We start from the raw sequence: 72,089 nt of genomic DNA on the forward strand, positions 1-72,089 counted from the left end.
TGTCTCCTTGCTTCCTCTGACCATGCTTGCTCTTCCTACTCATCCACTTCTTGGTTCCCAAGACCTATTTTTTTATTTATACCCCACATTTTTTCCTGCAGGGAACTGATGGCAATTTGCATGGGTCCTCCTCAACCTCTTCATTTTATCCTCACAAAAACAATCCAAGAGGTAGGTTAGGCTAAGGGACTATGGCTGGTCCAAAGTCACCCACTGAGTTTCAGAGCTGAGTGGGGACTAGAACCCAGATCTCCCAGCTCCCAGTCTGCCCTGCCATTTCCTTCTGGGGCACACACTTAGCTCAGCTAAACTAAGCTTTTTCTACCTTCAACATCTCAGGAAACCCAACCAGGCCCTTCAGCTATATTTACTCTTGGTGGGTGGGATGCAGTCTTTCACTCTTTTCCAAGAGTGATGCTCACTGGGAGATCCAATGCTTTGTCTGTAAATGTCACAGGTTAGATCCCCAGTATTTCCAGGTGGGCTGCCAGAATCACAGGAGAGCCATTTCTGGTCAGTCCAGGTAAAGCAACCATCATATTCTGAAGACCACCACTTCCTGTTTTGTCCTGTCTTGTTCTGATTCTCCTAATGAACAGTGTGCTTGGTTTCCCTCTCTAGGGTAAGACTTGAGCTGAAAAGACATGAGATAGAGGATTGCTGGGAGCTGGGGGTGAGAGGAGCAGTGGGGGGGGGGGGCTAGGTACTGACCACAGGATGAAAAATGTACCCAAGGTACATCGCAGGCTCAGGACCACAGGACGAAAAATGTACCCAAGTGCATCTATGGATTTACATTTGCTCTAAAGACCCTCTCTGTGTTTGCATCTTTAAAGGACCCTGCCTCCTAAGGGTACCTTGATTTGTGCAAAGAGATTCACAGGCAGGGGAAAAGAGGGGACACTGGCAGAAAGATTCAAGGGAGGAGAACATCAAGAGGTGAAACACATCTGGGCAAAACGTCAATGAATGTAGACGAGATCATCAGGGCCCTTGCAACTTTTTTTTTAGGAAGTATCTATGGACAGCACAGCTCGTGAGACCTTGAGACGGGGGCATTGCAAAGCGAGGTTCAGGGCTCCAGCCCTACTGGGCCACCTCCTAGCAAAACCTCTGTGGGGGATGGGATCATCTCTGTTCCATTCCACCTACTCCTATGGGAAACTGGCAAAGAGAGGCTTCTATATAGAAAAGTACAGCCATTTCCTAAGTAAGCAAATGTGGAAGAGAATGCTGAGGGAGCAATGCATACTGGAAAAGGCTGAAATTGAGAGCATTTAGCCTAGATGGACAACAAAGACACAAAAGTCGTTTTCCGAGATTTAACCAACTGCCATAAAAAGAGGATTTGGAAAGTTGAGAAGCAAATGGGATCAAGTCAGGTCGAGCTGCATATTTGGGGAAATGCCTGGCATGCTGTTCAGAAAACCTGTGCCACCTCTTCCTCAGCTTTCAAGGAGAGGGGTGGAGGGCTGCCTATTATCCACCATTGTCTAGGGGGAGTATGATGCTGAAACTTAGGATGGGGAGATGCTCTTTACGCATCTTCCAATAGCAACAACCGCAAAAATGTCCACGTTCTTCTATTTCAGTGGACACGGATAAGCAAGGCAGACAACCCCGCGCAGCTTCGAGACTGCAAGCAGCAGGACTCGAACGCAAGCACGCGCGGAATCCTTTGTTTTATTCCCTGGCTAAAAAGAACGACCGAAGGTTCGCTCGGTTCGCTCTGAGTTTTGTAAAATGGAAGGCTGTTTCTCGCGGGGAGAGGGCGCAGGCTCAGGAAGGACCCTTCCAGGATGAGCCACGCGCGCCTTCACCGCCCACTCCCCGCCGTGCTTAGGGTCTTGCGCTGCCCGCCCGTGCGGCATTTCCCCCAAATAAGGAGAGGGGAGATCCCCACCTGCGTTCCCGCGTGCCCGGAGAGCTCAGCGCTGCGCTCTCGCCCTGCAGGTGCTCGCCTCTCCCCGGAGCCTCTCACTCACCTCGGCCGGCTGGAAGGCGCGGAGAGGCAGCCGCCGAACGCAGCAGATGGCGGGCGGATGACTCCCTCGTGGGGCTGCTACAGGTAAGCGCCGGCGCTGCTGGGCGTGGGTGGAGGGGAGGCCGTTGCGCCTGCCGATTGCGCTCTCGCCGCTGCTCCGGGCTGTCAGAGAAGCAAGCGCAGCGAGCGCCGCATTTAACTGGGGCCGCGTGGGGCGGAGGGGGGGGGGCGAGGAGGTCGACCCCTCCCCCTCGAGGCTGGAGTGCATGGTGCTACCCCATGGAGAGCGATTCGGCCGCGCTCGTCCAGCCCCTCCTACCTGCATGGACTGGCGCGGACAGAAGGGGTGGCGCCATGAGCGGGGATGTGCCCCCTCTCCCGCGAAGACCTTCCCGGGCTGTCTGGGCGCCGGTGCGCGCGGGGAGAGGATGGCTAGGCGTGTTCCGCGAAGCGCACGGACGGCGAACTCCGATAACAACGAGCGTGGCCCGTAAAGAAACGCGAAGGGCATGTTCACACGACTGCACTTCGCGTAAAGTACTGCGGGATAATTAGCTCCCTTGGTTCCGTCCGCACAAGAAGGGTGCGTATCGAGGCTTCCCCGCTTTAGGGAAAACCGTGCAGGACTCCTTGAGCATTTAAAATAAGCAGTGCATACAACAGAATCAATGTCCCTCAAGTACTTGGAATTGTGCACTATAAAAATGTAGCTATGTCTAATATTTTCAGGCCATACTGAAATGCATGGAAGTTAAGAGAAATGTAACATTTTCAAGCTCTGTCATCAAAGGTCTCTTTAGGGATCTCACACAGCCTGACTGAGTGTGACAGCCATGAGGTAGCTATTATAACTCGTAGGTGTATTTGCTTAATGGATTAATTGCCTCTTGTTGCCTTCCTGCCATACTCAGTCAGGATGATTAAAGACATGTTAGTTTAAAACTGAAGGCATCCAAGTTGCCTGGTACCAAACCAAATGAATCTGGTGACTCACATCAAGGATGCTTTTGGATGGACTTGCACACTAGCTCTCCTCTTACCTGTCAGTCAAGCAGGTGGTGGAAATGCTGGAACAGAGGATGCGAAGCAGTAGCAGCTGATGGTGATGGTGGTGAGCAAGTAGACTTACTGAGGGTGAAGCCCAATTGAAGGCACCTTGTCCAAGGGCCCTGAAAAATCTGGAAGATAGCATTGTTGCCTTATTCAATTCATAAACGTTTTGCAGTTGGACCAGAAGACCCCTTCTGCTCACAAGCCTCCAGTTTCTTTCCAGCAATGTCTTCCATCTTTTTCCTTACTGAAGAAAATCTGTGGAGGAGAAAAGATGAAGTAGCTGCACTGTGTCTTCACATTGGCTCATGTGGGAATGTGTCAGTGGGTTGAACCAACGTTGCTAAGCCCTTATTGCAAACTGGAATATTTTCTCCTAGAACTTAAAACATTTGCAAATGACTCAAGAAGACCCACGTGTACCAAATCATGCATATAGAAAATAGAAACATTTTTCTCCCTTTCATAATACTAGAACTCTGCTTCATCCTGATTGGTGGGAGATTTGGAAGGAAAGGAAAGGAAAGGAAAGGAAAGGAAAGGAAAGGAAAGGAAAGGAAAAGCTTTTTCATAGAGTTCATAGTTAAACTATGAAATTCACTTTCACAAGAGGTAGTGACGGCCACCACTTTGGATAGCTTTAAAAGGGAACCAGACAAATTTATGGAGGCAGAGACAATCAGTGGCTTCTAGTTGTGATGATATGCGCCACCTCCAGGGTCAGAAGTAGCATGCTGTGAACACCACTTGCTGCATTTTTGCACATATGTCCAGCTTGTGGGTTTCCCATGGGCAGCTGGTTGATCAATGTGTGAGCAGAAGGCTGGATTAGATGGACTCTGGCTTTGATCAAGCATGGCTTTTCTTATGTTCCAACGAGGGGTGCAGAACCCAGGGCTGGCCACATCTGCAGCTGGTCATGCCCCCTACTCCCGGCCTTACACCTTTTTCCCAAACACCCATTCTTTGGTGGTTTCTGTGTGTCTCCCCCGCTTACCCCATACACATTCTGAACAGCCGAAATGTTTCTTCTAAGGTTTTCTCCCTGACACTAAGAACTGTAAACTAAGATAATGCTCGTATTTTATTATTTGGCCCTGCCCATTTGCCTTCAGCCCCATCCACCAGTGGAATGCAATTCTGCCCTGGGGTGGAGGTTCTGTGCCCCTGCATTAAACCCTCTAGTCTGCATCAAACTTTTAAAGCATCCCCACTGCATACCTTCTGCTTTCAAGCTTCCTGGGATACCTACTTTCTCGGGATTTAATGCAGTGCTCCAGCAAAGGAAAAAGCATAGCTAGTTTTAACCTTCAATCACTTAAATTAAGGTAAATGGTAATGATCCATGAGGGTAAGTATGAAGAGAATCAGACCAGAACCTGCTGAAGTCCTGGGAGCACTGGACTTTAATAGTATTTCATTATATTATGTAGTGATGTGCTTAATTGCACGGAATTTCCTGGATGGATCAGAATCACGTCTCTATTTGATTTGTCTTGAGCCTTTCATGTTTACGCTTGTGCAGAAGAGGGTGGCAAGGAAAGCTTTGTTCAGGTGGAAATATCAATCATGAAATGTGTCCATCAAATTCTAACTTTACATAATTGGAAAATTATGTACACCCTCTTGGTCTTTTATCCATGCTTCTCAATGGCCAGGGAGGGGTTTTGTTTTTCTTCTTTATTCCACTATTGGCATGTGGTTAGAAACATTCTTTAACAGTGAAAGTACAGAGCATGAATAGGGAGGGGGAGGGGGAGGGAACAAGAGAAAAGCAAACATGTACTCAGGGGCATGAGAAGCAGAAACCTATAAGAATTCCATTTTCAATTCCCAAAACCTTAGGGTGAAGGGAAGTATAAACTCCAGTGAGATTGTCTCTCTCGTGGCCATTATTTATAAATATCCCTTTTCATGAGTTGTAATCATATCTAACATTTGTCTAACTTAAGTCCCATTAATTTCAATAGCTTTATTCTAAGTACAGTAGGACTGACATTAAATACAGTCTAGTGGATTTGCAACTACCACTGATGTGTTCTCAACTGATATTCCAAGATACATTATGCATGGTCTCCTTGCATGTATGCATGAGGTCTCTGTGCTGTATGTATACAAATTTCTTGTATCATAAATTTATCCATATGTAAGAATACATTTGGGAGGGACCATAACTCAGTGGTAGAGCACATACCTTTCATGCAAAAGGGCCCAAGTTAAACCCTGTCTTCTCTACCAAGGGCTAGAAATGCTCCTGCCTGAAACCCTGGAGAGCTGCTGCCAGTCAGTGTGGACAATAAATGGCTCAATGAACCAAGGATTCTATATTCTATAATGCAGCTCCTAGGTATTCTAGGATTCTATATTCTTGTGTTGCTACATATTCTACTTTGTACTTCTATTGAACTCAGAGGGAGTTGCTTAACTTGGTTAATCAGACTTCTCCACCTTGGTGCCCTCCTGTTGTTTCAATCTGCACCTCCTGCCAGGTGATGGGAGTTCAAGTCCAAAACATCTGGAAGGCACCAGTTTGGGGAAGGCTTCTCTATGCCCGTTCTTGTTTAGTTTTCTTATACAGCTTTGCAAAGTTGTTTGAGTCTTGAATGAAACTTCAAATACTGAAGGCTTTTGAGAGCCCTCTGTGATGTAGGGTAGACATGACAAAGCAGTAATTTGCTACAATATTCAAAGCCTTGTACAGATTCTGTATAATAAATGAACGTCAGAAAGAATGAACAATTCCCCTGTAATCCTAAACATATACCACATCCCAGAAGGAGTAAATCTGATTTGATAAACTCCCTTGAGCAATCCCCCATTGGCATTACTGAATGTAAATTTAGACCATGTGACAGATTCTGGGTGGTCTCAAGATTCAAAAAAACAGACTACCACTTAAAGGTGCAGCATCAAACCATTTCACTGTAAATATTTATACCCAATAGATGGTGGTGATGTGACAATACAGTAGATCTCATCCTACCTGTTTAGCATACTGAGAGGTTGGACATCAGCTCTAAGACAGCCAGTGAGACATAGAGGTTGCAGTGTTGTGATGGGACTTACGAAATCCAGGTTCTAGTCCCCAGTTGGCCATGGAGCTCCTGACTCTCAGCCTAACCTATCTCACCGGGATGTTGCCATGAGAAAATGGAAAGGAAGGTTATATAAATCACCTTGAATTCCTTGTAGGAAAAAAAGCAGGATTTTTTTTAAAGATTCCTCTTCACTTACTGAAGCTTTTTGGGAAGTTCACAACAAATACATGTACACAGGTCACAAGATGATCCTGCACCACAGCCCTCTAAAAGCCAAGCTAGGCATCACATCTGTCACATAGTTTGCCATTGCATAGGCGCTCTTCTCTTTCACAAATAGCCAGCCTGAGTAAGGGGGCAAGTTACATAGGGACCCTGGTGTGGGGAAGGGTGGCTTCAACCCTTCCATCCCACCACAGTCCCTGTCAAAATTCCTTGCCCATACCAGCTTTTTGAAATGGAAGGAAAGTGGCCATCCGTGGCGACGCAAGTGTTCCTCATATTGCAAATGTCGGCATGGAAAGGGAAGTTCTGGCTGGAGTCCCTGTCCCCCCACCACATGCCATATTCTGGCCCTGAGACACATATCAGCTTTTTGAAAAAGAAAGAACAAATGAAAAACAAAAGGACAAATGAACCCTCTGGCAGGGTTGGGCCAAGAATGCATCCTTCTAATGAGCAACGTATTTTGTTAATATTCACAATGGGTATACAGCCCAAGTCTGGTGAAATGCCCTCTCTTCCTCTCAGAGGTTTAATTGCTCTTTGCACTTGGCTACCCCATTCTGATGTCTCTTAAAAGCTGACTGTCTCTCCAGCCTATAGTGAAGTAACCCCAGGTGTCATGAGCTGAGCTCTTGGAATGCAGCAAAGACACTCGGCAAGATCAAAGTTGTCATTACCAGCACTGAGATGGAGGGTAATTTGCAAATGCAGAACATACCAAAAGAGTTCAGGTGCACTTGCATGATACCCAGGGATGGATAGAGTTAGGCTGCTAGGGCCTCACTAATCAAAGCATGTGGCATACAATGCAAGCCTATGAATGCTTTAGTAGAAAAGCGGACTTTAAGTTAAATATATAAATGCATTTTTTAACTAAATCACTCAGGAGCAAGCCTGACTATGTTCTGTGAGGCTTTCCTCTAATAAGTATTGCAGGATTGCAGTGCTGTAGCACATTCATACCTTGCTTTGCTCTGCTTCATCTCATTTAGATCTAATGCACAGCAAACCGATCCTCTTCGAGATGGAGTGCGCAAATATCTTCAGTTCCCATCTGATCGGACTGTGCTGATCCTCCATGCAAAAGTTGCTCAGAAATCATATGGCAATGAAAAAAGGTAGGAAATCATCGTGAATCCTGTTAAGACTAGAAGTCCACCAAAGTCTATGCAGGGGAAACGGTTAAATAACATTTGTGTATGTTTGTGCATTGTGTGAGATGTAGTGAGCATCTCACAATTTTCCAATTGTCGTCAGTGCCTGCCCAGCTGTACCTCCCAGATAACTGGTCACTTTTCTTACCCTGCTTCCTTACCTTCTAATTTCCCCACCACCATCTTAACTGGAAAGCACAAAGACAACAGGATGGCATGGTAGAGCAGATGGTATGCTGGCTCTCTTCAGCACACAGACATGCCTTAAATGACATTTTCTCCCACTCATGTTCTTGACTGAAACTTGTTAGTGGCTCCACTGTGCTGACTAAACCCATGTTCTTGCATATTATGCATGCAAGAGAGCAAAATGTCTTGAAATCCATATAGAAGCCTTTGATTTTTATACATCAAGGTTGGAAAGCTTCCACAGTGGGCACTCCCTGTGCTTTAAAATAGCCCCTTTTTGTCACTGCCATCATCATACTGACATTTAAAAGCAAGCTTCCTGCTTTTTTTCTGCTAAACTGTTTTTCTAAACTTTGAAATGTCAGTGGCAAATTCAGCAGTGGTGCACCCGGGGGGGGGGGGGGGCAAACAAATAAATGAACAAAACCTACCAGGAGGAAGCCTTAAGTGGCCATAGACTGTATGTTGCCTGCCGTACCTGTATGAAAATCTGGCAGCATCCATTCTGAGAGAGAGGCTACCCAGCCCAAAAACAACGTGTAAGAGAGTAGTGCTTTCTTTTCATCTGAGTGGTACCCATCTGATGGGGAAAGGAGGAATCACCCGCAGAACCTGCTGTTCCAACACAGTGGTGACTGTTCTTCCCTGATTGGATTGAAAAGCCTGCTGTTTTTAAGATGTTGAAATGAAAAACTGGCAGACGCCTTCTCTTTTGGCTGGCAGGTGTCCCATCAGTCAACAGAGGAGAAGCCTTCTCAAAGGCCTATGTATTATCACAGATACCACTGAGTTATGACTCATTGCCTGGCAGTAACAGAACTTTTATGCTGCTTTTGGATCAACCACCACTATTGTCCCTGAACATGCTGCAGATGCTCCAGTATGCCCAGAAATGATCTTAGATCAAGCCAGTCTATAGGTGGTGATATTAGTATCAGCCACTTACCTCTCACCCAACAGGAAAAATCCTTGGCCAGTTTTGCACTGCTGTGCTCATAGTGGCTTGGTCTGAAGCTTCTCTGGCTAACCCTGCCATGACACAATGTGTCCTGAAAAACCGGGTTTTTGTGGCTTTGGCAAGGGCTGGAGGGAATTGTTTAAGAACTGGCCCTCAACATGTAGACTGATGTTTAAATGAGTCAGTCTGAGCCTTTCTTTGTAATGAACACCCTCAAAAATACTGCTATGGCACTGGAGTATAAAACCATGCATTTTGGAAGATTATAACCAATACTTTACACATGAATTCCAGCCATTGACATGAGTTTAAAGACAGTGGAAACCTAAATAAAACACAGGAAAACATGTTACCAAAACTTTGGAATTACATTTATTTATGTATGTAAGTCTAAGGATCTGGTTATGAATGTAAACTCTGTTCTCAACCTGTTGAAACTTCCACATTCCAGGCTGAGAAAATCACAAGTTCTCCGGCTGTTCAAGGGGAAATGAGGAAATTAATGTGTGACCCCCGCTCCCCAGTGATCTCCATCATCCACTGGGCAGTATCCATGTATGCCCAATGAGAGCGCAGTTAGTCAGGACCAAGTTTTCCCATTGATTTAAGTGGCTAACATCACAATCCTTAGCATGTTTGCTCAGAAGTAAGTCCCAGTTAACTCAATGACACTAACGTCCTAGTAAGTATGTTTAGAATTCCAGCATGAGTGTGGATCTAACTCAAAGCCTTTAAAACATTTTGTATCAGTTCATCTTTGTGTCATATTTCTATTCTTCCAAGGACAGCAGATATAATACATGGGATTATATTGAAAGTCAGTGTAATGTGGTGATTAGTGTTCGCTAAGCCTGAGAAACCTGTGCACAGTCTCCACTCATCCATGAGGCAGATAGGATGACTTGGGACCAGCTACTGGCTCTCGGCCTAGCTTACCTCACATGTTGTTATGTGGATCAAATGGGAGAGGGCGAGAGATCCTTAATCCCTTGGAGAAGGTTGGGATAAAAATGAAAAATGGCCAAATAAACAGTCTCTGTATTATTTTTCAACAGTTCTGGGCTTCTCTACATGAGGCATTTAACCTCTTGTTTTTTTGTGGGAGAAAGCGTGTGCCATTTACATATGTCTTTTCCCACAGGGTCTTTTTTCTCTGCTTTCCTATATGTCAGGGATGGTCAGACTTGCTCAACAGAAGAGCCACATTTGGTAAATGTCAGATGTTTGAGAGCTGCAAGACATGAACAAATATTTATTTCTTAAGACCAACAGGAATTGGTACAATTATCAAGCTAGCTACTGCTAGTTCTTGTGAGTGTTTACTGGCTATTCAGTGAAAAATTTAACACTGTTACCTTGTTTCTCCATAATTCTGATTTAGATGGATAATCAGATGAAAAGTTTTTGTGATTTGTTTTATAGTGGCATTTCAAGTTACTGGCTTTGTAATGTCTGAGTGACATATTGCAGATAAGACACAAAGATTTACCTCCTTTAAGGGTGGATGCAAACTTTTCCTCCCACTCTGGCTTAAAAGTTCTGTTTTCATCTTCAGACTTTTGCTTCTTACCGTTTGTTGATGCCACCCTCCTTCACAAGACTTTCACAGGCACTTCCAAACAAATTGAAGTGCTCTGCAGTGGGAATGGTAACAGAAGAGGCTGGACTCATTCTCTACAGGGCTCTTGCATTTGCTGACTGGGTTGCTGTTTGAGGCTTGGAATAGATCAGTAATCACAGCAGGAGAGTTGCAGGTCTTTCCCTGAAGCGATTTTGTGCTAACCGGCTCTGCTGCTGGTTGAGCCTTGATTGGTTGAGCCTCAGTGTTGAAGTCCTACAAAGGATAACCACAATTGGTTATCACAGCCAGAGATTTGCACCTTGTTCCCTGCTTTAGTTGGCATGGCTCAGTTGCTCAGAAGAGAAGCTGCAAGGGGCTTTTTCAGCCCCTTTACCCGCCGCAGAATACACTCAAAGTGCCACATGTAGCTCGTGAGCCTCAGTTTGCCCACCCTAGCTATATGTTGCATTATACAGCCTCAAGGCGGTGCAGTGTTACATTATTACTATTTTAATTATTATTAAATTTCTGTACTGCCACTTAGCCATAAAAGGCTCTCAGGACTGATTACAACAATTAAAATACAAGATGCATTGATACGTTATGCAAGATACATTAAAATACACATAAAACAAAGTTCAAAAATTCAAAACAGAACAAAATAAAATCAGCTACATGAGATGATAAGCATAACAATTTACAAAAGTTATAAAGTTGCTATAAACAATATCACCATGTAGCCTGCAACTATGAGTCACCCACCCAACCAGCCTTTATTTGTGCTTTGTTTTATATTTATTTCAACCTTGCTGTGCCTTTATCTGGGAGATTCTTTTCCTTTGCAGGGTCTTTTTCACTGTGTGTGTTTTTATAGCTGTTTTAAAGTCATTTTAAATTGTGTATTATTGTTTTGCTTTATGCATTTTTTGTAAACCAGCCAGAAAGGTTCAACTATGGGGCAATAAAAAATAAACAAATAAATAGCCAGCAACAACGTCCTTGACTGAAGAAGGATCACAAACGTACAATAGATGCCTCATGTAAAGAATCCCTCTGAGACAAGCAACAGTTATTGATGGGATAGAAATAATCATATGTCCAAGTTAATACTGTGAATTTCATGGCTGATCAAGAATGTCAACATGTATTGCCCAAATTCAGTTGCTAGAGAACAAATGTGTGCTATTGCCCTTATGTCTTGAATGTGAGCTTCCAATAGGAATCAAGTTAGTTGCTGTGGGAAACAGGATGCTGGTCTAGAAAGCCTTTTGATCTGATCCAGCAGGACTCTTCTAATGTTCAAAAAAGCACTAAACAACTTATAATATTTAAAATGGAAATCATGTGCTTGTAACCAGATCACTGCAATGAGAACAGCATGGTGTGGAGACAGCTTGCACAATTATGTATGTAAATATCCAAGCGCGTGTATATACAATATATTGGCAAAGCAGATTTTTGCATGTGAAACATAATCTTTGTGTTTGTTTTTCTCCCATACATTGTTTTAAAATGGACAAGATGAATTTTATACCAGAATTCCCCAGAGAAATAAAAATTCAGAGATGCTGCTCTAGCTTTAACATTTTGCTCCTCCGATGAACAAAATGTTTGCTTTTCTTACCAGGTTTTTCTGCCCACCCCCTTGTGTTTACCTCACTGGGCCAGGATGGAAACAAAAGAAAGAAGAGATTGAAGGTACTGCCCAGCTGGAAGCCTTAAGAATAGAATTAGGAAAGATTACAAGTTCCATAGACCACAGTGACAAAGGTAGAGGTTTTCAGAGCCAGCAGTAGAAGTGCAGCACGTGAACTATACTGATATGGCCAGTGCCAACCAAAATGGCTTCCATCGCTCTCACTTTTGCCTCCATCAATTCCTGAATTAAACAAATGGGATTAGAAGGAATCACTTATGGGGGAGCATCTACTTCTAGGATGAAGGAACATAATTTTTATTAGTGTTCCTTTATACCACAACACAGGGATGCAGGTGGCGCAGTGGTTTAAACTGCTGTGCTGCTGGGCTGGTTGATCAAAAGGTTGCCGGTTCGAATCTGCACAATGGGGTGAGTTCCCGTTGCTCCATTCCAGCTGCTGCCAACCTTGCAGTTTGAAAGCACGCAAATGCGAGTAGATAAAAAGGAACCACTTCGGTGGGCAGGTAACAGCATTCCATGCACCTTGGTGTTGAGTCATGCTGGCCCCATCACCACGGAGACCATCTGTGGACAAATGCTGGTTCCCTCAGCTAGGAAACGGAGATGAGCACTGCCCCCTAGAGTCAGGCATGACTGAATGTAACGTCAAGGGGAAACCTTTACCTTTACCTTTATATCACAACACACAGAGAGAAAATATGTCCATGGTGGGTCCAGGTGATTGCAGATGCCAACTATATAGGCATGATTATCAGAACCAGTCACATGGATCTTTGTAAATAGATTACAGCAATCTCTTTCCAAGTCCATTTTGGTGTGAATGGAAAAGGTTGTCTAATTAGTCGTGTCTGGATGGCTGCAGTATCCCCACGCTCACAATGGCAGTCATTCCCACCCACTCCCTTGTGCATGTATGTGAAGGGGAGGTGTTACTCTTGTATTCCCCTTCAAGAAGGTCCTGGGTGCATATTTAGCTGACTATAACCGAGAAAGATAAAAGTGTGTCCTGTTTTAATCGTATTTTAACATCTGCATCTAGAAGGCTGCTTTAAGCTGCACTTTTAGCCAGTAGCCCATGCATGTGAGCACCATCCCACGGCCACATTCCATCCAGCCTTGCTGACACATGTACATAAAGATGCACAGAAAGGCCATAACTTGATTAACTGCTGAACAGAAACTGCAACAAGACAGCAAAACCGTTCAATCCTAAGCGTGTGGTATTTTTTTACTGTGCAAGGGATTGTGATAGCTGAGCAGGCTTCTGGATGGGAAGGGTCCTTCTTGCCAGTGTCCTCATGGTGTCTGTGACACAGACACACACTCCTGAGCAAACTACCTCTGTGTCGGTGAAGCAGGCATGCCTCATGGCTGTTTCCACCTCCTCACCAGCACTGAATCTCCCATCATCCTACATGGGGCAATGTCTTTGCCTGTTGTGACCTAATGGAGTTTTACCAGTCACATATCCCACGTGATAAAAAAGGGCTCCCCGCAGGCCTGTGCAAGCCAGTACAGTTCAGGAGGGAGAAAGGGTCTGCATAGCCCCAGTATGACTACCTAGCCCTGCACTGTAGTCAAGTGAGGGTGGGCAAAGCTCATCTCTCCCATGAACTCATTCGGAAGCCTTAGACAAGCCTTCATCCCATTCCACCCCCCACCCTTTTCAGTATGAGAATGATGTTATTGGCATAGCTTACAGTGCAGTTGTAAAGATTTGTAGCTAGATAACGCAAGTGAAGTACCTCGGATGTTTGATGGTTCTACATGAAGTTTTATTATTACAGCTGCGCTCAGTGCTACCCTGACCCAATTCAGCCATCACTTTGCTCTTATGCCCTATTTTCCTCTAGAGCCACGTACAGCCACTGTTTCTGCCTCCTTTGCCTAACCTAAAGCTGCCCTTGCTTCTCTGATCAGTCTTAGCCAGAGGTTGCCAAGGGGAGATGTGTCTCCTTAGGTCAGTGTTTACTTTGGCTTTATTTCCTGGTGGATTTAACTGTGGTGGCTACAGAGTCCACACTCAGCTGGTAGCCTGAAAAAACACCACAGAGCCTGGAGCATTTGGGCTGTCAGCACCAGAAAATGAATCCAGACCACAGGGAGAGTTTTACAGTCTTGAGATTTGCTGACACATTGAAGGACAAAGGAAGGCGATTGCTGCGCTCTTGCATTGATTTTAACAAGGAAGAGTACATTGCTGTGTTGAACCTAGGAGACACCGCAACCTCTTCTGAAATAAAGAATGTTCTGATGGCAAAGAATCTTTCAGAATTCTTTGAGGATGTTAGCAAGCATGTGGATAGAGGTGATCTTGTGAGTATTGGGCCCTGTTTGCACACGCACCATAGCTTACACAAGTCGCAGTAGCTTGTTTAAGTTGCAGCACATGCTGGGCACCATTAGCTTTATCTCCTGCTTGTCATATTATCTGAATTAAGGAGTCAAGATTTGTTGAACAGAGAAATAATTCATGGGTTGTTGTTGGGTTATTTGAGGGTTGTTTCCCCCTCCAACAAGCCATGCTGCCTGGGTTTGAAGCCCATGACAAGCCATGCCTGCATGAGTAATAAGGCAAATGGCTTCTGACACAAAACAGCTTAAGCAAGCCACTACACGGGAGGTTTTCTACATTCGAACCTTCAACTTGCAAACTTTCAAAGATGCGAATGTGCTTTTGTGTACTTTGCTGTTATAACTGTGAATGGTGAGTCCATAACACAGGTCACACCGACCTTACAGTAACGCCATATGAGGAAGGACCCATCAGGCAAACAACACAGGTCCACTTCCACGTTGCTACATAGAACTTCCAGAAGTCTTCCAGTGATGTCAACAGAAGTTCTCCAGTGTCGTTATAAACCTATTACACTACAATACTTTATAGGCTAACTTTGTTGGACTTACAAACAAATTGCACTTACAAACATGCTTTCGGAATAGAACTTGTTCATATGTAGGTGACATCCTATACTTCATTTAAGCCATAGTCATTGTGCCAGCCAGATCAACTGCATACACTGTGTGGTTTTAAAGACAATTTGCTGGTGAATGCCAATGGCTGGGGCTTTTCAAGGGCATCTAGTTGGCCACTGTGGGTCATAGGATGTGAGACTAAACATACTTCCAGCAGGGCTCTTGGGTTCTTTCATTCTGTGTAATGATTGTTTTGAGATAATTACTGTACATGGTGAAAGAAGCACATATGAGGAACTTGCACATCTCCTCCATGAGGAGCAACACCTGAGCTTCACATGCACAAAATCCAGAATCTCATGTCCTTATTCATGTGCATAGCCAAGTCTCAAGGTATAGGCTGAAGGCACATGCTACAACAAACCTGCTAAAGCCAAACATACCTGCTCAGTTCTTGAGTATGAATGCCACCCTGATTCCATGATGCCAGGAGTATAACAATGTATGACAGTCTTTTAGATGTTTGAAAACCTCCCAAAGAGCATGAGCTATAATAAACACTTCAAAGCTTCCTGCAGATTTCCTCTTTTCACATTACAAGAGAATAGTGAACAGAGAACTGAGGATTGACCCCTGCTTTCCTCTTTGCTGCATCCTGGGGTTGTGGGGACACGGCTGTGGAATCTCTCACTCATCTCCTCCCCTTGTGCAGGAAAAGATCTAACAGAATCCAGTTCCAAAGTATGTGGGTATATAGGACTTGACAGCACGGGCAGCAGCCACATGGAGACCCAGAAGCTAAACTTTGAGGAACAGGCAGATTCCAAGGTAAAGTGTGTGAGATGGCTGTTTATAATATTTCAACATAAAATTATTGTGTCCTGCATATAATTGAAAAGGGAGTTACAAACTTTGATATGGTAGTAGGCATTATGGAGCCATGTAGAGGAGCACTGGGTGGATATATTATGATTGTTGCACAAATTCTTGTGATTGCATGGTTTAGATTGCAACTTTAGATCAAGAACTTCACATTTTAAAGCCTGAAACTAAACTGAGAGAGTTTTCTCCACATGCTAAGGCTGACAAAATAAGACAGAAGGTGCAAAAGAAATTAGAAATTCTTGAAATATCAAGTAATTTATATTGGCACTACATATCGATCTAACACAATCATCAGAGAAAGAGGAGCACCTCAGTACAGATGTGTTCAAATAATATGCTAGAGTGTTTAGCAAAGGAGTTTATCAAATGGGTTGATAAAAATGCAGCAACATATTTGTACCAGCCATGATCTTCCTATTAAAATTAGTTTGAAATACCCCTGAATTTCCAGCAATCAGCTAACAAAAGATTAAGAAAAATGCAAAAGAACCACATAATATATTGATAAATCAATTGTACTCGTTGTACTAGTTAGGAAAAAGAGATGATGGGGTAAAGTTTTGCACTGGTGGTCAACAACTTAATTGTCCCAGAAAGGATGCTCACCTACCTAGGTGGATGATACCTTCTACAACATTTACCTTCTGTTCTACATCTGAACAGTTCCTGGAGCAGTGAGCATGTTGTATCATTTGCAGTGAATTTCTACATTAGACTTAGCTCACAGATGCTGTCAGGTGGACATGCATCCAGGGGACAATGAAGAAACAGCTTTTATTCTTTTTAAATCGAATGCCATGTCATTTAGTCTATGTAATTCCTCAAGCATTTTCCAGGGGTTGATGGAACTAGTCCTTGCTGACTTGCAATGGACTGCTTGTCCAGTATACCTAGATGGTCATAATTCTTTTTAGCAGCTCCTTGCCAGAACACCTAAACTGACTGGATGCAGTCCTGAGGCAGTTACAGAGTGCTGGGTTATTAATCAAGCTGTCTAAATATCAGCTATTTACATTACAGGTCCAGTACTTTGGACATGTGATTTCCTCACACAAATTGCTACAGATCTGGAGAAAGTGGAAACAGTACAGGCTTGGCCAATTCTAACAAGAGTGCACAATTTGTGTGGAATGAAGCCTTCCCTAAATCCTTCCAGCAACTAAAATCAAGACTGATCCAATATTAACTTTTCCCATTCTGCAAAATGTCTTTATTCAAAACAACAGATGACTCCTTTGTCACTGGTTACACAAACTAGCTCCCTGTTCATTCTTCCCAAAGACCTTCTTTTTTTTTGGAAACTCCACCCACATTCATTTCAATGGGAGAGTCATATATATAACTCAGCTCACACAGTGAAATTTCCTGTGTCTCACACAGGAGAAATTATTGTTTTTCTAGCGATGCCTGCTGAAACCAACCAAATGCAGTATTGATATCTATAGAGAAAAGAAAATGCAGTGGATTGCTTAGATTGTAGTTTCATGGTAAGTACGGAAATGAAACATTCGTGGGTAAATACGGCAAAAAGGGAGTCATTTGTGTCAAGCTCTGATAAACAGGTGGTCCTATGTGTACAGCCAGATTCCACCATGAACAGGTAGCGATAGATCCAGAAATTAATCTTCCACATGTGTTCATGGGTACTGCGTTTGAGAAAGACTTCCAGTGTACATTAAACAAGGTATAGGTTTGGAGAGATTGGGAAATACAATCAAACATCACATAGCCAGTATGATTCTCTCTGTACGGAAGATAATTAGAGATATGCCTTTCATTATGCAATGTGAATGCCAATGATCCTGCAGAAATTTGCGATGCTGTTTCTGTATATTTACACTTACAATTTTTGAGTGAAATCCAGAAACATAGGACAAGTTGTGTGTGTGTGTGTGTGTGTGTGTATTAGTATATAACAGAACATATTACCATTGTTTAAAATAATTATACATAGACTTCAACAAAGGCACCCCAAATATCCATGTATGCATCCATTTGTAGATTATGCCTAAAGGCCACCTAGTCAAATATTGAAAGTTTAATGAAGTCCGCCATTCATTGTGCTACCACACATGGGGCTGCCTTTGAAGATGGTCCAGCATATTCAATTGGGCCAGAATTGGACTGCACAGTTAGTAAAAGGTGTTAGTTTGCAGTCCCACATAAATTTGTTTTATACAAGTTACACTGGTTCCCAGTTGAAGCCCGGGCCCAATTTAAAGTGCTTGTCTTGACATAGAAAGCCCCAAATAGCTTAGGACCTGGCTGCCTAAAGGACCACCTTCTCCCATATTGTTAGTAGCAGTAGTGGTGTGTTACATCATATATGCCTACCCATCCATTAAGATCTGAGCAAGAGGTCCTTCTCAAAGAGCCATTCCTCAAGGAGGTGGGAGGTGTGGCAAATAGAAGGACCTTCTTGGTGGCTACCCCCATTTATGCAAGAGGCTCCTAAAAAAATTGCCTGGCACCAACATTCTTTTCTGTTCAGTGCCAGGCAAAACCATTTTTCTTCTCCAGATATTTTAATAGCTGTTTTAGCAACTGATTTTAAATATTTGAATACCAAAATATATGTTTTCCTTCTCACTTGCTGCATTCTTAAATGGCCACTGCTTTATTGTTGTTGTTTTATATGATGAATTTATTGTTTTACTCTTATTAATTATCGTGATCTTGATTATTGTTGTAAGCCACTTAGAGATTCCTACTGGAATAGTGAGCAGCATACAAGTATATAATAAAAGAATAAATAAAATGTTTCAGTTGCGTGTTTTGCCACACAGTTGTAGCTGGAAATTCATATCTAGCACACAAAGCAGAAAATGGCAAAATCATCATCATCATCATCATCATCATCATCAGAGCCAACAAGGTAATCTAAAGTAAAACTCAGCCTGTCTGTCCAGGTTTGTCAAGCAAACATTTCCTTACCTGATTACCCCATAAATTTAATTTTGCATGTGAAAAGGCATTAGACTGCAATTGACTACTCCACTGTAATATATTCCACAGCACTGTGACTGCCACAGCTGGAAGAGGCACATTATCTGTTTTGGTATGATGGAAGCCCAGTGCAATCCACTGGGAAGTGGATCCAGAAGTGAAAATTCAAAAACTAACCAGGGAGAGGAATGTAATCAAATGGAAAAGACCAAAATCTAGTTCAAGTCAATAAATGGGCCCAATGGTATAAGGAAAAATCAAGGAAGCTAAATCAACCCTCTTTGAGTGGAACCCCATAAAATTTATGAAACAAGTCATTACACTTCTGAAACTGCTTTCCAGGTATAAATAAAGGAATGTCACATAAAACAGAAAGAATCTGAGGTATTATGTTCATTTTAAGTGCATTTACCCCATAGAGGCCCATCTGTCAATATCTCTTGAGATCACATTAATCAAGTTACTAACATTTAGCTTAATTATTTCTGATATGCCTCCTGGAAAAAGTGTTCTTAGATACGTAAGTTATAAACTCAGCGCAAAGTCTAAATTGCTAATTGGATAACACACTAGGGGATATATTATCTCCAACAGAAAAAGTTTCAAATTTGGTTAGTTAATAGACTAACCAGATAAATGTCCAGGATCATTAATCATATGCATCAAAGCCAGAATAGATGGAGTTCCAAAATAAACAATAGATAATCAGCAAAGAGAATAAGTTTAGATTCTAACTCAAGATGCACACATCCATGATTATGGTGTTGTCACACAGCACATGCCAGGGATTCGATTCAAAAAAAAATCAAGTAGCAATGGGGAAAGCGGACCACCATGACTGGTATCTATTTCAAGTAAACACACAATTCTGTTGGTGCTGACTGTGACTCCAGAATATTTATATAAAATTTGAAACCATTCTGACCATTCTGCAGGAAAGTTGAAAACAAAAGCCCCTGCCTATTTTTAATTAATTCCACCTGGTCCAGCTGGAGTAACATTGCAGAGACTGCCAGCAAAATTGCAGTTAGTATTTTAATATTAACATTAATCAGTGAAATAGGTCTATAGCACACGGGGAATGATCTCTATCTGGTTTAGGAATTACTGAAATGTAAGCATCATTGAATGTTGATGAAAGAGTACTCTGTTCAAAAACAGAATTATACAAATGATGAAGCTTGGGAACTAAAAAGCTGGAAAAAGTTTTGTATCATTCAATTGGAAATCCATATGGACCAGCTGCTTTTCCCATTTCATGTTAACGATGGCTTTCTTAATTTCATCAATTCAAAAGGACACCATGAAAAACTGCCTTTGTGACATATCTTGCCAGGGAAAATTAATCTGGGAAAAAGCATTGATATCCTGCTTAGATATTTCACAACCACTACTATACAATTCTGAATATTTTTTTTTAAATCGAAAAATTATATGTTTAGGATGATTTGGCATGTGTAAGATATAGTTTCAGTGTTTTTTGTTGTTGAAGACGACTTGCCAATATTTACTGGGCTGTTTGTCATTCTCCCAATATGACTATCTTAAACATGCTGGTGCAAATTCTACCTGCTGTAAAAATGTTATCTAACTCATATTTAACATGCTACACCTCTTGATAAAGTTGTGCATTTGGACAGGGGGCAAACTGATTTATAAGTGTGTTCAACCTATCACTTAGGTCTACTTGTCACTCCTTTAAAAATAATAATGATGAGAAGGATAAGCAGGGCTTTTTTTGTCATAGAACGCACTGGAACAGCGTTCCGGCATCTTTTTTCGATGGATTTTTCCACATGATTTTGAATCGCCCTGTCGGGCGTAGCAGGTTGGCGGCAAAATCATCAAAATAGTGCATGCGGGCTGCTTGTGTGTCCGCGCTGGTTGTGATGGCGCCGCTCGGCTTTTGGCGCTGCTCGGCTTGTGACTGGTCGTGTGGTCATGTGCTGAGTGCTTACTGTGGGCAGAGACCATTATGCTTCATGACACAGTGTTGGTGTGTGTAGAGCAACTGGCTACGTGCAAAAGGTAAATAATTTCTTTATTTTAAAAAAAGTTGGTGAATTGAAAATCTTTTTTTAATTTTTAGTGTAAAAGTGTGACCCCAAATTTAAAGATGAAAAAAATTACTAATTAATTCTCAACCACCAGTCCTGCTAATAAAAGATTACCCTTAAAAAACCCTAAATAAAAGATGAACGAGATGTGAGTTCCGGCACTTTTTTTTTTTTTTTTTTTTTTACAAAAGAGGCACTGAGGATAAGCAATAATTTAACCATGGATGAAAGCTCTGCCGGCCTCCCACTCAGTGGAGCATGAGTTGCTTGTACACTCATTGATTTCAAAATGTTCTTGTCGCTCTGCAAGAATCTGATTTTCACAAGATTTATCATTTAACAAGGAAACATTAAAGCACCAAAGACCAGCAGGCCTTGGGCTCTTTGTAAGTAGCAGATCCAAACAGTCAGGTATGGTCTGATATAACCAGCATTTCAATCTTGCATTCTCTGATCTGACATAACAAGGATGTGGAAACCCCAAAATAATCCAACCAGAATCAAGTTCAGTGGTCAAAAGATACAAATGTTTTATTTCTCTCATCTGAAAGCAATGTTCTTCACATGGACACATCAGGCCATATTCTGCTACCTAGGCCTGAATCTCACTCTTGCTTGCTTCTTAGGGGGTGGTCCAGAAGGGAATCTATGATTAGATCCTATTAAAATCCCAGGGGATGAGGCTGATAATTATTAAAAGTTGAACAGCTGGGGAGGGCATTTTAACCTTTGTTCTATTTTGTGTTTCTGTTGGAAGCTGCTCTTTGCTTTCAGAGAAAATCCTTCATCAGTGGACAATTTATTTCTTTCCAACTTCACGGGAGAGAATTTCATCAGGACCACAGTAGTGAAAGGAGGAGTTAAATTACCTCTCTCTACCTACTGGGATGTTGAAAATTATCACCCTCCCAAAGGCTGGCATCTGCATTTTTAAAGTTCATATTAAATCCAAAAGTGCATTTAGCATCATGTCTAGTTTAGCCTGGAAGCAACAGTGATGAAGCAGTGTCATACTTCGGGCAAATAATTAGAAGCAAGTTTCTCTGGGGAGGACAAAAACGCTAGGGAATGCTGAACACAAAAGAAGGGGAAGACCAACCTTTCAGATGGTCTGATTCCATAAAGAAAGCACAGTCTTGAGACTGTCAGGGACAAGATATTTTGAAGGTTGTTCCTTCAGAGGGTTGCCACAGGTCAGAGATGATTTAACGGCATAAAGCATCAACAACACCAGGTTTGGCCCATCATCTCTTATTACCTTCCTGTCATTAATCAGATTCAGTATGTCACTATGTTACACACAACTATCCCTATGTAGGGGACCAGTGTAGCTCAAAAATTAAAGCTATGTTGCCAGGTAGACCATTTTAGCTGAAATAGGTGATCCCTCCAATAAAAGTACAGTTTCAAGCAAACTCCTGAGTCAGATATGAACTCTGAATTTGGTGAAAATTTGACACAGTGCTCCTATTGACCAGCCTTCCTAGCCCAGATTTTTTTATGTGGGAAGGCTATTTGCAAGTAATCCACCAGAATATTGCTACAAGGATATGGGGTTGACTTCTATAAATAAGTGTGTGATGTCATTGGAACACTGTGTGATTTACCAGTACTGCTACTTTGCCAAGAGGCAGCTGAGGCACTGGAGATCAGCTAATGCCTTGAATAGGAAGAGGAAACTCCCATCTTAGATCGTAAACTTGACAGCAGGAAGATCCCTTGCAGCACAAGCCCATGTTGGTCAACAGACTAAAAAGCCTTTGATGTTGGCCTTGGGTTGCCTGAATGTCTTTTACATTTGAGCATTGAAAAACAGCAGGAAGCCTCACTCTAGACAGGCACTCAGCTCTTGGATGAAGTCTGGTCTAGCAGCATGCTATAAATTGGCAAATGCCACACATTGCATATATGACAAATGAAATGGAGACTAATGTACCCCATTACATTACAAGCAGGACAAGCTGTTGTGAGAATGTGTCTCCCCCTTTCCCCTTTCCCCGCAGCTCAAAATAACCATTTCTACAGTCCAGTCCTTTATTTAGCAAGGTTGGCTTTGCAACATAGAGTGAGTAATAATAGCAAGTAATTAACAAGTTGTTCATAAGGAGCATCTATCAAAGTGTGATCCCTCTGATTTGTGACGTTAGCTCTTGCCCACCGTAAAGAGTTGATTCCAAATTAATCTCTCTCCTACAGAAAAGGACTGGCTCTAACCTCAGGGAGATTCATGCTGGTTCCACCCTCAGGGAGGTTAATGCTGCTTGGATTTACATAATTGCTCCACTTGTTTAGCTTGACAACTAACCACTGTGTTAATGAACTCATACTCTTCCCGCTCTGACCCTCTTTGTTCTACTCTCTCTGTTCCAAAACAGAGACAGTCTGCTTGGGTAATCTCTCATTTACCTAAGGATTTCATTTCCAATCCCTCTTCTTCACCACCAGACTCCTGGAATGCTGTATTTTGAGAGAAGCAGGCCCCGTCCCAAAATCTGGCAGTATAGGGACTTCACACACATTTTTAAACTGTACATTTGCTTTAAGTACACACCTGAAAAAGACATGTGTGAATGAGATCAACATGAGTTAAACACAAGTATGGTACATCTTGGCATGGTCATTGTGGAGCTGTGATTAGCTGCAGATTTCTGTTGAATATACCTATGCACAGGTTTAAAATATATGATTGTATTGTTTTTCTCATTTTTTGAAAAGAACAGTTGCTTCTTTTCTAATACTAAGCCTAGGCATGGGTTGTTTTTCATTTTCCAGGGAATCTTGAAACATATCATGGTAGGTTAGAGGATACCCACTGAAGAAGTTAGACAAGAATATCATGGTTTTTCTCCATTACCCAGGAAATTCTTGTCTCTTCCCAAGTCTAGTGTCACCTAGTGATCAGACTTTATAATGGTACTATCCATGTAGAATTCAGTTCTAACTTCCTTCATAGCATCCATAACATCTTCCTCCTTAAAAGTCAAACTGTTTTCTTCCTTTGTGTTTTTAATTACTGGCCCTCTGTGGTTACTGATCTGCCAGGGATTACACAGCTTGCAAAGCTGTAGAATTTTGCTGATGAACATTGATACTGGTTCTTGCCAAGTGGACGTGCTTTCTTTCATTGGCTGATAAGTGATGAAAGAAACCCCTAAACAGTCCCCAAAGTTCAAGAGAGGGACTGATAACTTGGCATCTTTTTATAGGACAAAAATGTATTTTGCATTATCTAGAGCCATGGAAGAATGCAGGGACGAGAAGAGGGCCAGCAAAGTTACAGAAAGGACCTTTGTGTTTGCAGTGCTTAACTCATTGTGAAAGCAAAGCCTATCAGAACGGAGAGAGCGCCAAGATGACTGGGAGCTGTAAACCTAGGAGATGCTTTGGGCTGTGCAGAATAAATTGCACGTGAGCATTAATTTCCATTTAGATGTCCCAAAACCCAGAGTAAATAAAGTCCTCAACATCCCCATGCTTTTTACTCCCCCTGTAATAACATTTGTAAATGCATTCCCTTTAAATGAACCTCTAAAGGCTTTGAATAGGAACTGTTACAAATTCTAGTGGGAACCACTTCACCCCACTTTCCATTCTTGCTGGTGACAAGCTGAGCCCATGGTAGTTCATGGTGATACACTTCCCTGTGAAGGCCAGCTTGTTTTCTTGCTCATTCATACTAGAAATGAAATTATGCCTCACAAATTTGTTTTCTTATGTTTCTTGGGTGAAGGGTTCCCTCACCTCCACCCTACCTCTTGCTCAAAAGAATTTACAGCCCTGTTGCTGGAGGCTGTGAAACCCAATCACTCCATCAAGACAAGATGGCTTGTGATCCACTTAATATAGTTCCTGCTCAAGGACTTTAAAGATCTTCAGTTTCTGACACTAGTAACAGCTGAAACACATCACATCATCTCATTTTGTATAGAAAATTCTGTCTCTGAAAAGGGATTCTGTGTAACTGAAAAGCTCGTACATCCAGCATATGGAATGTTTGTTGATTCACTAAAATGTATCATTTTCCTCATTCTCTCTCTCTCTCTCTCTCTCTCTCTCTCTCTCTCTCTCTCTCTCTCTGTGTGTGTGTGTGTGTGTGTGTGTGTGTGTGTGTGTGTGTGTGTGGTGGGAGCTGTGGAATCCCATGTGTATGCTGTGGGACTAAACCAGTTATGAACTGGGTCTGATGTTTCTTCTGTATGCTGGAGACAGAAATAGTTTTTAAGGATCTTGTAAGTGATGTGACTATTGCTGTCTTTAGAGCACACAAACTCTTTTGACCCGCTTTTGCCTCTGTTCAAAGAGGCTTTTTCAGGTTTTTAAAACATTACAAAAGCCTGCAAACCTTTGTACTGGAGATGGTGAGATGGGAGTAGATGCCCTTCCGTGCCCTCTGTGGGGTGGGGGATCTAATTAAGCCATCCATAGCATGAGCCAGGATTTCAGTAAATATAATGCTGTTTAAGTTGAGTATTGAGCGATACTTTTCACACTTGAAGGTCATTTCTAGATGTTACTTCCCCACAGCAGCCCATGCAGAGTTTGTGTCACTAAAGTGGGATGAGTAAACATGGACCTGCCTAGGATAACCAGCAGTCGTGGGGGTTCAGTGGTAATTTGGACCAGCAGTGATAAGCACTGAGATTGCTACTTGCAGGTGTTGGGTTGCTTAGCTACAAGTACCCCACATACCACAGATCCTCTTTGCTATTAATAATTCCGAAACAATTTCAACCATTTCCCTTAATACTTATCTTATCATTGGGATAATCCCAGTTTGTCTCCTTTTCTTTCAAAATAAGGGTCAGACTATACAATATGTTAAATTTTGGGCATATTTAGCTCTTTGGATATTGTTTTTACTCACAAGTAAGTGTGAATGCAATTGACACAGGTAGGGGAGTTTTAAACCTCTTCTTCAGTTGCTTGTTTTCAGAAATCCTTCTCCCTGTGCAGAGGCTAAAAGTATTTGTCTTCCTTTTTATCCCCTGCATGGAGTGTGGGGCGGCATTTGGGGAAACAAGCTGCCGTGGTGGAGGTTTAAATTTCTCTCCCCCTTGCACGGTGATCTAAATTGCAGCTCTGTGTGGTTACCTGTGAGTTTAAAAAATCTTTCAAGACTTGTCTGCTGCTCAGAGCATAATTTACAGACCATGTAGCTTGATCCTCATGCTTTGCACGGTGCCTAGACATATGCCAGGATTATGTTTCTGGTTTTTGCTTTTAAACTATGGCTTAATATAATCAGTAACAGCTTGCTTGGATTTAAGTGCAAGGAGTTTAAGGCAGATAAAGAGGGCTGCTTTTCAAGAGGTACAGCCGTGCACCTTCGTGCACTGCATTTGCCAAAAAGTGGGCAGGGCAAATTTTAGCAAGTTTTAACTCAGGTAAGTTTGCATGTGAGAGGGTTTGGGTGTAGTATAAAAAAGTGCCTAATACTAGTGTATTAGGCAAAGGAGGCTCAGAACTAAAGCTTGTATTTTGCATTCTAGTTAATTCCTTTTTCAAGTCATGCCAACTGTGGCTCTGACAGATATTACAAGAGGGTGCCAATAGGAAAAGGTGTAGCCAAAAAACAAGTGGAGGAGCTGGTATTCTGATCCTAAAGAGATCTTTGAAACCCTGACAACTAGTGGGAGAATGAAACAATTCACTTCCTCTTGATAATGATGTCTTTGTAATATCCAAGATGGCTCTTTATGTCTTAGCAGTGAATAATTAGAGACATTTCGTAAAAATTTGCTGTGAACTGCTGGGAAGATATAGAAAATTCATCAGAATTTGCTTTTGCTTCTTATGTATCCCTGTTCTAATGCAGAGCTTGAAATTTTAATTTTTTATATGACTGTAAGGAGTATGTGTCCCAGAATTTGGCTGGAACAACAAAATGTACTGCTGAATTGCATGTAGATGTTTCCAGACTCAGCCCTTTCCTTGGCACCTCCGGTTAAAAATGTGATGCTGGCTAAGGGCCACACACACTCACCCAAACATATACACACATACACACAGGTGCACATACACACAGGAGCATTCCAGTGATTCTGATGCAGATCGCTTTTCCTCACTGCTAGGAGCAGCAGGGGGAAAAGCCCTATTTGCACAAATATCTCTGGGGGAAGGAGTGAAAAGGCTTCCCTTTTCTCCCTCTCCCCTCCTGCAGAAGCTGCCAGTGGCTACCAATGAGGAAAAAGTTGACTTTATCAGGAGGTTCGTGACAGAAGTTAATTCAGTAGCTGGGGGTTTGGGGTGTCAGAGCATCTGTAGCAGGCCACAGTGAATGCGTTGAGGACCGCACATAGCCTAGTAGGCACAGGTTGTGCATCCCTGAGTTAAAGTAGATGCACAGATTCCCACACCAGAACATTCAAGTAGGCAGTAATGAGCTGGATGGACCACTGCTAGGGACGGAGGCATACTTTCGTTTCAGAGCATGCATGTGGCATGCATCAGGATGCTGGTCCAACCCATCTGCTCTCCAGTTAATCAGATCAGGGAGCAGACCTCCGCCTGCACTGCTGGAGAGCAGCTGCCCATTGGAAAAAACTGTAGTAGGCTGGGTGGAAAGCGGTCCGACCACGGGGACTGCTTCCCTCCTTCCAGGGCAATGCTGCAGGATGAGCTGAGTCCATTTGGGTTGGATGACACAAGCCTCGCCTTGCATGAAGTTTAAGTGCGCATGCAAGCACCGCCCAGGGCTGGAGCTGCTTAGCTTTAGCAGGACTGCGGCATCATATGCCTTCCAACCACATTCTTCCATTGCTAAGAAAAGAGCCAGAGGCTATCTAACTCAGTCTTCCCTTCAAGTGTTGGACTGCAACTTCTATCATTCCCAGCCAGCATGGGAGTTGCAGTCCCATGCGCCTAGAAGACACCTGGTCAGGGGAATCCAATTAGTTTCCCTGTCTTCAAGCAGCCTTCAACCAAGGCACTAATCCCATGTCCCATCCCATGCTGGTCATGTGCACACGTCCCTTTGCTGCAGGAATTCAGCTGTGCCAAAGCGCTGTACATTTCGGACTCAGACAAGAGGAAGCACTTCCGGCTGGTCCTGAAGCTCTTTTTCAGCAACGGGCAAGAGATTGGCACATTCCACAGCAAGCTGATCAAAGTAATTTCCAAGCCGTCCCAGAAGAAGCAGTCCCTGAAGAACACAGACTGTAAGTGCAAAAGATGGGCTGGGGAGGGGACCCCGCTTAGGGGAAGGACAGCTGCTCTGTAGGCAGAAGGTTCCTTGTTTAGTCCCCACCAGCTCCAGTGAAAAGGACTGGGTCGCAGGGGATAGGAGCGCTTTCTGCCTGAGCCCCTGCAGAGCTGCTGCTGCTACTCTGATTAGACAGTGTTAGGGTATATGAGCCAACAGTGTGATCTGGGGCTTCCCTACATGAGGCTTTAAGCCTGCTGCTTTACTCAAGCAGCTGCTTCTGGATTCGTTGTGAGATTAAGATCAGTCCCTGTGTATGAGCTTTTCGTTTTTGCTTCCCAGAAAGGTTTCTTTTTCTGCCTTGCTGTGATTTCTCTTACACAGCCACAAGTGGAGCTGCACTGTGGCAGAATTCAAGGAAGTTGCCATGGGGAAAATGAAGGGTGCAACGATGGGAATAGCGAGCTGGAGCCTCAGTGACAGCTCCCCTGCTATTCTACATCAATTTGAATATTTACTCAGACGGGAGTCCCCCAGTTTACTCCCAGCATATTTACTCCCGGCATATTTACTCAGACAGGAGTCCCCCAGTGTATCACCGGGCCCCTTTATTGCTCACTAAGAATTAATTGTTACTTGCTGTGCTTTATTATTCTATTCCACTGGCAGCATATAAACAAAATTAATTAAGAACATTGATTGCTTTGATAACTTTGCAGAATATAGTATATAATTTTGCATAATAAACAGTAATATATAGGGTAATGTACAGAGGACTGCAGCATTAAACCTGCATTTACATTCAATCCATTGGGGCTTGATCCTATGCATAATCAGGCAGAACAATAGTCCTACAGTTCCCAACTGGCTGGCAAATGCTTGGATCTGTTAAGACTGCTTTTCTGTCTGAACATGCAGAGGTTTGCGCCCTTAAACATCCATGTGAAAATTCCCCTAAGGTGCTTCTCAGCCTTGTCTCTGATGTCCTTCTCCCTGTCTGCCTGCCATTCCGCAGTGTGCATTTCATCTGGTTCAAAAGTCTCCCTCTTCAACCGCCTGCGTTCCCAAACGGTCAGCACCCGTTATCTTTCTGCCGAGGGCGACATCTTCACCGCGAGTGCCAGGCAATGGGCCGCATTTACTCTTCAGCTGGGTGAGACCTGACAATAACTTGGCCATTTTTCATTATTCATGCTGAACGTTGGGGGTCCTGTCCTCCTAGCCTAGTGGCATCACTGAACTTAACAGAACTGTGCCCTTCAGTGGGTGACAACCTGCCAAAACTAGGAGTGGTTGATTAAGGCTCAGCACTTAATTACCATCCTTAATAAGTGAACAGTCTAAGTCATAAATTAGCTCCCAGATGGGTGCTTTGCTAAATAGCATTACAATATCAGATACATAGCTGTTTTCTACAAGGAGCATTTCAAAGCGAGGTTGAACCTCTTTAAGCTCAAGGGCTACTTTAAGCACAAGCTTAAAGCTCATTTTAAAATCACAGAAGGAGGCTTCCATAGCTTACTGTGTCATCTGAACCCAGCAAGGCATAAAAACAGTCCATGGGTTGTGGGTTTGTTAATCATGCTGACAACCCACCCTTGCCAGGTTGGAGTGACAGAGGAAGCCACAGCAACTGCCCACTGCAGCTTGAAGGCTTAAAATGGCTGCCAGCACACCCCACTGTGGCTTAAATAGGGCTTGGTGGGCTGCTGCAATTGTGCGGATTGATTGGCAGCTGCTCTCCAGGGTTTCAGGCAGGAGTTTTTCCAGATCTATCTGGAGATGCCAGAGATCAAACCTGCAACCTTCTGCATGCAAGGCATGTGTTCTACCAATGACCCATCCTGCACCTCTAGATGATTCCATCCTTTAGCTCACAGCTTTCTCTCTCATTCTTCCTCTCTCTGTGTGAGTGCTTCTCTCCATCTCCTGCTGCAGAAGTTTGCTGTTATCTGGCAAATACAGACAGAGAATAGAGCAATAGTAAATACTCCAAGTTCAATCATGGCTAATTGGGCTAAATTTAGAGTCTCAATGTTATACTCTAGAAGCAATGTTCTTAAAATGTTTAAGTCCACTTCCAGATTTTTGCCTCCAGAGTTTAGTATTTCTCACTCCACGTTCTCTCCTTTTTCTGTCTGAAGCAGATGATTTCTGTTCTCGGTCCCAGGGTGAGTTCCCTCTGCGAGAAGGCTACATTCGCTATGGTTCTATAGTTCGACTTATCTGCACAACTACTGGCATTGCTCTTCCTCCTCTGGTAAGGGTTAACAATAAAATGGAAGGGAAATTATGAGGGAATCTCACTTTTCAAAATTATCTGCAATTCTAAACACCAGGATCTCAAACAGCTTTCAGCTCAAAGGCCAAATTCAGTTTGGAAGAATCTTGGTGGAGGGCAGTCCAATCGTGTATAGGTTCAAAACTAAAAGGTTGAAGGGACAAAAAGACCTTAGCTTAAGGCTCGTAAAACCAGTAACTAAGTCTTAAGAGAGCATTTCAGCCAAGGAAAGGTTAAGCTTGGCCACAGTGAACCAAAGAGAGCAAACCAGGTTTATCTGAGGGGTCACTGGGGTCAGAATAGGAACCCAGGTAGACCCGGTTTGGCCTGAGATTTCAACCTGTTATACCATGTTAGGTTTCCTGTTTCACCCAGATTTTGTGATGGTTACTTTCTCTCCCTGCCCTTTCCAAGTGAACAGAAATCTTGCTTAGTCACCACATAAAAATATGATGAACTAATCACCTAGTCTCCTTGGGTGATTCCTGCCAGCCAATAGGAAAGGCTGTTTTTCTACCATGTCACTGGAACCTACAGCCAACCATGTTTGGTTAGAGCTGACATTGCCATAGGAAGGATGCAGCTCCATCAACCTTTTATTTTATTATTGCAGGTAGGGGATGGTGTAAGCTAATTGCTTTGCCTATCCTATGCATTTTCTTTGTACTTAGTATTAGCTCTAGAGGGCCTTTTGGAGGTCCAGTACAAAATATGGTTTTGCAATTCTCTCTGGATAGCGCAGATGCCATCACTGTGATGAATGGAACAGTATTTTATCACCATACTGTTTTGCAACTTTTAAGAAATTATATTTTCAGGGTTTTTTTACCATATTAGATGCTGATTATTCCATGCATCTACCAACCCCACTAATGCTTCTTTCCTTGATCTAGCCCTTAAGAAGGTGACGACCACCTACAGGAAAAGTCCTTAAATAGGAATTCTCTCTCTCCCCTCCCTCTCACGCGCACACACACACACACACGTGCACACATGGAAAAGAAATGTAATTTCTGCATGGTGCTATGGACTGCTAGGGCTGCTTCATAGAACATGATTTCCCTACATGTAGAATGTAGCCTCCTACCTTTAGGTGCTTACAGATCAGATTTAAGTTTCTGATCACTGCATCAATACATTTTTCTTAAGCTTGCTAACACAGAAAGATACCAGCCCAGTCCTTTAGGCTTAAGAAAAAGAGCATTTCCCTTCACCTTCCTTCTGAAGGGGAATATTTCTTTGCTTGTTTTGAACTTTTATTAATTTATCCTCTTCCCAGATCATTCGGAAAGTTGCTAAACAATCAGTGATGTTGGATGTGGATGAGCCAGTCTCCCAGCTGCACAAATGTGCTTTCCAGCTTCATGGGAGCAGTGGAATGTACCTCTGCCTCTCAACAGAGAAAGTGATCCAGTTCCAGGTAATGGGTGTGCAGAGCAAAACGGGGTAGGGGACTGGACCACTCTTTGTCCCAGATTGATAGACCGTCCTCCACCCCTGGCGCTATTGCTGTGTTGCAAGTGTTGCTGCATTCTTTAATTTGGACTCTGCAGATACAGAAATATGGAAAACTGCTTCATGCTGCATCGGAGCCTTGGCCCATCTTACCCAGTATTGCTGACAATGACTGGCAGAAGCTCTGCAGGGTTTCAGGACAGGATTTTTTCAAACCCTGCCAAGAGATGCTGAAAATTGAAGGTCAGACCTCCTGCATGGAAAGTGTGTGCTTTATCACTGGACCGCGGCCCTTCCCCTGATTTAGGGGATTCCATGCACTGACATGGCATATCTGATCTTCACTTTGTAATGTTGAACAAGGACTGAAATTATGCATGTCAGAGTTACAAAGTCTCCGTGTGCCGGCTACATCTGCTTACGGTGCGTTCCTGCCTGCTCCATGTGGCTGACGAGACAGGGATGACAGCAGGCCAGCAGGACAGAGGAAAATTCTGGGTACTTAGAGAAAGCTGCCAGTGGTTGAAAACTAAAGCATCCTAGAAAGCTTCTTGATTCTTCCGTAGGCTATGATTTGCTAAGGGCTCCTGCCAGGAGCTTTAGGATTTGCTAAGGCCTCCTGCCAAGAGCTTGAATTAGAGTTAGAAGAAATTGCATAATGTTCTCCCAGTAGCCTATCCAGGACAGAATTGTTCTCACCCCACAGAATTTTTTCATCTTTGTTTCACCCTGCAAACCCCATCTCCAGATCTCCTTGGAAGGGTCTCCCATTTCTTGTGAGCAGAGAGTACACCAAGGGCTGCAAGGGATTTGTCCCCTTCCCAATTCTGCTGGTGGAAGTAGTTCCACCAGGAGAAAAAACTGCCTTGGGTGTCACTCCCCAGTTCAGGACTGTGTGTGATACAATACACAGCAAAAGCTGAAGCTACTGAGAGAGGTGGCTTCTTCCAGACATTCTGAGTTCAGTCAGCAAATGGGGGAACAAGCACACAGTCTCTGGCTCTGCTTAATCACAGTCTTTGTCCTGCATGAGTCAGAGAATGCTTCAGTGGGTAGGCTTCTTTACTCAGATCAGCTTGCTGATTTAGAACCTGGAGACTCGGGACTCTAAATATCAGGGGAGCCTGCACAGGTGGGCAGAGGGAGGCCACTGTTTGAGGTGGCAGCAAACTCAAAGTGTTGGTGGAGTAAGCATCATGCTAAGCAGCCTGCTCTAAAATTGCCTGCTGTCTTCAGATGCAGTTCCATTAACACAGAATCATATTGCAGTAGAGTTGGAAGGGGCCTGTAAGGTCATCAAGTCCAACCCTTCTGCTCAGCACAAGACTCCTAGTTAAAGCATTCCAGTTTTAAAGAAAGATCCCACTGTTGATCCAGTCTGCTGTTGGCCGTGCAATGGGGAAAGTGCCATCTTGCTTCAGGCAAAAAATATTCAGCCACTTCTGGAAAGGAACCAGCACAACTCTGCACCTCCTTGGGGCAGCAACACCAGTGATGTAAGAAATTGTCCCCTGAGCACAATTCCACTACTCAAATGTCAGTAGGAAGTGGCAACAACCACAGAAATTGTGACTGAGCTAATTCCTCATCTTTAAATGTCCCTGATGGTTATGCAGGCCTCTCCATGCCCAAAGGAAGCAAATCGGGAGTTGCTGAATGACAGCTCCTGCTGGACCATCATTGGCACAGAGACTGTGGAATATACATTCAGTGACAGCCTAACCAGCATTCGGGATCCTGTGAGCCCAGTCCCTCTTGTAACAGCTCTGGAGGTGAGTAAAGGCTTTTCCCCACACTTCTGCCTGGCTGCTTTATGGAAGAAAAACCCAGGCAAATGCTTTGTCAAAACCAGCTTCAGGAAGCTGCAATTCTATCTGACATTCCTGTTTCCTGGTATGGCACCCAAGGTTATTTGCAAATAGGTTAAAGACCCTTTAACCACCTCCTCCTTTTGTCAGTCCCAAGATGCACTTTGTACTGAACCAGAATGTGGCAATGCTTCCAGTAAATGCATGCAGCACACAAGTATGTGAACTTGTTTGTGGGGCCTAAAGCTGATCTGGAACCCCTTTGGAAAAGTGGGTGTTCCAGAAAGGTAAGCTTCTCTTACTGGAGGTGAATGACAGGATGTGAAGAACAGTACCGGCCTCATGTGTTCTTCTGCAGTCACTTAAGCATTCAGCTCTAAACCAGTATGTTCTGGATGAACATGTAGATCTGATGTCCTCTTAATTTGCAGTGTGGAAGCCACTGCTTTATGAAGCCTCTGTCACATGCTTTCCTCTATGACACTCTCCAGATATTATATACTGCAACTCCCCTTACATCCAACAAGAGGGTTGCTGGCCAGAGTTGATGAGAACTGTGGTCCAAAACATCTGGGGTACAAAGGTGGGGAAGGCTGCTCTAGAGCAATGGAAGCTTACAAAGATATGGAGCTGCTCTCTCTTGCTGGAGACCATTGGCCTATCTAGCTGTGATGCTTTCTACTCAGGTTAGCAGCAGCTTCCTAAGACAATATTCCCATCCTGATGTTTTGGACTGCATTTGCATTTATTTCCAGCTAGCATAGCTATAATCCAATTCTGTGCTGGCTGGGAACAATGGGAGTTGCAGTCCAACACATCTAGACGGCACCAGAGTAGGGAATGTTGTCATAAGGGCTGTTTGGAAAAATTCTCCAGTTCAGCTAGCTGAGAGCCTTTTCGACTAGAACTAGAGAGATCAAAGACTGAACTGGGTCCTTTTGAATGGAAAGCAGTGGTTGAATGCAGTGGCCCCTGCGACACTCACTACCACTCAGTTGCCCCTGCTACATTCACCCATTCATTAAAATGCATTGGAGGGTAAGCTAGGAAGATTTCCTTTAAAAATACGCCAGTCTTGGGAGGAGGAAGAGGGAGGTGGCTTGTGTGGTACCTTCATGATGAGATATATGTAATCCTCTCCCCTGTGGTTGGGTCTGCTTCTCACAGCTGACGGGTGGAGGGGACGTGGCAATGCTCGAAGTGCAGGGCGAGTACTTCCATGCAAACCTGAAGGTTTGGTTTGGAGATGTGGAAGCTGAAACTATGTACAGGTAAAAACACAGAGACAATCTGTTTGGAAAACAAGGTATGTCAATCTGGGCCAATTCACAGCCCATATTCTTTGGGTATCTTCACATCTTCTTGTGTGGTATCAAAAGGGATCAGTGAAATTACCAGGGACTGGGTGGGATCAATATATAACACCATCCCTTTGTAGCACATTTCCCGGTACCTTTTTAACAAGGTAAAAATCACTAATAGACCCCACTGTACCTGCCTGAGGAGAAAGGGAAATGGTTGCACCATAGACTAGTAGCAATCCAAAGTTCCTGCCTCTATGAAGATGCTGTCTGTGGCCATGGTTAGGAGCCCCGTTCCTTCTTGGTCAGTACAAAAGTCTGGCCAGAAACTCTCAGATGGAAACAAGGATGCAAAACTTCATATTTCTGCACCACTCTTCCCCCAAGGAACTCAGAGCTGCAAGTTATCGGAACAAAATGAGGATCTTCTAAACATTCATCACAATACGAGACCCAGATTATTTATTGATTCATTGAATTTGTACCCCACCTTTCTTCAAAAAAGGGGGGATCATAAGGCAGCTTAAAGGCACAATTAAAATTGATTAAAACAATAAAAGGATAGATTAGCATACTCAACCCAGCAGACCCCTTTGCAGGCCAAAGTGTTTCTTTAATAAAGCGCTCTTTGCCCGCCAGTGGGAAGAACAGCAGAGGGGAAGCAGATCTCTGGTTCTGCCCTGCCCTGCCCTGCAACCTTGGATTGGCCTCCAAAAAAGCCCTCTCTCTGATTACCACCAAACAGCCTTCTGAAATGGCAGTCTGCAAAAAAGAGCCTTTCTAGAAGTCCTTCAGAAACAGGCAAGCCCATATAGGAGGAGGTGGTCTCCCAGGGACCCTGGTCCCAAGCCATATAGGGCTTTTTAGGTCAGAACCAGGACTTTGGATTCTGCCAGCAACAGGCTGCTAGCTAATGGAGCTGCTGTAATAAGGAACTCACTATAACTGGCCCTGGTCAAGCATCTCACTGCAGCATTCTGGACCAGTTGAAGTTTCTTAACAGTTTTCAAAGGCAGTCCCATCACATTAGTCCAAAGAGGATGTAACTAAAGTGATCGTGACTTTGGCCACACACAAATTACCTACAAACTGCAGAATTCTTTGGAGGAAGCCATGACAATTAAAGCAATACAAAACTGATTTTTCTGTAACATAAGATCTGTTCTCTTTGGTATTTGTGTGATATGGTAGGCAAAAGCATTCCCGCATATTGAGGAACGCAAGTAAGAGCAAGATTCTGCTCAAATTCAGATAACCAAATGCTGGTATTTCTATTATGGAGCTCACCCAAATCCTTCTCGAGTTTCTGGCAGTTTGAGGCATCCTGCCACTCCCTTACGATAGGAACATAAGAAGAACTCTGCTAGATCAGAGCAAAGTCCAGCAAACTTTTCCCCACTTGGCCAAACAGGGGCTTCTGGGAAGCTCACAAACAGCACAAGAGGGCAATACCCTCTCCCATTTTGCAACTGGTATTCAATGGTACGCTGGCTCTCGTGCTGCCTGGAGACAGTGCGTGGCCTCAGCTTCTGCAGTATCCATTGATCTGTCCTGATGTAAAACTCTGAGAGTGGGGAAGGGGAGAAAGGCTGCATTTTGTCCTTGTCTGGTATATTTTCTTCCTTTAGGAGTCCCAAGTCCTTAGTGTGCGTTGTTCCAGATGTCTCTGCATTTAGCCATGACTGGAGGTGGCTGAGATACCCCATCACTGTCCCTCTCCTGCTGCTAAGGAATGATGGACTAATTTACTCAAGCACTTTCAGCTTCACGTACACACCAGAGCAGAATTTTCTCGCTGGACAACCGACCCTGCCAGAAATGGCACAAGATTCAGACACTTTGCTTGACACCATCCATCAGGAGTTCACCAGGACCAACTTTCACCTCTACATGCAAAATTAGAGCTGGGGCTTTATGTATGCCATGGTGGGCAGGAGCACAGAAAAGGGCAGTAGACAGAAGAAGCCAGCTTCCAAAGAACCTTTCCTTTCATGTTTATGCCATTTTCAGCCCTTTATTTTCATTTTTCCTAAATCTGAGGCATTGGTTGGACATTAGACATTGATTAAAATACTGCATCGAGCACATCATCCTAATTACAGATTTTTCAGATGACCAAGGATCTACTTTTTACTATAGTGTTCAGCCAGATCCTGCTCAAGTTTCTGGCAGTCTGAGATCCCATCCCCATGCTAAGGGCAAGTAGCCAAGTCAAGTAGCCTGTTAAATGATTCAGAAATGACAAGGAGTGAGAAATGGATGCCTCAGCCATTGAGACTGAGGAGGAAGGTTTACAACACAACAGTATGTTGCTTTGGTCGAGATTAGACTTGCTGATTTTGTCACACTGTGTTCCGCAAGGATATCTGTACACCAGGAAGTGTTTGGCCACGGTAGAATGCATTATTTCTTTAAGAAATTCTTTAAGAATTAAAAATCAAAACTTTTCTGCACTAGCCAGAATGTCTCACTGGGACATTATCTGTATCGTAATGATGTCACATACTGACTACATCACAGAAGGTGAAGAAGGACCAGATTGTTGATGAAATATCTTGCACAGGTGAACAATTAGCAGGGATCTTCACCAGTGTTGCTCTTCCGTGATTATTGCAATGTGCGCTATCACAGGAGACTAGGGAACATGATGGGACAAGCATGTTGCTTGGTTGAGTGAAGAGTCCCATCCACTACTGGATTCCAGTTGTTGAGGTCACTTGGAAAAGACACCCCTGATGGCCCTGCTTCTCTCTCCCCACCATTACTGTCATAGGCAAGGAGCCGGTGAGCAATGGCACCTACTGCTCCTTTAATTCACCACCTCCATTGTCTGTGCCTAAGCAAGAGGAGATAAATGAGCAGACCACAGTGGTGCAGAGGAGCACCAAGTCCAGGGCAGGCTCATCAGAAGGTCCCTGATGGGTTATGGGCCCTCAGCAGGTTTACAGCCCCACCCATCCCTGATGCCAGCTCTGGCTCTGTCTCTGAAAGCTGGACTTGCCACTGTGCTGCCAGGGGCAAATGCATGCAGTTGTCTGCAGTCAGCCCTTTGCAGAATCAAGAAGATGATGTGCTAGTCAGTGCCTCCTCAGTACATGCAATTTTTCTGGGCAGGATTATTAGGGAACTAAAAAAGATGGAGAGACTTACAATATGATGAGATGAATTTTCTTCAGTTTTAAGCACTTCTAAATAAATTTGAGATCAAATGACTGCATGGGTTGCTGGTCACATAAACAGTCAAAAACAAACCATGTCAAATAACTCTCAGTTCAACATGGAATATTCCAAGTTGCCTACCGCATCCAGCATTTTCTGAATGTACATGCTTGCCAAGGGTGCTTTAGATGTTTTGTGCCTGAAACAAAGGTCTCTCCCCTCACCCCTGAGCTTGCCTTCCTTCTGTGTTTAACAGCAGTAGAAGACTCCCAGCTCCTCATCCACCCTCCTTTGATGGCCGGAAAGGAGACTCCAAGAGGGCAGCTGCTTCCTGCACTGGGCAGATCACTAGTGCTGTACCATCTTCTGCAAAGTGGGTTCTGTAAGAGAAAAGGATCCTCTTAGAAGTACTGCAGAAAGAGGAATTCTTACAAAAGCAAATGCCCTGGCTTGCAAAGTGGAGGTTGTGTAGCCACATGCCCTACTTTACCCAAGGCAGTTCTCAGTTTGAAGGCCTATCAGAAGACAGTCCTTCATTTGATGGTGTTGTTTATTTGAAGGACTGTCCAATTAAACTATAAAGAACCCTAAGAAGGGAGAGGGGCATCTTGAAGCCACCCATCCAAAGTTAGCACCTGGAATGCAGGCAGGCCGCTTACTTGGTCATCCCCACTGTGGTGAGCGACATAGTCTATTTAAATCATCAGAACTGGCTCTAAACAAGCCTATGCACATTTTACTGAAATCTTTGCCCTCCTTTTGGCAACGTGCAAGAAACCACCATCAGTATGCCTCTGTTCTGACTGATCCCCTCCTGTGGTGTCTCCCTTCACAGCAGTGGCACTCCCCCCACAAACGGCGAGCTGCAACATTCAAAGAACCTCAAGCCTTTCTAGGGTGAGTGGGAGGTTGATTAGCCATCCCCAGCCATGCCTACAAGACAGTGCAGAGCTCCAGATAAGATTAGGAAGCAGGTGTACATGCTGTACCATTGCAGTGAGGAGCAGCAGAAAAGACGGAGGAGGATGGCATGTAATACCACCCAATGTGGTGCTTGAGGTGCGACCTGCATGCTCCCTCTTTCGTTCAAGCTCACCAGTTAACACTCAAGTACGTATGCAGTTTTTGTGAGCTGCTAGCAAATTCCAAAGACCTTTAGAAGGCATCCACATTGCACAGATGCACTGATATCCAGTGTACACATGTTGTGGGTTTTGAAGATGTATTTAGAACCTGGAGATGAATGCAGCATCAAAGGGCCAATCATCTAGTGTGAGGCATGGGGTTGTTTTTAGTATTAGAGGCTGCTTTAGAAAGGAACATGTAGTCAAAACCACACTGGCTGTCAGCCTGTTGAGCTCTTTTAAGGCCTACGGCCCTGGGGGAAACAGACCACAGCCCAGAGCACGGCAGCATGCTAAAAGTACCAGGTGAGCCATGCCAACAAGCAGCCTTTTCTGAGCCTTCCCTAGTCGTGACTCTAATGCTGGAAGAGTCTCTTGTTCATTATTGTGTTTTGTGGGCATGGGAAATTCTGCGGCTGGCATGTTTTTAAAGCAAACAGGTTATTTTATGCTTATAGATGCAGAAATGAGCTTCCATGCCCCTTTATGTCAAAGGGGTAATTTCTGGTTGTCAAAAAGTCAGCTCATTTGCTCAAGGGAAAATAAAATACTGACTTGGTTAACCTCTGACCCACCTTTTCAACTCCAAAGAAATCCCAATCCTGCTTCAGAGAGCACTGTTCACTAAGGCAGCCCAGTTCAACAGTAGTTTAAATCTGGACTACACAAGTCATGTCCATAGTCGTCCCCCCCCCAAAAAAAATGTGGACAGGAAGCTTAAGTTTACAGGAGGACTCTGTCAAAATGTACTTTATTGTAGGCATTGGAATTTTTTTCTTCTGCCATTCTTCCATTGAACCCAGAGTAGTGTACATACAGTTTCCCCCATTTCATCATTTATAACGACCCTAAGAAATCATTTAGGCTGAGAGATGATGTTTGTCCCAAGGTCACCCACCGAGTTCCATGGCTGAGTGGTAATTCAGATTTGGATCTGACCAGTCTAAATGCAACTGGTGAGCCACTATCCTCCACTGGTAAAAGGCAAAGCATATCATATATGTTCAAATTAACATTGTGTTCATTCAGTCATGTTAATATAATACTCTGTATTATATTATGTAATGTTTACTATGTAAACATATAAGTCAATGTTTTTTACATATACGTAGTAACCCACAGGACAAAGTAGCAGAGCTGTGGAGATTCCACTAAGTGCCTAAAGGCCTGCCAGACATAAGCACTGGAAACTTGGAGAAACTTCACTGTTTGCTGAGCAACCAGATATAATATTGACTATAGTTATTTTTCTTTCTTTCTATCTATCTATATATCTATCTCCCACCATAAGTAAAAATGAAGAGAAGAACCAAAAATATTCCTAAATAGTCCAAACCTCTCTCCCAGGAATACAAGTTCCGTGCCAGTGCAAGCCATCACCTCTTATGTTTCTTGGGATGTTTGTTTTCAAAGGCTGCTCCATGGAATGTTGGGTGTGCATTAGTTAATTGACAGTGATATGGGTATCATATGCCAAAAAGGACAGGGTTTCTGCCCCATTAACATTCCCAAGCAAGAAAATCTAAAAGGGGCTTTCCATCTAGAAAATGCCTTAAATGTATAGAAATATGCAAGGAATCAGGATGGATGCATCAGTTTCTTTACAGTCTGCGTTAGTTTTGTTTGTGTTCATTCATAGTTCTAGTCAGTCTCCTTTCCCCTTTGCTATTTAAAAGAAAAATGAACAATAACACAGGTTTTGTATGTTTTTTGAGCTGAGAACTCGGTTGCAAAATTCAGCAAAATGCAAAAACTGAAGTTTAATTGCATTCCAATCTGTGCATTAGTTCTAGGAGTACAAACCATGCCAGTCCACTTCTAAATGCAGAATGAATGAAATGTCCAGGCATCCTCGGTTAGGGAAAAAGCAGTGCCAGAGACAAGGCTGCCTTGCTGCCAAATAACCCAAGAGGAATATTAAAGGGACTGGAGCACTTTTATCCATATCTAATGAGGGATCTCTGTTAAAAGATAAAGCATTCACATCCAGTGTGGTGCGCACAAGAAGTCACATCGTGCTGCACTCTGCTGCTGGGACAATCTACCCTTTCCTGTTCCATCCTAAGGATCCGGTTCTTGCTCACACCCGTTCTGCTTGTTCAGTCATCATGCTTTAGTATCGGGGAAGGGTGATCTCGTGTCTTTATTTCAAAAATCATCACAGCATGAAGGGCCACTGGAGGGCTGATGAGTGGAAAATGATGGTGGAGGACCAGCCAGTCCTCTTGGGAGTGAGAGAAGAGAGGGAGAGTTTCGGGCTGCTTTTCAAGGAAGGATGTGTTAAGAGAGATCCCTGAGAATGAGAGTGTTTGTGTTTCCCGTCCTACTTCTGCAGCCAGTCCATGAGAGGAGAACTAGCAATGTGAGGACACTTTGCCAACCCTCACATGACACAACAGGCTTCAGCAAAGCAGGTGGGAATCCACAGAGGAGGCCAGGGAACAACTAATCAGTGGTCGATGAAACAATTCCCTGTTTGAACCTCTGTAAGACAAATCCAGATGTAAACAAACCATGCTTAAATTAAACTGTGGCCTTAGCATGGGGGTGTTAAACATCTTTCAGCTGGAGACCCAATTTCTATTTTGGAGAAGTTATTGGTGGTGGCCAGGACTGAAGACAAAATGAGCTAAGCCCAAAATGTAGGCATATACTAGCTTAAAATTCATACTGCTAGTAACATTCATACTGCTAGTAACTAAAAAGATTGCATCCTTTTAGTGTGGGGCAAAACTGCACAAAAAGCCAGGAAACCACTAAAGAATCAGGGATCAGAAAAGGCACTGGGGCCATGGGAATGGGGCATGGACATTTGGTGGTCCCCAGAGAGCCAGACTGGAATAGCAGGCAGACCAGATAGAGCCCTTGCACTCCTAGCTTAACATACATCTGAACCACACCAATTCCTTCCCTTGAAGATGGCTTCTTGTCATCATGGAACGGTGTCCCTGCTTATTGTTGTCATCCATTCACGACACTTTGGAAACAATGGCCTATAGATCATGTTACAATGGATGGAGGGAATCTTGCAAATGCAGGGAGGTACCATTTTGAATCTGAACACTGAAACAGAGGACAGCATCTTCTGCAGTTTGGCAGGGACCATGGTCCCCTGAGACTAATTTCCCATGTTCCACTCCACTAGATGGTATATTCCACTTTTAACCCTAAACCAGTCCCTCATCACATTTGCCACCCTCTATCGGTGAAGGATGGCCACCTCCTCTATCCATTGAGAACCCTGATTTTCCAGTGTTCCGAAACACACAGTGAACTGCCACGGGCAGAAAAGGTCTTCTCTTCAGTCATCCTCCACCAGAAGAGGTCAACACATGCAATGAGGGAGGGCTGGAGCACTCTTTCTTCTGCCTGTTTTGTAAGCCCCTTATTGAATGACTAAGTAGGGCCAGTAGGTTGATTATTATTGTATTTCTATGCACCTCGAGTGCAACCCTATGACTTCCAAACATTGTTTAGGACAGTGTAGGATGCTCAGTCCCAGCTCTTACATCCCATGGCCTTGGAGATGGTACTGCAATGGTACGGCATGTTGAGCCCTTGTAGCCAGTGTGGAAAAGACCCCACTAAGTGCCCTTCCTGTCCAAACTGGGCCTCAGGGGTGAAGGGGACATGACAGGAGGAGGAAGAAGAGGCTCAAGCCATGCAGCCACTCTAATTCCAAGTGGTCCCCAAGCCCCTCCCCTCCCCCTCCCCAGTGCTAAACCCAGATTGCCAAAAACAGCCAACTAGAGAACACATGGAGATTGAGGCATGGTGCCAGTGGAGGTCACCACCATGCCTCATGCCTTGCACTGGATACGCATAGGCCTCTGAGTACGGAGGCCTGTGGGCATCTGCTGCAGGGGCAGGAAGACTGGGCCCTTACCCACTTTGCATGTCCTAGTGGAAAAAAAGAGGAAAGTTTTAAAAAATATATAAAATAAACCTTGATTTATTTCATTCATTTACCACTTTTGTTTAGAAAATGCAAACATGTTTTAAAGACTTGCAACGCTTTCTGGAGCAGGTGGCATCATGGGGAATCACTGATATTGTTCATAACCAATTTTCCTTCCTTTCAAGGAATGGCATTTTGTGTTCATGTTTCACTTCTTAAGAAACACACCAATCTAGAGGAGTTGGTGCCATCTTTTTGTTTGCTTGACATGTGAAAACATGCAAATTACACACTCAGAGAAGTCTGTGAAATGAAATCTAAAAAATACCTTCCAATGGTAGAAACCTAAGAAGGTATGCACACACACACACACACACACACACCACTCTTCCTCAACCTGGTGCACTCCAGATGTGTTGGAATGTTGGGATGATGGGTGTTATAATCCAATGCATGTCTAGGCACTTGTTTGGGAAAAGCTGAACTACACAATAGGAAGTTCTGAATGTTACCTCTAGGATAGAGATTGTCCAAGTTAGTCTGGCCTGGGCATCTTCTCCATGGGAGGGCAATTCTCATCCACTGGGCTCTCTGAGGGATCACCAAAAGCCTTTTGCACCAATCCTTCAATGGGCTTTTCTAAGCAAAGCTGTTAATCACTTTGGTTTCATCACAGCATTGAGATTAAAGCACTACTCAAAGAACACTCCCTTTCCCACTTTTCTGCCATATAATCACTAGGTGGAGCAGAGCTATAGCAGGATAGTTCAAGTACATATGGAAAAACAGCCCCATTTTCCCCATTCTAAAAGAAAAACAAGAAAGTGCTCTGAAAAAAATACAGACTCAAAACTGGAGGATCATGTCAACTTAAGGACCGGTAAACAACTGTAAGAAATAACAAGCACCCGACACATGCCTTGTGTGGAATGGCATAGTATTTCCAAAGCCCCTAAAAAGCTGCTTTGCTGGCATTTCTAGCTGAAAGTTATAAAGCTATAAATGCTTCTTCGAGGGATTGGCTCGCATGCAGTGGTCAGCTAAATCAATATTTGCCAATTGAGAACATAGATTCCATGTGAAAAATATATTCAGATACATTTCAAGACCTTGCCTCTCAGGAATAAGAGAGGTTCAAAACAAAAGGGAGAAGCCAAGAACAGCGAAACAAACAAAATGTGAGCACATACTTGTGCTTCTTTTGTTTTCTTTTCTCTTGCTTTATTTAATCATCCCTACAGATAGGCATATATGGTAGAACTGACAGAGCACGATTTTAACCAGATGAAAAGTTTCAGTAGAACTTTTAAAGCTAAATGCCATTGGTACATTATGCTGTAAGGCAAAGAACAGCCCCGAGGCTTCAGCGAATGGGGCGGCATAAAAATGTTTTAATAAATAAATAAATAAACAGCATATGATCCAGTTTGCCTATGCTAGTCTGTATGATATTGAAAAAAATACCTGTTTTTAATGATGAAATACTGATCCAGGTATATAAATACATTCAAAGGGCATTTTGATCTCAGTGACTGAGGAGCTACTGAATGATTGAGTAATATTGAGAGCCAGTGTGGTGTAGTGGTGAAGAGCATGGGACTGGGACTCAGAGGATCTGGGTTCTAGTTCCCACTCAGTCATGGAGCCAACTGGGTGACTTTGGGCCAGTCACAGACTCTCAGCCCCACCTACCTCACAGGGTGGTTGTTGTAGGGAGAAGATGGAGGAGGAGATGTCAGCTGCCTTAAGCCCTTAAGCCTTAAGGCAGGACATAAATTGAATATATATATATACACACACACACACACACACACACACACACACACACACATATATGTAAGCCAAGTCTAACTACATGTTTCCTGATAGAAGGGCTTTTAGCACTACCAATAAGTAGGGATTGTGCAGTTATTCCATCTTTTCTTTTTTAGTGAGAAAAAATGGGAAAGGTGATGGGAAGATGTTAAATTGTGCTCCCTGAAAAAATCCATCTGGAAGCACCCTTTGTGAGGGCCTACTACCTAATATGTGTAATAGTATGGCCTGCTGGATTTTGACTTTTCAACCAGGAAAAAAATTTAGGGGGGGAGAATGACATTCCGGAGCTCTAGTGTTTGGGGAACCTCGGCCCAGGGAGAGCTTGTCATGGGCTCACTATCCACTCTGAATCAAAGAGAACAAGCCTTTATCAAAATTGAAATGGGGCTACAGACTTGATTTTAAAAGGAAGCCATCCATATTAGAGGTTCAACCTTGCCTTTGACTCAGACCCAAAGGCTGACTGGCATCTTTCCTGACAAGGCATCTGTTTGATAGATGGCCCATGAAAATTTTAAGTGACCTATTCCAGTGTAACTATTTTCTACACATGTGTACTAGGCTAGCATTGCCAGTGTTTCTGCTCTGAAGCCACATTCTGTTGCATAACTAAGAGAGGGATCTGAAAAAGTAGTAAACACCAGATTCTGGCCCCCTCCACCTCACCCCATCCAGCTTTGCCCCTGATCTGCACCATTTCAGCTCTCTCTGTATTTGGCAGGTATTGTTGAGTTGAACTTTGCACACAACAGAAAGCACTCCACTGGAGTAGGCTGCAAGTGTACAGAGGTGGAAGAGAGGTTGCCCATTCATGACATCAGGTACCATATATGAGGAAATGAAGCTCTTCTAAAGCCGTTCTCAGGGGCAGCGTTCCAGCAAAGACAGGGCTAAAGGTAAAAGAGATTGGGATTAAATATCTCACATGCCAGAGTATCTTAAGTCTTATTGCCAGTAAATAAACCTTAAGAGAGACATTCCAATCTGTTCAACAAGGGGAAGGGGAGCTGCACAAAATCTGGGAAACCGCCAAAGGATCAGAGGTTGAAAGAAACGTGGCATGGCCCATGGCACTCCTGTTCTAAAGCCTCCATAGTCTCCACTGTACTTCAGATGAAAAACAGAAGCTCCCCTACATGAGTCATTTATTCTGTGCTTATAATGCCCCACTCATGGTAGTTTGAAGGTTCTTTGCATAATGGAGCCATCCACCAAGGCCTCTCTTGTGCTTTGCAACCATTTATGCAGTTTGTTTTAGACCAAGGAAAGTCAGCTATTATCTGTAAATTGCAGAAACTTGTGTGTTAGTGCAATTCCACTAAGAACATAAAAACATAAGATCATAACAAAAGCCATGCTGGATCAGACCAAAAATTCATCTAGTCCAACAATCATGGTGGCAAACCGGTTGTGCACAGGATCTCTCAAGCAGGATGGGTGCCCAATGGGTGTATGCAGACATGCCACCTCTGGTGAAGAAACTAGCACTATACAACAAGCATTTCCACAGGCTGCCTTGCCTTTCCCTGGCTTTCCAAGGAATGTGTAGTATTATATGGAAGTGGCAGGATGAACCAAAATGAAAAGCTCAAATTTTTGAACATTCTGCAAAATGACAGCACCACCTTGTGGATGCTTAATGGAATCTATAGAAAGACAGTGGAAAGGAACCCTGGGGCAATAACTGCATGGGCAATAACTCAGCTGCCAAACAACAAAGCACCAGGCATTGACAACATCCCTACAGAGTTGCCAAAGCAAGTACCAATCAGAACCATAGCAGGCTTATGCCAGAAAATCTGAGAAACCAACACATGGCCAGAGAATTGGAAGCACTTAATCTTCATTCCCATTCCAAAAAAAGGGTGACTCAAAGGACTGTTCTAACCACTGCACAATTGCCCTCATGCCTCACGCTTCTCCTTAAAATTATACAGTGCCTAGCATCTGTCATAGAAAGTGAGCTACCTGAAGTCCAAGCAGGCTTCTGAAGAGGCTGGGGCACTCACAACCATACTGCAAATTTGCACTGGATTATGGAGAAATCTCAGGAATATCAAAAGAACACTTACCTGTGCTTTATTGACTACAAGAAAGCCTTTGACTGCATTAATCATGACAAGTTGTGGAAAGCACTAAAAGACCTGAGGGTACCAACACATCTGGTCAGGTTGCTGCAGTCACTATATACAAACCAGCGAGCAGCTGTAAGAACACCATATGGAGACACGGAGTGGTTCAAGAGAGAAAAGTCCAACAAGGATGTATTCTCTTCCCTTTTCTGTTCAACTTGTATGCTGAAGTAACCATGAGGAAGATGTGGTCAATCTTGAAGAATCAAAAGTAGGGATAAAGAGGAAGAACCATCCGCATATGCTGATGACACAAAATCCTCTCAGCAACTCAGGAAGGTCTAAAGCAATTGATCCAAAGAACCATAGAAGAGAGTGAGCCCTGGGGAGGGGGCTGGGAACACATGTAAAGAAGCCGTTTTTCATCCCACAGAGAATCCAGGAGCAGAAGTGTCTGTAAAGTGGTGGGTTAAAGGCCTCAAGCAGAGAAGCAGCAAACTCCAGCTACTGGCATGTTAGCCACTTTCTCGTAGATCCATGTTGCTATGCATAGCATGGAACAAAGAGGGTATGCCACCAGATGCACTTCCATAGTTCTGTAGGACTGCAGTGTTGTTTCCCCCTTGTCTTCTCATACACACATCCTTTAAAACAGAAAGAACCCTTAGTTTCCACATAAATGCTCATCACACACACATGCCCATCCTGGCCACTGAATATTCTCCCACACTGCCTCTGACTTTCTCAGGAGCCTCATGCAAAGTGAGAACAGGAGCGGTGCCTCTTTTGAATGGAAGTTCAAGAATACTGCTGTTAATCCCGCTACATCATGGCTGGAGAACCGTTTTTTCAGTTGCGCCCCATGTTACCTCAGTCAAAACATGCAGGGGGCTGCATCTCAGCAAAAACGATGGAGTTACAAGTGTGGCTCTTTGTGAGATGTGAGGGGACCAAGACGGAGAGAGAAAATTAGCATCCCAGCTTTCTCCTTCCTAACTTGCATAAGGTTCCCTCCATCAGCTGTGTATTTGAGGAGCAAAGCTGGGTAAAGTTCCACTGGAGAGAGGATAAGACAGTCCAGATATCTGGATTAAGAGGCCTGAATTTCCCCACACCTGTTTTACATGATCACTTTTCTGGAGATAACTAGAGTCAAACTCCTACACACATCTTTTCCTTCACTCCTTCGAGAGTGGATTCAAAGGACAAGAAAATAATTCAGGCTCTTTCATTTGTCCAAATCTATCACAATGAAATAAACACTTCCATTCTCCTTTCTTTTGAAGACTGCCCAGCCAAACTGCTCGCTGTTCTAATTTTATGAATGAAAGCCTTCACTCTGCATTTAAGCATGTTTTGTAGTTCAAACAGGGGAGATGGCATTTTTTCCTCTCAGACTGATAGACTGAAATCATCTGAGTCTTTTGTTTATTATCCAGCTATTGGAAAGCATAGTCAGGGAGGCAGAGAGTGCAATGTCCTGAAAGCTTAATGGATTAAGCAAATATCTGCAGTAAGTTAAATCATATGTTGAAAAGGGGAAATAGGCGGTTCTTTTGGGTGGAAACAAGTCTTGAATGGGTCACCCAGTCCATCCATCTGCTTCGTGGCAGGATTGATTTCATTCTCCCCTTGAGCCAAGCAGTAATGCCAGTAGCCTCTGCACATTCTGGCCTCTTATTTGATTTTATTCTTCTGCCAGTCCCTAAAAATGGTAAATATAGCCCTGCAGCTCACAAATGGATTGAATTGTTCCTGCCTTGCCACTCTTTGCATTCCATGTTTGGCTTCTAAGCAAGGTGACTGGCATTACCAGGAGAAAAGTGCAAAGTGTTTATTCGCACAATCGAGTTCCAACATAGAGATTCCCTGGTTGACAACTCCACTCAGGCCAGTAATCCACCTTGCTCATACCTTGTACATCAGCACCTTAGCAGTTTCCAGCCTGAAAGCCAAATTAACCAAAGGGTAGTCTTGGCACACAAGAACAGAGAACTAACTGGAGAAATAGACTAGCAGAATACTGTGATGGCAAAGTTAACTACGTAAACAGAAGACCATTAGAAGAATTTAATGATAAATGGAAATTGTATTATCCTCAGTATGGTTAATGGGTTCTGAGTGGAGTTTGGAAAAGGAAAAAAAAGCAGTAGAGGATTTGAAGCAATTGGAAGATTTGTTGTATAGATTAATGATTTCTTTTTTCTTAAACTCTCAGAGAGTGTTGAAAGACAGGAAGACAGATTTTTTTGTGGGGGGGGGGCTAAATGAATAGGTTGTATTTGTATAGAATTCCCTTGGCAACTTTGTTCGTTTTAGCTTGCTTTGCTTGTTTTAGTTAGTTTTGTTTCACATTATTTTGGGGGGAATTTGTTTATGTTAAGAAAAATTAAAAAAAAAAAAGAACTGAGAACTACACAAAATCTCTCCCACCCACAACTACACAAAATCTCTCTCATCTTTGACTATGGGGCAAAAAAGACGAGGCTGGGGTGCCCACACCGTACATTTGGTGGCATGTCACATTGAAACAAGCACTATAGGTGGAACAAGGGTTCATAATCCCAAGAACACTTTTCACTTAAACTTGCACTCAAACTACTGTCTTGTATTCAGTGACCTCCTTGAAAAACCAAGAATTCATTGAAACAAATTTATGTAAATCACATTCCTCTGTACGTCTATGGTGTCATGTAACAACATTTTTCTGCTTCATCTAACTGCATAAAATATTCTGAGTTTTTACAGAAGAAGAATTGAAGGGGAAACTAGACACTGAAGGTCTAAATGTGTCTCCATCTCTTTAAACAAGGAAACAAAAGACATAGTGACATGAGGAAGGGGCCTAACGCACGTTGGGACAATGGAATGGCAGAATTGAACCTTTTGTCTCCATGCTGTTGTCCCAGTGACATGTGTCTGTTTTATTTCATTTTAGTAGTTTTATATAAAATCTGTCCTTTTAAAGATTCCAAGGCAGTGCACATGTGCCTCGTCATCACAATTTATCACCCTGTGAAGTAGGTTATGCTGAGGTCAGCGACTGGCCCAAAGTTACCCAGTGAGCTTGATGAATCAGTGGAGAATAAAACCCGGATCGCCTGAGTTCCAGTCCAACATTCTAATCACTGTTCCATCCTGATCTCCAAACACATACACACACACACATCTGCCATTTAACCTGTTAATAAAAACATACGAGTACACAGTAAAGAGGTGGAGATGTATTCAGGCATCCTCACTGGAATGACTAGCTGGTCTTCTGGTTGAGAGATATGCTTAAAGCGGTAATCTTATGCAAATTTAACTAAGCCCCATTGAACTAAGTGGGACTTCAGTCTGAGTAGACATATACTGTATATTAAAGGATGTGTGCAGGAGAGAACAAGGGGGAAACAACACTGCAATTCTGCAGAGCTATGGAAAGGCATCTGATGGGATCCCCTGCTTTGTTCCATTTTATGTCTAGCAATATAGATCTGCTAAAGGGTGGCTAACAAGCCTGCACACATCTCTCCTTTTACCACTTCTCTCCTTGAGGCTTTAAACCCACTATTTTATGGAGGCTTCTGCTCCCAGATTCTTTATAGGATTAAAACCAGCTCCTTTACATTGCTGTTTTCTCCCAGGGTTTTCCTTTCTGTGCCTTACTGTAGGTCCCATTTTACTATCATAAGGTGGTGCTGTGGTATAGCAGAATTTGCAAAAATACTTGATCTTTTCCTTCTGGTTTGTTCTGCCATTTCTAGGTAATACTACACTTTCTCATTTTAAAAAGAAAAAAAAGTCTCAGGAATGCTAGGGAAGCATAAAAGAGGCCCTGGAGGAGGAGGATGTTATGGGTAAAGCATCAGCCAAGTAGCATGAGTGAGGAATCCTAAGTGTACAATAAATGTCTTATGAAGAAGACCTCTGATTCCTGAGAAACAAATCACTTTCAACTATATATTTACTGGATTAAAAATAGCCAACAGGAAAAGTAGGAGGTTCTTCTTGCCATCTTGGAAGATCCTTAGAATGTTGGCAATAGCTGATATCCAAAGAACCTGAGAAGGTCCAAGTCCACCATTGCCACAAAGACAAGCGCCCAAGCTTCACAGCCTCTGTCTGTTGCTTTTCTTTGAATGGGACAGTCGGCTGACGTTAGAACTTTTTCATTTTGCCACCATCTCATCTGCTGTCTGCTAGAAGACAACTAAGGTCTTGAGCTGCACAAAGATTGGGTTCAGTTTGGTTTGATCTGGATTTATCCAGTTTACATTTCAAATCTTCTTCCAGATTGAAAATGGAGTCAGACAAAATCTGCAGTTGAATCAAATAGCTATTCAAGCTTGCACTCTGTTTAGTGAAGGGGAAAAAAAACAATTAAATAGCATGTGTACTTTTGAAAAAAATCTGCATGAAACAATGTATATGTTTGAAACAATTACACACCCAATACACTTTTACTTGATGGGAGAAGAAAGTGTACATTTCAGAAATACATACAGCTATGTGTACACTTGAAAAAAATACAAAAATACAGAAATTTTCATGCACAAAGAAAAAAACAAAGCTCACAAACCAAGAGGAACTTGAATCAGAAGGAGTTTCAAGATGGGATTTGGAGAAGCTTAAGTTTGGGTTTTGCTGAACTGTGGATCCTTCTTGCTAGGCTCCCGCTAAATTGGCAATAGAAGAGGACCTAAATAAGTTTTCACTGTGCTTCTATAATCATTTTTTACTCTAAGCATTTTGTAGTGGGTATCTCACAGCGTAGGAAAGACATCTGTCTGGTTTATGCTGCCAATGTCACATGATCCTTTCCTGTTTATTCTCCGTCAAGCATGGCTAGGGAAAAACAGAAGACAGCACACCAAGAAAAGATGATCTAACAAGATTTGCATTCCAGCTTCCCATTCTGATCAGATATTTTACAAAGTCTATGAAAAGGCCACAATCGTGGTGGCTTTGCAAGGGCCGTGCTACTCTTTCAGTGACCAGATGACACTCATTTAGTATTTATTCCTTCTGAGCAACCTTATCCTTCTCTCACATACTGGAGTGACTTAGCACAATTTTTGCTGTATCTTTTAGATATGAATGTGTATATGTTTGAAGGTGCTGAGAATACAGAACACACAAAAATATCAATCTCACCCCAGTGTATTTCACCTTAAAGACCCATGTTGTCTGCACAAGCTTCCAAAGTTTTGTCAGGAATGGCTCTTTACTGGAAAGCATGCAGAAATGTTGCCCTTCCTTCATGATGTTCAGGCGCATTCGGTGGCCTGGGAGCACCCAGTACTCTAATATTGGCCAATACATACCAGAACCACATGGAGTCTACTTCCAGTAGCACAGACCATTCCAAGGGCTTCTCCAAAGAGCTTTTCCACATGGGTTAGATGAATAATTACATTTCTTCTTTCCCTGGAGGCTAGTCACACTGATATGATAAGGATAAACCACATATTTTGCCAGCTCACACATATTACAAAATCCTCAGTTGGACAATGCTTTTATTAGGTCCAACCAAATTTCCACTGAAAAAGAAGCAAGCTTCTGAGTTCTCCAGAACTCTTCATCAAGTTAGACAGTACAAAAAGCATGCATTGGAGAAAGAAAAATGTAAAGTCCAAAGATTAGGCCAGATATTGTGGCCGTGAGCTATGCAGTTAGATAGACTCAATCTCAAAATGGAGTTTTGTTGACTGAGTGAATTAGTCACTGGTAAGTGTGTGGATATCATATTATACCTAGCAGTTCATTCTGGAGCAAGGAAGCAATGCCTGGTCTCCATTTCAGAAAACTCAAAGGCCAGCTGTAACTCAGAACTTTGGGTGGGACACTTGGGTCCCTGAGGCAGAAGTACAAGGAAACACAACACTATTTATATGAGCAAAACCAGAGATTAAGTTTGGGTGGCCTGCTAGGAATTCCCAGAGCAATATAGGAATAAATTGAAGGGAAATAGTTCCACCCTGCTATACTAACACATAAATGAAGTCATGGTTAAAGTTAAGCGGATATGGACCTGTATGTATATGATGCCTGTGGGTTGGTGGGGGCTTCTGGTAGCCAGTACAACCTGCACCCTGATCCCTCAGCAAACCAAGCAAATTAAGCCTGGGGAGCTAAGGATGCCTTTTAGGCTGCAGTACCAGCACAGCTGGCCCAGTATATCTTACTGCCTGAACAAGATAATGCCTCTTCCCATTCAGTGGATCAAAGCTGCCTGGACAAGCAGCGGAATCTTTCTTCAACACTAATTATGGGACAGCATCCTCCATCTCACCTGAAGGCTGCCAGAGAACTTAAGAGGGATCCGGGGCAGGTTGCTTAGCTCACATCTGCCTCCACCAACACCTTGCCTGGAACAATGGCCTCTTTTTGTTGGCTGGTAAGGCTGGCCCTGAGTTCTAGTCTGAAACAGTAAGATGACTCAAGTTTCAGTTTAAATAGTATCAACTGACTTTACAGGTCATTTAACATAAGAACATAATGAAAGCTGTGCTGGATCAGTCCAAGGGTCTATCCAACCCTACATCTGGTCCACACAGTAGCCAATCACATGCCTGGGGTAAACCTATAACTGGGACATGAGTGCCACCATGCATGTTACCCAGAAACTGGTGTATATAAGCATACTGCTTCTGATACCAGGTGTAGCATATAGCCATTAGGACTAGCAGCCAATGAATGGTTTATCCTCCAGGAATCTGTGGAATCCCCATTCAAAGTCATCTGAATTGATGGCTATCCAAAATAGTGGCCATCACTACATCTTGTGTAAGTGCATTCCATAGTATAATGATGCACTGTGTGAAGAATCCCTTTCCTTTTCAGTGTTCTAAACCTCCCACTGATCAGCTTTATGGGATGACAGTGCCTGGTCTCAGAATCTTCCATGGCCTGGCACTGTAAGGAATGGTGAAACAGATGTATGAAGACTAATAAGTATGTGGGACACAATCCAGTTAAACACATCTGTGTCCCATCTGTGTCTGCTGAAGAGATCTACAGCAGCAACTTATGCATGTTTACTCAGAAGTAAGTTCTAAGATGTTCAGTGGAAATCACTGTCAATAACATTGCAGGCCTCAGCCTGCAACTGGTACTGCCACTCAACCAAATTGACTTTTTAACTGCTGATTTGGGCTGGACTGTGCCCCTGAAGTGCTGGGTGTGAGCTTCTGTATCTAATGTCATGCCAGGCGTAGCCCTCAGCTGTTGTAGATCCCAGGGGAACTCAGCAGAAACAGCAGTACCACTTGGCAACCACTGAAGGTTTTTCCATGGAAAATGTGGCTGTCATTTTTCATCCTGTGGTTAAGAGAAATGAAAGGAATGTCTACTGTGTATTTAATTCCTCTAACAACAAGTGAAGCTCGAAAACCAAAAGTATAGATAGATGTGGGTCCCGTCCTCTCCTCTCCACTTGCATTGCAAAAGAAGGTCTGAAAGGTGCGTGTGGAATGGAAGTGGAAAAGAAAAACAAAAATGGTTTGAATTGACAACATGTAGTATTGAATAAAATGTTTTATTCACCTCCCAAGAAGCTGGCAAATTGCCGTCACACATCAGTCGGTATGAAACGAAAATATCCAATATGCAAGACACAAAAAACTAGGGTTTTCCTAAACCAAATGGAGCCACTGCTTGTAAATCCCTCAGTCAAGTGAATATAATCCCATTTAAGCTTCATCCTAGTCTCTTGTTTTTAAACATGGCACTCACAAAATGGGGGTCAAATAATAACCAGGCGTTCAAATATTATAGATGTAAATGACACAGGCTTAGCCCAGGGCAGTTTGCATTTCACTGAGGCAATTCCTGGATTGTTTAACCAGAAATTGCCATGACAAACAGAGCACTTATGCTGTACCCAAGCCACTTCTGATTTCAATTAATAACCCAGAAATGCCATTCCTGTTTTGTTTATGACATCCCCAGCTCATAAATTCAAGGTTGCTAGTGGTGAATCAGCCCTGAATTAACCCAGTAACAAACCATGGGAAATTACTGGGTTAACTCTAGGTTGTTTAACCAGAAACAACCCAGAGTTCTGGGTTTGGATGGGGTATTCCTGGATTATTGATTGGTATAGGAAATTGTGTGCATACTCAAACTGTGCTCGATTTGAAACCTCAGTTTCTGGGTTAAGCAAACCAGGAATTACCACCATGACATACTAACCAGGTCAAAGTTTCTCAGCAAATCAACCAACAACCAGCAACCTCTATCAAGCTAGAATTGAAATTATCTTTTGAAATTATCTTTAAAACAATTAATCTACACAACCATTGGAGAGAAAAGGTACGTCATTTCAGTTTAGGTGTAGCAATTTATTTATGTACTCACTAAATAAAACAGCAATAATACTTGTGCTTGTTGTGCTTCTTTTAACTTTCAGGAAAAGTTAAAAGAAAACAACCAGTTTTGAGGTGTACCAAAACTGTCCTTGCCAACTTGACATAGCTCTACTTAAAGTGTACTGTTTTTATTGGATAAATTTTATACCCAGTCCACCCAATCAGCAGTCAAGGCTGAAACATACAACTTACTTCCATCTTGCTGAGATTTGTTCATTCATCTGCTCAGCAAGGGCCTCGTCTACGCATTGGACCCAGACCAACACTGCTTCTCATTTGAAAAAAGTATGCAGGGTGTCATCAGCACAGTGTTACCGTGTTCCAGTTTGCTGGGTGGCTCCTGCCAGGGTGACTCTGCTTTCTGCAGTGCAATGTGTCCACAATCCAAATATACTCCCTCCTTGCTGGCTGCTCTTACCTGCTCTGAAGTACGATCTGAGCATAAAATTCTGGTTTGTCTGGTTTGTCCTTCATTCATGTTATTTCTGAATAAAATTATGGCAATTTAGTTATAGTCGTGTCGGTACACACAAAAATCTGAATCAGTTGGCCTTGAGTCCATGCATGTAAACAGGCTAATCCACTGGGGAGGATTGGATTTAGATGCATGGGAAACCTCAGCTATCCATCACTACTTATTGCTGAATTCAAGAGTGCTACTTAGGCAAAGGTCTCCGAGCAGGATATTTCAGAACTCCTTATGCAGAAATTCATTCCCCCCCTCCCACAATGGATAATTTGCAGAAAGGAAAAAGATGGCAGGAGTGGTGAGAAAACTCAGGATGGTTATGAGAAGTTAACAGAAATTAGACATGCACACCCCAGTAAAATTCAGTGAATGAGGCAAGTCAACAGCTTTCTTAAATTCTCTTCTGGAAATAGGAGTGTGCAAATCAATGAAAACAAACTTTCAGAAGTTCTCCACATTCCATGTCAAAGCTCATTCTGATGAGTCTGTATCAAATTGTGAGCTTTAATATTACTATTATTATTTTCTGATTAAAATATGTGCAGATTTCTATGCCCTTTTTGAAATGTACACTTCTCCAAATGATTAAAGCAGATTTGTGTACATTTTTAAAATGCATGCATTCGTTTCATACACATTTTCCAATGTACATGCTGATGAATGCTGTTAATTTGTTTGCATGTTTGCAAATCACATTACAAGCTCAGAAGTGTGTGAACTTCAAAGCAGCTTGCATCCTACTTCACGCTCAGAAAGTGTGGATAGTTTAAATTCTGATCAAAAACAAACTGAAATGAATTTCTCATACTTCCTGTCTGAAATCACCATCAGGATGATTGCTTCATGCTCCAACAGCAGGCATAGGAACTGCTTCAGCTAAGAGAGGGATGCTCAGGTTTTGTTGGGTAAACAGCTCCTGCCCTCTTGTGGTTCTTCATCTTTCATACAGGGTCTATCCATCAACATAATTTCCTGAGTGCCAGCCATGTTTTTATAAACGCCTGTTTGTTCTTTTTGCCAGATGTATAAAAGAAAATGGAATTGTGCTGCAAAGTGGACCTTTTAATAAAAGGGATTGTGTGTGTGCGCACGCGCACACACGCACATGTGCACATCCACATCCTTGTGCTAACTTTATAAGCATCTTCCTCTGCAAACATTATCAAACAATAATGTTTATTTCAATGCTATGAAAGTTTCATGTGCTGATTTCTGAAGTCCAGGAAACAGCAGCAAGTCAGTCATACAACCTAACCCCATCTCTCATTTGTGCAGTAATTCAGAGCTAGCCAGAGGTCTGAATGGCATCTACTGGGAGAACCCAGAGTTATCTGTGGCAGAGCAGAAAGATTTACCCAAAAACTGCAGGTGTTATATTATAAATAAAATACTACATATCTCATCATAGTGTAAAAGACTGCACCAGGTGGTATGTGTCTCCCTTGCTCCATCTGCTGTCCAGGTGCTATTGATCCATGACTCCAAGGCCCAGGTTTCTCTTCTGATGGTTTTTTATCTTTATACTAGACTGAGTTGGACCCCTTCAAAGAGAAGGGTGAAGGTGGCCACCCTTTAATAGAGAACCGCCCTCTGTAAAAGAGGACACATGGCTACTCTGGGAAATCCGTTCTTCTACCAAGCACTTCTGAGCTTGTCTGTGCCTCACACAGACTGGGCACGTTTTGTAAAGAAAAAACCTAAGGTCCAAAGCTTGTTTTGTAACAGGTCAAGCCCTTGGCCTGCCATTCGGGTCATGGACCCCAGTGGGACACAAGCCCGGCAAGCATGACATGAGTGTCCTCTCCATGTAAGTCTTAGACAAGCTGTGTTTGCACTGAAGTGCATTTAGGCAGCAGCAGTACATTTCAGCCCAAAGCGATTCCCACCTTGTTAACACATTTCGAAATTGCCAATTGTGGTGCCTTGGGAATACTTCTACACAGGCCAAAACAAACAGGGTTTGGTTGTTTGGAGAATTTCAATCTATCTGCTTAGAAGGAACTTTCCAAGAACTTTTTTTGAATGTCTACATTTAAAATGTAGATATCGCCAGGCAGAATTAACCATTAAAAAAGCATAAGTCAAGATTATACCAAAATGCTAAACTAATGACTTAAATGACCGAGTTACCACTGAAGGAGTGTCTTCTAAAGGGATGCGAGTGCCATCCGTTCAGAAAGTCATACTGCCTTTGGAGTAACCTTACAAAGCTGATTAGACCTTTCTCTAAGATCTGAAGGTGAGTTCAATGTAGTGACTTCTTTACTCAGTTGCCACAGAGAGTAGCAGCGTTAAATAGGCCTTCAGAGTAAACGCTGGCAGGCAGGCATGTTCATGGATGGTGTCCAGCTTTGCTGGCCAACCGTCTCTCTTTAGTCTCATTCACAACAGTGCTCACCTAGACCTCTGGTGGCGCCTTGGTTACATCACTTGCATACTTGTCTGCTAAGGCAGCATGGGGCCACTCTGTGCAGCAGCCAACAGTTGGAAGCCTAATATCTATCTGTGTGCTGCACTCTTCCCATTCAGCATTATCTCAGGTCTCAGGCTTGTGGGATCAACATTTGCCAGGCTGGTTTGGGATGAGGATCCATCTCTGCAGTCAGAAAATAATAGGACTTTGTACCCATCCCTTCTGGCATCTGAAGGCCACCCCTTCCCCAGGGACAGTGGTGGATTCAAGCAGTCCTAGGACCATGATTAAGGTCCAATTTATCCTGAAGGTTTGTTATTAAGTGCCAACTGCTGAAATGTGCAATGCCACAGAAGCCAACAAATATTTTTAAAAAAGACTAATTTCTCCATCACGCCATAAACTCTTTCAAAAGTTACCTTGGACGGCCCCAGTTTTATTCAGTAGCATCAGAAGACATCTTAATATATTCTCTGCACAAGGTACAGGCAAATGTAATGGATAAACAGCTTTCAGAAGCTGCTAACAAAGGATGTGGTCATAAGATGAAGAACCAGTGAAGGTCACCAACATAGTGGCTTCCTTGCAATAGAAAAATGTTTTCAGTCTGTTCAGACAAACTGCCTCACTTGTATACAAGAGAGTCCCTTGTCCCTCTTGACATAAAAAAGCAGGGAAGGCACAGCCAGCTGCACCAGGGAGGTGATGATTGCCTCCTTGTGAGAGGGAGTGATCCCATGGTGTCTGAAAGCAATGGCAGAAAGATCAATCCCAAAGAAGTCTCTCTGGACCCAGAAGATGTTAACAGCTTCAGCCTAGTGGCAAATTTTCCCTTCCTGGGCAATGTTCTTCAACAAGTAGTGACCACCTCCTCCAGGCACTGTTGGATGAGACTGATTATCTGGATCCATTTCAGTCAGGGTTCAAGCCTGGTTTTGGCACAGCAACAGCTTTGGTCACCCGGTATGATGACCTATCCTGGAAGAGAGGGAGTATGACCCTGATGGTATTCCTGGGCCTCTCAGAGTCTTTCAATACCATTGGCCATGGTATCCCTCCAAGACAACTGGCTCAGCTGTGGGCAGAAGCACTGTATTACCATGGTTCCACTCCTACTTGGAGGGCCATCTCCAGAGCTTGGGGAATATTTTTCAGTCCTGTGCTTTCTCCAGTATGAGGTTCCTTAAGGGTCACTCCCATACCCCATGCTATTTAATATCCACATGTAACCACTGACTGGGGTTATCCAGAGCTGTATTTCTCTTTTTCTTTCTTTCCCCCTACACACATACCTACGCACACATGTGCGCAGAGAGAGAGAGAGAGAGAGAGAGAGAGAGAGAGAGAGAGAGAGAGAGAGAGACACCTACCCTTTGGGCCAGCCCTGTCAGTAGACAGAGCATGAAGGCTACTTCAAATAGTTGATTTCAGGCATTACAAGAGGACAATAAGTTGTTCATTACTGAAATTATTGTAGTTGTATGTCTAGTGCCAAGTAGGAGTGCTTCATTTACAAGAGCTGAGTAGGGCTATCATGGATAGGACATTTTGGAGAACTTTTATTCATAGGATCATCATGGGTAACTTCATGGTTCATCATAGCAACAGGGATGCTTCAGATGCCAAGACAACTTGACTGGTCTTGCGTAAGGTTGGCACTTTGATATTCTGAATTATTGTCTTGATTGGCCTAGCATTACAGCTTGACAGTTCATGACATTTCACTCCTTTCAGATGAAATATTTGCCTTAACCCCATGTTGTCTTCATATCATTGCATTTGGGTCAGTTATCAGAAGGAAAACCAATCTTGAAATAGAAACATAGAAACAGAGTGAATCAGAAGGGTTCTCTCGGGTCATCTAGTCTGACCCCTGGCTCCAACCGGCTCCACTCATAACATGCATACCATGTGCCTGTCCAGCCTATCCTTGAACACCCTCCCTGATGGGGCTTCAACCACCTCCCATGGAAGCCCATTCCATACCCTTGGGGTCCTAACTGTCAGGAATACATAAATCGGTAAATCAATATCAAATTACTTGAACAATGTCAAATACTTTTTGTTGCCTTTGTGTTCTTATCTTCTTTTCATTGCCTTTGTGCTCATATCTATTTAATTCATTCTTCAGCTAATACAATTTCCAGTGATAGGTACACTATTTACAGAAGTCCTTAAATTGTTGAGTAAGCCTTTAAATAATTCAGCTACTATAAATATATGTGGAAAGACACACATATATTCATTGATCACATGTGCAGACTCCAGAGCCCTCTATAATTCGTACTGAAGCCAAAGTTTGAGATGCTAAGAGGAGTTCTTTCAGTACATGCATCATCCACTCGAGTCAATCCAAAGAGGCGAAAAAACTCTACAACAACCACATTTACAATAGCAGCTGCCAAGTTAAACATAGACAGATCTAGCTGAGTCGCCCTTCCTTACCCCAGATCCTAGCTGGGAGAAGATTATGACTCACAGAGCTGAGGGAATACATTAGCCCTAATTTGACCATATTTAACTTGACCACTTAAACCACAAACCTACCTTTAATGTGGCTTTCTTGGTATGCGATATAATTTCAATGAGAACATTTTGTGCCTCTTCTACAACAACCATGCAAGTGGTGTTTGGAAAGTAGCTTCCAGGAGTTTGGTTGTTATTTTGTATGATGGCTGGTCCATTTAGATAATTTGATAGATTTTGGCAGAGTTGAAATGGAGAGGTCATTTGGCCCATTCTTGTACTCACAGGGAGAGAGGAACAAGCATCCAGCTTGCAGATGTTCAGCTGGGCCAGAACTGATCTTGATGCGTGATGTTCTTTCTTGGAGATGAGAGTAGAAGCCAAGAGTTCAAATGTTCTTCCCCCTCTAGGTCTTTCACCTGTTCATATATACCTCTTGATTTTTCTGCACTGCAGTACAATCCACTGCTGTACATGTCTACCCAGAAACAAATCCCATTGAGTACAATCGGGCTTAGTGTTGGAAAGGCGGTATGAGATTGCACCACTGTTGTGCTTCCATCGGTTGACTTTGCTGATACAAAGGGCTGATCTCCACAAGTCATGCTTTACTGACATCATAATGTCATGTGATGCTTATCCCTAATTGTCCATCATTATTTCTGCCATTATATCCCAGATTGCTTCAGACCATTTATATCACAACTCTTTAATATGTTGCAGCTCTTCCTAAGGTGTATATTCCAGCGTGTGCTAAATTTTCAAGTATGATTTTTGGGAACCAAATAATGACTTTAGTGGACTGGTGGGCTGGGAGAGGGAATTGACAGAACAGCAGCAGCTCTGAGAAAGCTAGAAGCCCGATCAGCCTTCGGTTGCTTTCCTGCCCCCACTGCCCTCCCATAAGGAGCAACTACGTGTCTGCTCAGAAGTCAGTCACATTATTTTCAATGGTGCTGACTCAGAAGTACATCACATTCACTCCAATGGCGATTACTCTTGGAAAAAGGAGAGGGACTGCGCCTGCTTTTGTGAATTGCTTTTGGTTGGAAGGGATGGGGCAATGATCCCACTGCCCCAACCATGTGAAGTAAGAGAACAGCAGCAACGAGCACCAGAGCCTCCCCATATTCTCGTTGCATTGCTTTCTCCATGATTGTGAGGGAATAAAAGGAATTGTCATATTTTCCCACTTTTTAAACATCTTCACTCTTTGCTCTTTCACACTTGTGCAGAGCCAATGGATTGGGGAGGGGGCACTTTCTTGAAAGAGGCATTTCCCTGCGCACACACCCTTACCAACTCTTCCTACATCTGCAATTGCGTTTGCATTTGGCACAAGATCACATTTTCATCACTGTGGAAACTGTGCTGTATTTGTTAGTATGTGCTTCAACAATGCTAAATGTATTTTGCAAAAATTCTGCAACAGCATGCCTATATGCAAGGCAGGGGTCTAGTGTAGACCTTCTCCCCAAAGTGAAGAGCACAGATGCATGAACTGTGTCTTGGAATTTACCTGTTTTCCCAATAAAACAAACATCCAATGCCCAAAGCCCAAGTTATCGATTTTTTTTTCAGATTTCATAAGAACAATAAAAAGGCTTATAAGTAGAGATTTCTTAATAAAAAGGGAAAGTTCCAATTCTAAAATGACTTTTGGTCCTGTTGTACTATGTTCCATCTGAAGGCCCTAACTTGCCAACCTCTGGACCTTTTGTTCGGATCTTTTGTTCTCAGGCTTCTTCTGCTGATTTCCCACACTTCAGCATATAGGTGGTAAGAACTCTTTTTGCCACTGAGCCATGACCACCATATTTGCTGAGTAAAAAACTGTTGTTAAGAAAATCCTTGCCAGCAAGGAAAACCCTGTGAAATACACATTTTGTATTACGTATTTGTGCACATGTTGGAATGTTTGTGGTGATGGAGCTTGTAGGACTGTATTTTCCACAGAAATGGAAGGCTAGGCTTCCATCGATACCATGGAAGAAGTTAAGGGGAGTGTGGTCATTCACTCACATCGGATCACCTTGCTGCACCCGTGACTACGGCTGGGTTTGCACAATCACCAGAGAAAAGAAGCCATGGTGGCTTCATTATGTGGAACACCACATGATCTGCTAAATTATCCTTGCAGCACATGGGGTTTTGTGTCATCCAAACTCGATGAGGTGCACAGTGGTGTGGCTTCAAAGCCAGACCTGAACACACGACTGGTTGTAGAGTTCTGGGATAGTTTGGAAGTTCCCTCTTGCCATGTACATCACCGGCTTTGGACAACACAGCAACCTGTGAGTCATGATGGTAATTAGGGAAATAGCACAGCACAGAAGTGTTACACACGGGGGCTGGGAGGAAAGGAGGATGCTCTGGCTTTTTTTCCCAGGTCAACCTGCCAGCCCAGCCTGCATGCTTTTAATAGAGCCATGTTTGCAGATGGACTATATCCAGTACAAGAAAGCTCTAGGTTTATTAAGTTCTTGGGATTGTTTTGTGTCTGTGATGGTTCATTCTGTCAGCTTCTCTGTTTTTCAAAATAGACTGTTCTTTGGAGTTGGCTAGAGTAAAAGCTTGGAGAGGAAGATCATTGATATGCAGATTCTCCAGGCTAAGGAAAAATAGCTGCTAGAAGCACTAACTTGCCTTTTTAAAGTCTGCTCACTGGAGATTTTATTCTGCAAGTGATTGTGCCAAAATAATAAATCCCAAGAGAAGAATGAAGAAACCTTCAATGAACATTCTGCCTTTTTGCCTTTGCTGAAGTGGAGACTGAGCCAAATAACACCCAAGCCAGAATGTGGAGCTCACATAAAGGGCAAATTATGTTTCCAAGGAGCAGTTTGGCTTGCCCCATTCCACAGGTACAGTGAATACAGCTCTGGCTGAACTAATTGAATGAAAATAAAATCAAACCTGCAGTGATCAAGGGCAACTAGTCTTTGCATTAGGCACAGAAGTGGCAGTTCTCACTTGGCTGGCTTGTTTCCATTCCACTTTTTCCTTTTCCAAAGATTTCTTGGATAATACCCAGAATCTGAATTAACTGTTTCTTTCTTTGGTGAGCGGGTGGGTGAGTTGTTCCCGTATATGGTACCATCAATGGATGTACCTCTTTACAAAGAAGCAGAAGAGGTCTCTGCCTTAATTAGCTTGTGCCAGCTAAATTTCAGCAGTGTGGAAGTCAAAAGAAGAGAAGAGGAGAACAGGAAAAAGAAAAATGCAGTGATAATTAGGGGAAAATATGTACAGATGCAGTTAAATTAATTGAAACTCTCAGTTGGGGTGAATGCCTTTCCAACTATTTTTGTAGGACTTTCATTAATGGGAAACATTCTACTGATGTGTTTTAATGGGAGCTAAGATGGCCCAAGATGGCATATCTCAAGAATGAGGTTTCTGGATAGCTGGTCTGGCAACTTCTTGCCCTGGCCCTCTTTAAGGAAAAGCAAAGCACATACCTCGGATCAGCAGCTGATGGGATATAGCTGCTTTTCCCTGCCTAGCACTTGGTTCCCTATCTCAGTGCTTCGCCAGGAGAAACACCTATCTCCAATCAGAGGTGGTGCAGAAGGGATGGGAGCAATGGAAGAAGCCACTGAATGATTCAGTCCTGCTTACTTGTGAGTCATATTCAGCTTGTGATCTACAGTAGTTCCAATATCCTTCTTACTTGCAGTACTTGTGAGTAAGAAGATATGCTTACTTCTTAGTAAACATGGGTTGCTATTTGAAAGTGCTGCTAAAAGAGTCTTTCCTGATTTCTCCTGAACAGACATGCAGAGACTTGCTCCTACTTCTTTGCAAGTAAACATGATGCTCAACTCTACTTCTGGATAAAGCTTGGTTAAAATGGAATTGGAGGGGTTGGATTCTTCAGCTCTGTGCACTTTTGCCTGTGACCCCACCAACCACTGGAAATCAACCTCGGGAGCTTCTCCAAAAGAGAGACTGGCTCATGGACTGAAGAAGATTCCCCTGCCCTGGCACATTCAGTTGATCTTTCTTTCAGCTATCTTTTCCCACACCAGACAATGCAAGTGAGGAAAAGAGGTCCATGAGTGTAATAGGAAGTCAGTGGGTGCTCTCTCTGAAAGAAGCAGAGAGATTACTTTGCTCTCTGTGGGAAATCCCAGTGCAGTATGAGTTCCCAAGAAAGCAGAACTCTAACAGAATATTAATGCTCTGAGTCATCATCTTCAGCCTAGCCTGTATATATTATTTATTGCATTCCCATCCTTTGTTCCTCTTGTAAGAAACGCATAAGTCTCATACAACAGAAACTCTGTATGTTGGGTAAGTGCTAGAACTCCTGAAATGTACCTTTGCTTGACAGTGGGGGACATTCATATAGTACCTTTATTATGGGGCAGGATTAGCCCTGCCCACTGTCCCTTTACCTTAATCACCTCCCCAAATCTGCTCTTCATTGTGCTCATTGGAGTATTTGTTCAGATCATTTCCATAATAATGAATGGCTTCAGGCAGCACGACCACCCATATTCTGAGTGTGGGTTGTTTTTGAACCACAAGTTATTTGAATGTGAGTTATTGCATTGTCTGAACCCAGCTGCACTAAGAAACCACAGTTTATTAACTAACCCATCAAGATAACCTATGTTTTAACAATGACCAATGATACAATGGCACTGAACATTCAACCCTTGCGTATTAGTTATTAATATGTGGTGTGGTGGTTAGAGCATTGGACTGGAGACCAAGGAGATCCACACTCAGCATGAATGAAGCTCACTGGGCAACTATTGCAGTCGATCCAGTTGAACTGTGAATGCCTCTAGCATGGGACTGTCCTAGGTCCTTGGTTCCATTGCTGCACTGCTCCAACAGTCAGGAAAATTTTCCTGGTATCGAGTTGGAATCTGGCTTTCTGTAACTTGCCCGTTATTCCATGTCCTGCACTCTGGGATAAGCAAGAAGGGGTTCTGGCCTTTCTCTTTGAGACAGCCTTTCAAGTACTTGCAGAGTGCTATCATATCTTCTCTCAGTCTTCTCTTCTCAAGGCTAAACATGCCCAGTTCTTTCCATTTCTCCGCACAGGACTTTGCTTCCAGTCCCCAGATCATCCTTGTTGCCCTCTTTTGAACCCTTTCCAGCTTGTCTGCATCTTTCTTAACTGTGGCACCCTAAGCTGGACACAGTACTCCAGATGGGGCCTAACTGGTGCTATGTAGAAGGGAACTAGGACTTCGTGTGTTTAGGAAGCGATACTTCTATTAATGCTGACTAAAATAGCATTTGTCCTTTTTGCAGTCACATGACACTGTGGAGTCATATTCAGCTTGTGATCTACAGTAGTTCCAATATCCTTCTTACTTGCAGTACTGTTGAGCCAGATGGTTCTCATTTCATAATGATACATTTGGTTTCTTTTTCCTTGCTGTAGGACTTTGCATTCATCCTGACTGAATTTAATTGTGTTGTTTTCAGTCCAGTGCTCCGACCTATCAAGATCAGCTTGAATCTTTTTTCTGTCTTCCAGGGTATTAGCTATCACACCCAGTTTTGTGTCACCTGCAAATCCAATCATTGTTCCCTTCTACATCCAAATCACATCCAAATCATTAATACACTGGGCCCAGGACTGAACCCATGGTACCCCGCTTGTTACATCTCCCCAGTCTGAGAGGGTGCCATTGATGAGCACTCTTTGCATCCAATTCTGTAACCAACTGTGGATCTATCTGTAGTTGTTCCACTTTTTGGTAGCTTGTTTATCAGGATATCATGTGGCACTTTGTCAAAGCTTTGCTTAAGTAAAGTTACATTATGTCAACAGCATTCCTAGAGTCCATCAGGGAGGTAATCCAATCAAACACTGAAACCAGATTAGTCTGGCAAGATTTGTTCTTGAGATATCTATGTTGGCTTCTGTGTTAGAAGAGGAGGGCAACTAAGCTGTTAATGCAGGATTTGAGGAGGAAGTTGCTAAGAGAGGCATTAGGGAGGGACCATAAGTGTTTTGGAAGGATCTTCCAGGCAACTCTTTTCTTGGAGGGAGGGCACTACCTTTCCTCCTATTTTGGAGCTAATGCGGTATATCCCTTAGAACACAGATTCATAAAATTTGTGTTCTAGCTCATGGGCCATGAAGCTCACTGGATAATTTTGGGCCAGTCATTGCCTTTCAGCCTAAGCTACTTCACACAACTGTTATAAGAATAAGATGGCAAGGAAAATAATCCAAGCTGTCCTGGCTTCTTTTCAAGAGGCAAAAATGCAGGATATAAATGTTATAATGAATAAGTAATTTTGGCATCCACAGTAACTTCAGTCTTCAAACAACCTTGGCACTTTGCTATACTGAGTCCTTTATCCTTCAGCACCAATATTACCTCTCCTGGGAAGTGTAAAACTAAATATGCATTCCTTCTCTGCCAGCAAAATGCCATCACTTTGCATGTAGAATGTGAGACATTTTGGAGAAGTTTTTGGGGGTGCAAAATCCTAAGATAAGGGATTCCCCTGTGGCTAATGTTTTCTTACCCTATGAAGGAAACCACATTGACCATATTTCACTGATATAAGTCCTCATGGTCTAAAGAACAGTTCAATGAATTAATGTAGTTCGAGTTGTAATTTCCTCTTTTCTTTGCTTCCTAGGCAGTAAGAAGCACAGAGAGAACCCTTTGCAAGAGGGCTGCCAGGAGCCACCTGTGTGAATGGTAGGCAAACACTGTGGTCTCTTATAGCTACATATATATGTTCAGGTCAGAGAGTGAAGCAAAGAGGCATTCCAGAAGCAAGGGGGGAAACTTGGGGCTCTCCTGCACAGAACAGCCTCACCCTGCAGGTAAAAAGACATGTACTTCATTAACACAGACCTTCAAAAATTCCTTTCTTTAAAAAGTGTAAGTGTACACAGGAACAGAGAGAGATTGCGGCTTTACTCCAGCTGTTGACTGCATGGATGTGTATTTCGGCTGCAGAACTCAACAGCACAGGATATTCCAGGCAAGAAGCTTCTGCAGGGCAGAGCGCTGGAAAAGAGAGAGGGTTGAAAGGCAAAAGCGAATCATCCTCCCAGCAGACCACCTTCCAAGTTTTCACTGCAAACTGAGTGAAATGCAGGATTGAGAGGTACATAATAGGTAAGACATTTAGCGGTCACAGGATGCAGTTCTCCAAGATTCACATAATGGTTTGTAGGCAGACATATTGGCAGCTTTCAGCAAAAAAGCAGGAATAAGGTATCGAACAAGTAAAATGTCTGTGGTTGTAAAGAATATGTAATCTTACAGGTTTGGCAGATCTCTTTGTCAGGCAGAACTGCTTAAATAGTTTTTCATATGCAGATGCTGATTCAATGAAAGCTTCTTCCTGCTTCTTGAAGCCTGCCCTCCAGGGGTACATGCAATGTACATGCATTTGGATGTGCATGGACAAAGGGCAACCTTTATGTAATTTTAATAAAATTGCGCAGCATGAAATACCTTATATAAGTAATGGAGGGAATTCAAATACTGTCAATTGCTTAAAGAGTTTTAGTGGATTTATGATCTGTCTTTTAACTGATTGACTGATTTAATATTCTTTTGAGATGATGAAGTATGAAATGTCTTATAGTTTAGTAAATGAAATCCAGCACTCAGCTCTCAGATCAGCTTTATTATATTTATTTTTCCCAGCTACACTAAAGGTCACATTAAATGGGATATAGCAGATCCATGGTCAGATCTCCTGACAAATTCTTCTTTGCTTAAGGGTAGCTGCCAGCAAGGGGAGGGGAGGGCATCCCAATGCTGGGAGAGAGAGGAATAAATACCACGGGGCATTCCCAAAGCAGTTCCTTGTACATGGTGTGGAAGTAGAAACACCACCGAGTGTATCTCCAAAGGAATGATTTATGTCTTTCTTTGCAGCCTCCAGAAAGGAGGCTCTTGTCTGACACCTTAGATACATTATACAACCCTGTGCCCCCGGATAGCATTACCACCAAGTACTGTCGCCACACCCACACTTTCCACCTCTTCCCTTCCAGGAAGTGCTTGGTTGGGCCTCACCTGATGGGCCAGTCAGTGGCCTGCCCTTCTCAGCAGAGGAACTGAAAGGCTCTTTGTTCCTCTGGGCAATTATATCTGCGAGTGGGAATAAAAATGTGTTGAAAACGCCAGACTGAAGGACAGCCTCTCGCTGCTCATGAAGGTTTTGAAACAAATAACTCAGCTCAGACATAACAGTGAATACTTTGTTTTCCCTTGCCACACTGAAGCTCTCCGGGACTGCTTTTCCCCACTGACTCTCAGGAGCCAATTTCAGGAATTAACCTGAAATAATGCATTGTGATAAAAACAGGTCTTGTACTTCACAAGAGTCAATAAGAGGGCAAAGAACATCTTGAAGCATTCTTGTTCTTATGCCACTGGGAACCAAATTGCACTAGGGATTACCCCAAACAACATGAACAGACCTCTTTTCTTTCCCATCCCAAGGTTGCACCTTTCTCATGGACGCAAAAAGAGATATTCTCACTACATGTACCTAATACCGGAGTAACCTATAGACACTTGTTTGGCAGGTAAACTGTAGGGGTATATCCACATCATCTCCTCTTATGCTCTACTATGAACGGTTGTGGAATAAACTGGACTACAGCAAGCTTACAAAATTGTCTGTGTGTGCACGCACTGTTATCGTACTACCGAATGTTCGTATATATCACACTTTCCTCTGTCTCTACAGCTGCTGCTATCTACTCTATGAATGGGCAGGTACCAGAATTGCTGCCTGGCCTATCTTTGACCTGCCTGGCTATTTGCTGAGTGATGGACAAGTTGCCTGTCTCAGCATCATAAAAGCTGGTCACTAAGTGACACACTAAATGCAAGCCAGTGCTGAGCCACTGGTCCGACACAAAGAGATGGGGCCTGATCAAAGGGCTGTTACTACTCCAGATTTAGATGTGGAGTCTGTTCACACAATCACCACAATCCAGTTTAAGCATACTTGGCATGGATCCACTGTAGTTTATCATGGGGTGCCCTAAGTGCCTGATCTCTTTGGTTTAGCAAAGGGTGTGTGACAAGGACAGAGTCTGACAACTCAGCCACCGTCCTCACCTCCTTCTGTGAATACACTGAATAACACTGAACAGACTCAGGGTTTGCATAAGGAAGAAAGATTTTAAGTACTTGCTGTATGTTTTGTTCGTTTGAAAAAGTTTTACTCTGCTTTTCCCCTCCCACAAAATGTGTCACACAAAGTACGCTATAAAAACCATTAAAAAGATGATTAAAAGTCATTGTTAACCACAGCACTATATAATAACTTATTATAATATAGGTTAGTTTGTTCTGCTCCTAAGTTTATATGTCAAAGACCTTGACTCCACAGAAAATGTTCCTTTTCTTAGCCAAACATCCTGATAAACAAGCTTTTCTGCTAGACAATCAGTGTGTTTCATGCCAATAACAGTCTTTTTCAAACACATCCCTTCATCTACTTTCATAGTCTGAAGATAAGGGATACACAAGGTTCAACCTCTTTATACCTAGCCTAGATGGCACACTTCCTGCAGCAAAAATAAGCACAGATGAATTGTATTTCTTTGTTCAATGTCAGCCACAATGATCTGAAAACCAAAAAGGGCATATACAGGAAGTGCAAGGCCAGGCTACAAAGGAAGAATGCAGGCAGATAGCATGGAATTGCAGGAATGGCATCAGGAAGACTAAAGCTGGGAATGAACTGAGGCTAGAGAAAGATGCAAAATTAACAAAAAGGCCTTCTTCACATATGCCCATAGTAAATCACAGAGAAAAGAAACGGGGGTTCAACTACTCCATGTAGATGGCAAAATAGTAACAGATGACAAAGAAAAGGCAGAAGTGTTCAATTCCTACTTCAGCTCAGTCTTCTCTATGACATTCCTCATGAAGGGGAGATACAGCTGCAGGAGCAGGATTACAGCACAGGATTGATAGGCAAATGGTCAAGGATCACCTAATTAGGTTGAATGAGTTCTAATCTCCAGGGCCCAATGAACCATCCTAGAATCGTAAAGGAGTAGGCAGAAGGACTCTCAAGACCACTTCTATTATCTTTGAGAAATCATGGAGGACAGGGAAGTGCCAGATGATGGGAGAAGGGATAATATCATCCCCATCTTCAAGAAAGGAAAACAAGAAGAACATGGGAACTACAGACCAGTCAGTCTGGCATCAATACCTGAGAAAACCTGAAGCATTATAAAGCGGTAAGTCTTCAAACACCTTGAAAACAATGCAGTGATTACAAGAAGCCAACATGGATTTGTCAAGAACAAATCTTGCTTGACTAATCTGATTTAATTTTTTATTGGTTAACCTTCCTGGTGGGCTGTAGGAATGCTGTGGACAAAAAACATCTTGACTACAGCAATGCTTTTGATGAACTACTGCATGATATCCTGATTAACAAATTAGCTAGATTGAACAACTATCAGGTGGCAACAGAATTGGACTCAGAATGCTCATCAAGGGCACCTTCTCAAACTGGGGGAGAGGTAATGCATGAGCTACCGCAGGGTTCAGTCCTGGGCCCAGTTACTCTTCAATATTTTTATTAATGAGTTGGATGAGGAAGTGCAGAGAATGATGATCAGATTTTCTGATGACACAAAATTAGGTGGGATCGCTAATGTCAGAATTTCAGACTTTCAAAGAATGAATGTCCAGATTCAAAAGGGAGCATACAGTTAAGCATTCAACAGTTTATTAACAGCAAACAGGAATTCCTAAACACTGCAGTGCTGAGGGGTAGCAATGTAAGACTGGCTGCAAAGAAACAAAACATACACAGAGTGTTTTATGGAGTTTGTGTCACAGAGCAGGGAGGGGAAGGAGACTTTGAATGGATGACATGCGAGAACAATATAGAAGCAGGCAAGGACAATACAGAAACATCAAGAAACCGTTAGAAAACAGCAGGAAAACATCATGATGTATCAAGAGCTTGAGTGACAGATAAAAAATAAAACAATTAGAAGTTTCAGAAGTTAACAGGTTTCAATGTTTGTTTTTCACAGTCTGAGGTAGGACTTTCCAGAAAGGCAATGAAGGAGCTGGCCCAGTATTTGAAGATTCAAACTAGTTACACTGTGCCTTCCCCCTACAAGTGTGCTCTGCATCTGAGGACCCAATTAGCCACCTGGTGACTCATTCACATATCCTGGGGCTCATCTCCTCTTCCCCCAGAAGGAGCCTGAATGGGAAAACCCTGGAGATTGGGGTACAGGGTGAAGGATAGAAGAAAAGGATTTCTGTATTCCAAAATAAAAAGCTATAACTTTTATTAGGACAACTCCAGCACGAATACCCTGGAAGACAGAAAGAAGATTGAAGGTGATCTTGATAGGTTGGAACACTAGAATGAAAACAACAGAATTAAATTCAATTGGGACGAATGCCAAGTCCTACAGCAAGGAGAAAGAAACCAAATGCATCATTATCAAATAGGGAATACCTGGCTCAATAGTACTGCAAGCGAGAAGGATCTTGGAATTGCTCAAGCCTTGGCTTCATTAAGTCACATGGTCAGAACAACGGAGAAGAGTTAGAAATGCTGCAGTGAATTTCTGCTTTTCACTTTTTATGCCAGTTTCTACAGAATGCTCAGTTTTCCATATGTGCTTGCTTTTCTGTGAAATGTTTTTATTTGGAGAGCATTCAGTCATGCCATTGTCTACCGCCATGTTCCTGCCCCGGTGCAC

At 43.0% G+C, this 72,089-nt stretch overlaps 1 protein-coding gene across 1 annotated transcript; it reads left to right on the forward strand.

Moving 5' to 3' along the window:
* The first annotated feature begins 1,799 nt into the window (after positions 1-1,799).
* RBPJL (recombination signal binding protein for immunoglobulin kappa J region like) lies at positions 1,800-36,544 on the forward strand. The gene is made up of 11 exons (XM_044440223.1): positions 1,800-2,068; positions 7,290-7,415; positions 11,787-11,857; positions 15,448-15,563; positions 27,606-27,780; positions 28,780-28,917; positions 29,912-30,024; positions 31,325-31,465; positions 33,117-33,272; positions 34,476-34,579; positions 36,238-36,544. The coding sequence occupies exons 1-11, from the start codon at positions 1,800-1,802 to the stop codon at positions 36,509-36,511; spliced, it is 1,683 nt and encodes a 560-aa protein (XP_044296158.1). The 3' UTR covers positions 36,512-36,544.
* The last annotated feature ends 35,545 nt before the right edge of the window (positions 36,545-72,089 follow it).

The sequence above is a fragment of the Varanus komodoensis genome, unplaced genomic scaffold (genome assembly GCF_004798865.1).
Source record: "Varanus komodoensis strain SLA01 unplaced genomic scaffold, ASM479886v1 scaffold37, whole genome shotgun sequence".
Taxonomy (NCBI): domain Eukaryota; kingdom Metazoa; phylum Chordata; class Lepidosauria; order Squamata; family Varanidae; genus Varanus; species Varanus komodoensis.

Excerpts from the sequence above, each read along its gene's own strand:
- RBPJL (XM_044440223.1), top strand. The coding sequence starts at position 1,800 with ATGAGCCACGCGCGCCTTCACCGCCCACTCCCCGCCGTGCTTAGGGTC. Across the intron at positions 2,069-7,289 it reads CCCTCGTGGGGCTGCTACAG|ATCTAATGCACAGCAAACCG; the intron begins GTAAGCGCCGGC and ends CATCTCATTTAG. Across the intron at positions 28,918-29,911 it reads CGCATTTACTCTTCAGCTGG|ATGATTTCTGTTCTCGGTCC; the intron begins GTGAGACCTGAC and ends TGTCTGAAGCAG.